The sequence below is a fragment of the Daucus carota genome, chromosome 7 (assembly GCF_001625215.2).
Source record: "Daucus carota subsp. sativus chromosome 7, DH1 v3.0, whole genome shotgun sequence".
Taxonomy (NCBI): Eukaryota; Viridiplantae; Streptophyta; class Magnoliopsida; order Apiales; family Apiaceae; genus Daucus; species Daucus carota.
In genome coordinates this window covers 287538-357142 of record NC_030387.2, presented here as the reverse complement: position 1 = coordinate 357142, position 69605 = coordinate 287538, and the positions used below count along the sequence as shown (strand labels likewise).

Below are 69605 nucleotides of genomic sequence, written 5' to 3'. Positions count from 1 at the left end.
GATCGAGAGCGACTCGGTGGACACATCTCTTCAGATCTTGGAGCCCCCACCACCGGAGATTATAGACCTGGTTAGCGAGGAGGTGGTACCTACACCCCCCGGTACTCCAGTTTCTGCTGCTGCTGTCGAGGGGGAGGGGTCTAGTTCCCCTTTCAGATCTCTGTCAGATATGCTCTCTGTTTCTACCGTCACCACTGCTGCTTTACATACTCCGACGCTGGGGACTTATGCCTCGGAGAGTGGAGGGGATCCATTCCTATCTGAGCTACTTCGAGGTTTTCAGACGACATCATCCGAGATGTCTGCTTTTTCATTTCCATCGATGACACCTGCTACTGATCGCTACAGATTTGACTTCTCTACCTCTCAGTTCATGGCCTCAGTTGGTGAGGTTCCTGCTTTTAGCACCGGTGATTTCCAGCCGGTGTATACTTTTACTGACCCGAGGATTGAGGTCTCAGACTCGGGGATTGCTACTGTGGGAATCTATGTTCCTATCTCGGAGATTATCACGGCACCAGCCCCGGTTCCTGTGCAGATTGCTTTATCGGACTCTATGTATGCTGCCTGGGACATTCCACCACCTACTATACAGATGGCTGCTACAGTCCCTGCTATGACTTACCCGGAGATGACCTTACCAGCATCAGTTCCTGGATATGCACCGGTATCTGTACCGGTATCCTCTGTGACTCCACCAGATGGGGGTTCTGCATCACTTTCTTCTCGGATGGCTACACTTCGACAGCTTCACACTATGACAGGGAGGTATATAGAGTTATCTGCTGCTTACAATGCTTTGATACAGACTGGGGGACCATCTGGTCCTAGTGCTATTCCAGAGAGTTCAGGATCTGCACCGCGCGAGTTCAGTGTGGAGATTGTACATCAGATAGCTGTCTCGGTGTTTGAGGGGTTGACCTCAAACATCCAGCGTCTTCCATCTACCAGTTCTGGGCACCTTGATGCCACACGGGTTGCTGACTATGTTGCGAGTGCTCAGGGAGAGTTTCACCGCAGGGTTTCCGAGCTCTTTGGACCCTGATCTTCCACTTCATCTTGGCACGGACTACTTCTTTTGGCGGGTTAACACTACTGGTATAAGTGTATCCCGAGTATTATTATGGCATATATTTTGACTACTGACATTGTATAGTATCGAGCTAGAAAGTCGTGCATGTTCTTATTTTTTTTTATGCAGACTTGATGGCATCGATCAGTTGATCCTCCTGGCATCTAGTGATGTAGTTAGGCTCTTTTGTATATTCTCATGATATGCCAGTATGATATATATAGATGGACAAATTATGTTTAGGTATTGTGATGATGATGGATTAGTATGGTCATGTGACAGATTTAGATGGTTGAGATGTATTTGTATCTAAACCCTTGTACTTTATGATGATTACGGTTATGGATGATGGATGGTTAAATTATTGCACTATTGCCATGATTATTGATGTACTTCTTAACCCATTGCTCGCATTTATATTATTCATATGTATCCTCGATTTATAACTTTCTTTTCCAAGGTTTGAAACTGTTAAACATCTTCTATAAAAAAAAAAACTTGAACTATTTCTTTTCTATTTAAAACCTAAACCGGAAATTTGAGATTTGCAAACTTCTCTTTCAAACTAGTAAGTTTCCATTAACTCACCCTAACACTTGGTTTCATAAATTAAACATTTGACAAACTTTCAACGTTCGATTGTTTACCATTATTGGAAAGATTTCCTTGTGATAAATATATTATTGACCTTTTTAAACCTGTGATATAACCTGGCTACAAACCATGTTGAATTGTGAATTATATTGCTAATATTTTATAACCACTTTTGTAGAAACAAGATGGATCAACAGCCAAATGAAACCCCACCAGAACAAAACCAAGAAACACCAGAAGGTCCACCTCCCGGATTTGAAAATTTTAATCCCCAAATGATGCAGATGTTCTTTAACTTTCTACAGCAACAAGCCCGAAACAATCCCAACAACCCCCACCAAGGCTCAACTAGCCAACCACCTAAACCAACAGTAACTTTCAAAACTTTTCAAGCAGTACGCCCTCCTGAGTTCAAAGGAACCACTGATCCTATTGTAGCAAGAACCTGGTTAAAAGAAATTGAGAAAGCTTTCGAAATAGTGGGTGTGGAAGATGAAAAGAAAACGTTGTTTGCGACTTATATGCTTAAAGGGGAAGCTAGTTTTTGGTGGGAAGCAAGAAGGGGGCTAGAGGGTACTGGTATCGTAACCTGGGATAGGTTTACTAAACTCTTCCTAGAAAAGTACTACCCTAAATACCTCGAAAATCAAATGGAGCTACAGTTTCTAGAGCTTAAACAGGGGAATTTATCTGTGGCTGAATACGAGACCAAATTTTCGGAACTATCAAGGTTTGTGCCACATCATGTTGATACAGATGAGAAGAGAGCTCTTCGCTTCCAACAGGGACTGAAGCCTTGGATTCAGAATAGGGTAGCTGTCTTTGAACTTACTAATTATGCGACTCTGGTACAGAAAGCTGCTATTGTGGAAAAAGGGAGCGAACTCTATAACCGGGAAAGAAATGATAACAAGCGTAAAGCTCCTCAGTTTGAACGAAGCCAAGGGAAGAAGCTGTGGAATCAAAAAGTTAAGAAGCCTTTTCTTAATAAAGAATTTCGGAAGGAAGGGAATCTTCGGGCAGGTAGCCGAGATGGCAGTGAAGGGAGTCAGAGGACTAAGCTACCACAGTCTGCACACTTTCTTCAGGAGAAACCGCCACAACCTGAGTGCAAAACCTGTGGGAAGAGACATCCAGCACCGTGTTATCAAGAGTCTATTACTTGCTATCTTTGTGGACAGAAAGGTCACATCGCATCTCGATGCAAGGAGAAAGTTATTACTTGCTATAAGTGTGGAAAGAAGGGTCATATGGCTAAAGATTGTCGCTCTGCGCAAAAGGAGAGTAGTGTTCCAAGGCTACCAGCACCACCAGGAGGCAGCAAACCAACTGCGCGCACTTTCAACATGACTCTGAAGGATGCTGTAGTTGATAATGATGTTATCTCAGGTACGCTTACAGTAAATTCTCAAGATGCTTGTGTATTGATTGATTCGGGTGCTACCAAATCATTTATTTCTGTAAGATTCATGCAAAAGTTGGGAATTGATCCGATACCATTAGCGGAACCTATGAATATAGAGATAGCGAATCAAGATACCATTCTTGTGGACCGAGTGTGTCCTAGTTGTGAAGTAATGATTCAGAAACAACTTTTTGTTGTAGATTTAATTCCTTTTAAGTTAGGAGAGTTTGATGTGATTCTGGGGATGGATTGGTTAACACGCTATGATGCTCAGATTAATTGTAGGCGAAAACGCGTGAGTCTAAAAGATGATAGTGGGGAGAGAATATTGTTAAGAGGACAAAAGCAGACTAGGAAATTTCTAACGATGATTCAGGCCAAGAAACTGCTTCGTCAAGGAAGTCAGGCCTATTTGGCTTACGTGATCGACACAAAGAAACAGACTCCTAAAATAGAAGAGATTCCGGTAGTAAACGAGTATAAGGATGTTTTCCCTGACGAATTACCAGGATTACCACCGGATAGGGAAATTGAGTTTACAATAGATCTTGTACCTGGTACTGCACCTATATCGAAAGCTCCTTATAGGATGGCACCTGTCGAGATGAAAGAATTGGCGACACAATTGCAGGAACTGTTGGAGAAGGGAGTTATTCGACCAAGCATATCTCCATGGGGAGCCCCAGTTTTATTCGTAAAGAAAAAGGATGGAAGCATGAGACTGTGTATTGATTATAGGGAGTTGAACAAGGTGACCATTAAGAATAAGTACCCACTACCAAGGATCGACGATTTATTTGACCAATTAAAGGGAGCAGCTCATTTTTCTAAGATTGACTTAAGATCCGGATACCATCAACTTAAGATTAAGCCTGAAGATGTGCCAAAGACGGCTTTTAGGACAAGGTATGGACATTATGAGTTTCTGGTGATGCCTTTTGGACTAACTAATGCACCTGCAGCTTTTATGGATCTTATGAATAGGGTGTTCAAGAAGTACCTGGATAAGTTTGTGATAGTTTTTATTGATGATATTCTGATTTACTCTAAGACGCGAGAAGAGCATGCAGAGCATTTAAGAACAACTCTAGAAGTCCTGAGAAAAGAAAGGTTGTATGCGAAATTTTCAAAATGTGAGTTTTGGTTAGGGCAAGTGCAGTTCTTAGGACATGTAGTTTCAAAGGATGGTATCTCAGTAGACCCTGCAAAGATCGAAGCAGTGACAAATTGGGAAAGGCCTAGGACTCCGACCGAAGTTAGAAGTTTCCTTGGATTGGCGGGTTATTATCGAAGATTCGTACAAGATTTCGCAAAGATTGCAACTCCTTTGACACGATTAACCAGGAAGGAGGAAAAGTTTGAATGGACACCAAAGTGCGAAGAAAGTTTTCAAGAACTTAAGAAAAGACTTACTACAGCTCCTGTTTTGACGTTACCTGATGATAGTGGTAGCTTCGTCATCTATAGTGACGCGTCTCACAAAGGCTTAGGGTGTGTACTAATGCAGCACATGAAGGTAATTGCTTACGCCTCTAGACAACTAAAAGAGTATGAATTGAGGTATCCTACCCACGATCTGGAGCTAGCAGCAATTGTGTTCGCGTTGAAGATTTGGCGACATTATTTATATGGGGAGAAGTGTGAGATATACACTGATCACAAGAGCTTGAAATATTTATTTACCCAAAAGGAACTGAATATGAGGCAGAGAAGGTGGCTCGAGTTGATCAAGGATTATGACTGTTCCATCAATTATCACCCTGGCAAAGCAAATGTAGTAGCGGATGCGCTAAGTCGAAAAGAAAGACTGAATTTGTTAACCATACCTGTAGAATTGAGAAAGGACATAGAGAAGTTAGAGTTGGAAATTAAAGATTTGAGTTTGGAAGGAGAAAGAGTCTATGTGATGTTGGTACAACCGGAACTTCTAGAAAAGATTAAGAGGTGTCAAGAGAAGGTGATGGAAGAACAAAGGAATGAGTTGTCAGGAGAGGAGTATCTCTGCCCGAAAGATGAGAAGGGGATTAAGAGATTTGATAATCGGATATGGATTCCTAAGGTTGATGAATTGAAAGGTGAAATTTTAAGTGAAGCCCATGATTCAAGGTACTCTATACATCCAGGAAGTACAAAGATGTATCAGGATCTTAAGAAACACTACTGGTGGCCAAATATGAAACGAGAAATCGCAGAGTGGGTAAGCAAATGCCTGACATGTCAGAGGGTGAAGGCAGAACACCAACGACCCAGTGGACTACTGCAGCCGTTGGAGATTCCGGAGTGGAAATGGGAGCATATAACTATGGATTTCATTATGGGATTGCCACAAACCCGATTAAAGCATGACGCCATATGGGTTATCATAGATCGACTTACGAAATCGGCTCATTTTCTACCAATCAGCGAAAAGTATACAATCGAAAAGTTGGTAGGTATGTACTTAAAGGAGATCGTGACTCGTCATGGTGTGCCAGTGTCGATTGTATCAGATAGAGATGCGAGATTTACCTCGAGATTCTGGCAAACTTTTCAGGAATGTTTGGGAACTAAGTTAAATTTAAGTACCGCTTATCATCCACAAACCGATGGGCAAAGTGAAAGGACGATCCAAACAATTGAAGACATGTTAAGAGCCTGCTCGTTAGACTTTAAAGGAAGCTGGGATGATCATCTGCCTCTAGTGGAATTTGCTTATAATAATAGTTATCATTCAAGTATCGGAATGGCACCTTACGAGGCTTTGTATGGAAGAAAGTGTAGATCGCCTTTGTGTTGGGGTGAAGTGGGCGAAAAGAGGGTTTTGGGCCCTGAACTGATTGAGCAAACAAAGCAATCAGTAGAAACAATCAAGAAAAGGCTAGTAGCTGCTCAAGATAGACAGAGGAAGTACGCGGACTTGGGGAGAAGAGACATGAGTTTTGATGTTGGAGAGAAGGTACTGTTAAAGGTGTCACCATGGAAAGGTGTAGTGAGATTCGGAAAAAGAAACAAGCTGAGTCCACGTTATATTGGGCCATTTGAGATATTAAAGAAAGTTGGATCAGTTTCTTACCAACTAGCTCTACCCCCCGATTTGCAACACATTCATGATGTATTCCATGTGTCATTACTAAAAGCTTACAAGACCGACAGTCGACACATTCTGAAATACGAGCCCATAAATGTACAACCCGACTTAACTTACGAAGAAAGGACGGTTCGAATAATAGATACCAAGCTGCAAGAATTAAGGACGAAGAAAGTAAAGTTGGTAAAAGTAATATGGCAAAATAGAGCTGTAGAGGAGGCGACTTGGGAACTGGAAGATGAAATGCGAAAGAATCATCCTTCTTTATTCAACGATGAACCATGATTCCGAGGACGGAATCCTTTAAGGGGGAGAGACTGTAATGACCATATTTTCACTAGTAAGTCGTCCATAATTTACGAATTTAATTATTAAGTTTGGTGGAATTTATTTTTGTTATATACATAATTTCTTATTAAAATATGCAAGAAATATGTATTAATTAAACATTTTTGAGTACACCAACGATAGTAGCAATAATAAATAGAAATATTTCTAATTGCTCGCAAGGACCTCATAGGAATAAGGTATTAATAAAATTGTCCTTGGGTGCAATTATCTATAATTAATATTATAAATACCAGAGGGTTAGTGGATAGTTCAGTCGGGCACTAGTTAACACAAGAGGGCAAAGACCAGCGGAGAAGAAGGAAAGTGGGGTTTGAAGTAAAGATTGACAAGGAGATTTAGTAACTGCAGACAAGGTAATAAATTTTGACTTCCATCTGTGATAGTATTAAATAACTACTTCACAAATGTTTAATCGTTGAGCATGGGTGCTTGGACCCACTTTAGTGTGAAACATCCATGTGCTTATCACTGGCAGTAGTACACTCTTTCTATTTCTTTTATTGATACTGTGATGTGTACCTGTGTATATAGTTGTGTCCCCACTTTACCCAATTAAGCTTAAACTAGGGTTTTATTTAATTTGAGAGTTTTTTTTTGGGAGTTGCGAGTGCTTGATTAAATTAAGTTGGGGGTTTTGGAGCTTGGGTGAGAAGTGAATACAAGCAGAGGGTGTACGAGGGTGGTACACATTTTCCCCCAAATCGATTTCAAAATTAGGGTTAGGGTTTATGAATTGAGTTGGGGCTTTTGTGTTTTGATGAATGATTACTGAAATTAAATTGGGGTTTGAGTTTAAGGGGGGGGAGAGTGGTGTTGGATGGGCTGAATGGTGGCCGTCGGGGACGGAGCTGTGGCGGTCGACGGTGGCTACACCACCGCGACGCCTCGAATCGCAGGGAGAGGGGTGGTAGAGAGGTGGAGGTGGGTTGATGATGGAGTTGGGAGGGGTAGGAGCCCCATCGTCGACGACGATGGTGGCTGTAGGTCGGAGAAGGCCGAGCGAGGGAGGTGGCAGAACGGTGGCAGGACCACCGTTGGTGGCTGTAGAGTCGCCGTGAACGCGCGACCTGAGAGAGAGAGAGAGAGAGAGAGAGAGAGAGAGAGAGGCTGGTGGGTAGAGAGGTTCAGGGGAGGGTGTACGGCGGCGAAGCCGCCGGAGCCGCCGTCGGAGGTATAGCAGGGTGGTGGGTGAGCAGGGGTAGGAGAGTAAATTGGCAGCTGGGATTTAATTAATGGTAATATGCTTAATAAAGTTGATTGGATGGAAAATTAGGATATAAATCATAATAATATATATTAAAGAATTAGTTGGGGTTGAGAGACTTGGACTAAAATAAAAATTTAGAATTATATGACTAAGTTGTGAAATTTTGGGAGTTTAGGATTTATTGGGACCATAATTAAATTGGTTTGGGGTATTTAAGTTGAGGTTTAGAGGTTAATTAATAATTTGGATTATATATTAACAAATTGATAATAAAAGAAACACCTTGTCTATTTTATGAGGAAAGGAGGGATTAGTTAATACTAATTAATATTAAAATAAAAGACTTAACAATCTATGTGAGTACCAAGGTGGATTTTGGGAATTTAGGATAGTAATTGTGTTGGAGCGGATATTTAAGAATAATAAAACGTTGAGATTTAAAGGTTAATTGACAAGTTAGTTTAGAAAACATTAATTGGTAAATTGGTTAAATAAGATAATGGTGGCAAGGGTGTTAAGTCGTTATAATAGTTAATCGAGACTCCTTGTTTAATATTAAATACTAAATCTCTTGTTTCTGTTTTATTAGAGAATTAACTGCTAGTAAGCAGTCACGTTTAATTATCTTTTTGGACCAAGCTAGTAGCGGAAGTAATCAGGCAAGTCCACTTTATCCTGCTCTCTTGATGTGCCGGATTTATGTTGTTATTATTATTTCAGATATGTTCTGCTCAATAATTTATTGTATATCTGAGATTCCGATTAATTAATCGCCGGTCGTTTACTTCGTGAAGACGGGCCAGAAACGGAATATTAGGGTCTTGCTCAAATTAAATACTCACATTCTTCGTTAACTAAGTCCACCTCTATTTCGGGTTGACTGTTACCCTTCGTAATATTTTAATATCGGTGTTACCTCTTTCCACACTTGTATTCAAAGAAACTATTTGTCTTCTCAATTTTATTCGCTACACCCTAGCATGAAGTAACGCTTTTAACTTATATTTTGAATCCTCACTTCCGTTAGTAAACGGTCCATTAAAGATTTCTTTTATTCGTGATTCTCGTCTACGAATGGGTTATTCCGTGCCAAGTCCTTGTCGATATTTCCTCTTCCACTCCTCCCACTTTATACCAAATCTTGAATAATTACTGTTCTATACCCTCTAATTAACAACCAATCGGTTGACTCTTCATCTCCTTTCTGGACTTGTATTCCCTTCTATTTGGATTATTTACCTTCTTTGGGTATAATTTTTCCAAGTTGTACTGCTGGGTGTATTTGTTCACATCCAAGAAAAAGAGTTGGAAATCTCCTTTGGTGCCGAGACATTTTCTAATGGTCTGGAGAAAGCTGCTTACAACTGGTCAACACGAATGAATTACATTCGTGGAAGTGGTGGAAATATAAATTCTCTTTGTGGGGTAAGAATTTGAGGGTTGAAAGTGATAACCCTTGTGCTAGCAAAGTGTGGAAATTGTGGGTGGCGCCATTCGACGGTCGCGATCAGACTGCGAGGGCGACACAGGATGGTTGTTACCAAATGGCGGTGATCGAGCCATGAGGTGGAACCGTCAAGGATGGAGACCAGTATCGTATATTCCTTAATCTTTAAAATGTTCATTCTCTATGTGTGGTTCTATGCTACTTCTTTTTACTATGTGCCACCATAGTAATGTGAGCTTTTTGATTTCTTAGCAAATACCTTTTCATAGCATTGGACTTGCTGAGCTATTTAATTGCTCATACTTGCGAAATTCTCTATTTTTCTTTCAAACAGTGAAGACAGAATATGGCGAGACTGAGAAGGACAATCAGAAAGAGGGTAACGTCAAGGGCAAGGGCAAGGCGTGAAGTTCGAAGGATACAAAGGGTGCGAAGGCTCATCTCCGTGACACCGATGTTTACTCTTATTATATTAATAATAGTTTGTAACCTTGGACTTATTATTGTAATCGTAATCTAGACTATTTGTAAGTGGATGTTAGACCCTGGAACTTGTGGGACAAGTTATGTAATGCATGCAGGTTGCTGAATTTCTTGTGACGACCTAAATCTGTGAAATACGGGTTTGGGGGCGTTACAAATCTTTCCCTCAGTTCAAGCAAAATATAAATCAATTCAACTAGTAACCAAATTGTCACTAAATAAATATATACTAACACAATTATCACTAAATAAATCCCAAGAAAATTAAAGCTAGGCCTTTAGCTTCCTAATTCCTAGGAATAAGTATCTTTTCCTAACTATATTCATATGATTGATTTCAAATGTAAGGCTATTATGTATTCACTTGACACTTTTTGAATCTCCAAGCGGAACTTATCTATTAATTTACTTTGGTGCCCCGCCTACTTTTTTTGAACTCGTCCCATTATATGCTCTAAATTATTTAAAGTTATATCTTCTAATATCTCATAATTATCCTCCAAATATTGATTTGTAAGTGAACCTCTGGCCAACAACTTGAGTGGCAAACAGTATGCTTGGCCCATTGTAGAATTTTCGGATCTTCAATTGATCAAATAATGTATCATGTGGACAGTTTCACAAAAGACCCTTGAACCTCTCATAAACTTCATATATCGTACAATAAATAATCTATATCAAAATGTAGAAAATTTTGAGTTTCCTAGCCATTCTCTAGCCTTTTTCTCAAGTGAGCAACTATTCAACTTCAATATGATAATCTCCTTAATTAGGAACATCATTGACCTTGAAGTTATCAATGCTGTGATCAAGAAAATTTCTAAAATGAGGATTATGATATTGAGGAGAAAGGCCATTAAATTTGTTGTCGTTGATAGCTTATATTATTTTTCTGTCAACCTGAAAATTATTTATTGCAGTAAGGCCTTGCAATAGTAGAGAGAATGTCATGCATAGTTGAGTCTCTTTTTATTAGATTCAGCAAACAAACAGAAGTACTGGATCTTAATCACTCATCCAGGAGCATAAAAGTACTTGTCACACAATTAACATACACCACAGAGTTATAGAAATCACACACTCACACACATAGACGTGATTAATTTGCAATGAGATAGGCCTCAATAGCCTTGAATACCGATATGTTCTGCTCCTCAGAATACTTAATGTTCTCTTCTGGGACGACAGCATCACCTTTGGTGTGGAATATGGTCGTAGTCTTGGTGGTGCTTCCTCCGTCAGCATTTGGCACAACGACAAGATGAGTTTCAACTTTGTCAATGAGTCCCAACAGAACGTCTCCATCGATGATGCTGTATTCGACGGTGCATGCCTCCTTGTCCAGGGCATCAGTTTTAAGGGTCATTGTTGTGACTGGGCTGCCTGAATATTCATAAAAGTGCATAAAACTAATTTAATGAGATTTTTAAATATATTTTTTATATGAACCTACTGATAACCAATTAATTAAGTAGTTGATATATATAGAAGAAACTAACCATCAGGTAGAGTGATGTGCTTGATGGTTCCAACTCCACCATCACCTTTAATTTCGACATTTTTGTATGCTCCGGGAGCGGCCTTGGGGAAAATGGTATCAACATCAACAATCAATCCATTAAATATTTTGTCTGCTGATAGTGAGGAGGTAATTTCTTGTTCGTGCTTCTGGAGAACCATGATTTTCTTGGAGAATGATAGCAGAATATATATATATGAGCAAAGAAAAAGAACTCGAGGTTTTTGCTGTGAGATGTAGATGATGAAATTAGAGAACTCAAAGCAGCTATTTGTAGTGCCAGTAGCTGAATATCAGGATGTTGATGCAGTTTTGGTTTAGAACTTTTAAATAAATATAAGATCTTGCAAGATAATCGGAGTTTACATGCAAGGTGCTGTGCACGTTTAATCTTTAAATCATATTCTAGAAAGACTTGACTAGCTTGAGTTCAAAGGTATATACGAGAACTCGTGTTTGTAATCTTAATTCTTACAAAGAAAATATGACAGCATCAACATAAATTCAAGTCAATGCTTTCTAGAATAACATTAAAAACTTCAATTCACTGCAACATCTAGCTAGTCATCTATCTGTCCGAGTATTGAAATCATCCTGAATGATCTTGAATCAACTTAAAAAGAAATAAACATGAAACACATACATTACTATAATATTACGATATTAGACCAGATCTATCATTTCATTTGAGTGGTGGCACTTTAAACAGCTAATCCGAGTTCTCTAATATCATTGTATCAATCTCACAGCATAAACCTTCAGTTCCTTTCGGATTCCTTTTGCTTTTCTCGTATCTTAAGTTATGTTGTGTTTGGTTGGGGTGAATGGAATGGAATGAGTATAAATAAAAGAAAATAATAGAGTGTAGGAGGGAGGACCGTGAAAAAAATGAGTGAGGGCAAAATTTTTATGATAAGATTTGGGTAGAAAATTGGTATGACAAGGAATGAAGCATTCTTTCACAAAATGGAGGGTTTGAGCTCTAGTTAATTAACGATGGAAGGAATGAAATTATTATACAATCAACTAAATAATAATTCAAATCTCATAATTCTATGCTCTCCATTTTCATTCATCCCAACCAAACACAACAATATTATTGTATTGCAAAAAAATCATGGGTGTCCAGAAGCACGAACAAGAAAAAATGTGGAAGTGGTAGTCTCACTGAACTAGGCTTAAATTCACCGAATCCCAGCTTCCAGCTTCAAGAATCACTACAACAAACTCGCCTGTTTACGACGGAATTTAAAGCTTTAATCCGTCTCAAGTTCCCAAATTACGAAAAATATATTCCATCATTTTTGCTCAAGTAGTGAGTTCGAAAGAACGTCACAATTTTTGGCAGGCGTCGTAAACACTAAAAAAAAGGACAAAACCTACTGCATAAAACTGACCGACACCAAAAAAGTGTCGAGATAAAATCGACCGGCTTAAGACGGCCATATGTATATTGCCGGCCTCCGGTTTCATTTTTTTTTGAGCAATTTTTATCTTGCGAAGGAACTTTCCGTTGGTAGTTATCTTACGACGGAATTATTATGACGAACTTCCATGATAAGGATTGGAGAAAACTCAAACTTATGACATATGTGTCCTTCGAAATTTGCTCTGTTCTTACCATTTTATGGCATTTAAAATAGATCCAAAACTTTATGGCACTTCCAAAATTTTATGGATTAAATATAGTCAACTGGATAGGGGAAAACTCTAACACTGTCGACAGAGAAAACATTAAAGGTTAGGTGGTTATCACTCGCATAGTTAACTCCCTTTTCTCATCATCCATAGATGTTCTTCCTGTGGCCAGGAAAGGTCTTCCAAAAGGAAATATATCTCTTCATCTTCATCTATATCAATAACAATAAAATTCCCTAGAAAGAAAAATTAATTAGCCTTTATTACAACAAGGTTTTTAATGATACTCCTTGGATATGCATGTGATCTATCTGCAAGCGGTAGTCTTACTCAACTAGCTAGCCTTAAATTCACCAATCCCAGCTTCAAGAAAATAGAAAAAGTCATCAAAAATAATAATTGGGCAAGATAGATTAGAAAATACTCCTATTAGCCATCAAACTAATACATGCATTCAAATCACACAAAGCTTGACCAAAATTTTATGTGGAATATATAGCACTACACTCTTTCGTTAATGCCGACGCTTTTCGAATTCCTCCATCTGCTCTAATGCTTCAATAAAAGGGTTCTCATGAACATATTCTCAAAGGAGTTTATACACTTTTGAAACTTCTTGTTTTGCTTTTGATTTAGTGTTCATTCTAGCATTTTGGTTCTTACAAAACTTGGGATCATCTCCAATAAGGATTGCATGTATTGGAATACGAATAGATATGTGGATTACTTGAATTCTCCGTATAGTAATTTAGAGTACCACATTGTGACTGCATCATGGCTGATCAATGGACATTCGTGCGTTCAATTTCTCCACACATATCAGAGAAGACATGAATATTGAGAGTTGGATGAACCATATGAGCTGATGTATATCCACTAATTTAGATTCAGGCTTTTTTTTTCAAAGCTTCAAATTGAGAAATCATCTATATATGTTGATCGAGAAATGTGTCAATGGATCAACTTCTCGCCCTTGCTACCTTCTTTGAACTCATCCCATTATATGCTCTAAGATTATTTGAAGTAATTTCATCCAATATCTTAAAATTATCGTTCAATTATTTGTAACTGAAGTCTGGCGCTACTCAATCAACCTGAGTAGCAAACTATGTAATATTGTCCGTCCATCGTAGAATGTTGAGATCTTCAATTGATCAGATAATCCAGGACGCCCACACTTTCACAAAATATCCTTGAACCCCCTTTAAACTCGGTAATTATCCTTTAGATATTGATTTGTAAGTAAACCTCTACTCCATTAACTTGACTAGCATACATTAAGGTCGCTTATTGTAGAAATTTCCTATGGTCATCAATTGATCAATAACCCATCGTATGGACACTTTCACAAAAGATCCTTCAACCTCTCATAAACTTCATATATTTAATAAAGAATCCATATCAAAACATAGAAAATTCTAAATTCCCTACCCATTCTCTAACCCCTTCTTTAAATGGGTAATTATTCAACCTCAATATGATATATAGTCTCCTCGGGAATACAATTGACCTTGAAATTATCAATGCTCTCAAGAATATTTCTAAAATGAGGATTGTGAGTTTGAGAAGAAAAATCATTAAATTTATTGTCTTTGATAGCTTATACTACTTATTGATTAACCTGAAAATTATTTATTGCAATAAATGACCTTGCAATAGTAGAGTGAATTCATCCGTGTTAGTTTGTATTGTCTTATGATTTTTAGTTAAAAAGACATATGATTATTATTAATGATTATGTTCTATGAATTATTATTTATTATTTATCAATTTATCATGTTTTATTTAGTGTGAATACGTGTTAACATAATAAATATTCTTAAAATTATGATACATATTATCTAGTACAAGTAAGTTATATAGGGACAATGTTTCTTTAGAGTATTGGAGACTCTTATCCTAACCCTCCATTTTGTTATAATCTAACCGTTGTCATAATTATTATTTGTAATTAAAAAACTCCTACAACAGTATACATTTGTATACACGATCGTTCATACTTTCTGACGATCACAAACACACAACTGGAAATCAGAGAGTGTTTATCTCGTTTTGTACTTTGTATAATGTGCTACACTTTCATGTATATCATTCTAGAGTTGTTTCCATTGTGTTCTTCAACAATTATCATTCATCTTCTCCGCTTGCAAAATACTCAACAATAAACGTGTTGTTTCCGTTAATTGCTCATGTTCTGCACTTTATCTTGTACTTCTATCATGTTCTACACTTTATCTTGTATTTCTCTTGTATTGCATCAGATTTTCCAAAACTGTGTGTCTTGTGTAATTTTCCATCCATCTCAGTATTTGATGGCAATAAATCATTAGCAGTTTATTTAGAGAACACGTGTAATTATCCTGCATAACAGAAATACCTCTTAATTAGCACTCTTGTGCAGAACAATGTACTCTCTTAAAACAATGAACTCATGTTCTGCATATGACAACCAAGTCTTGCGTTCTTCAAGGCAAACTTTTTGATTGCCTTCAACTTCTAGTGAAGAATGTCCTCCATTTGCTACTTGAAAGATAAATATTGTTCACGGTGACAATTAACTGATTGCTCAAAGTGCGGAATATGCTTGCACTTAATCGTAACTTAAGTCACGCGTGTACTTTTTTTTTATTATACCTATACTTCAGTTTTTCAATTTAAAAAAAACTGTTTTAATCAATTTTTAATCCTGATCATTGATTGATATATCTTTTTAATGGTGGATGTTTGGGTCTCCAAAGACTTCAAATTTTTGAGTCTCCACACACCCCACTCCTCTAGATTCTTAATTAAACTACATCTATACACCACCGGCCAACAACCATCTTTATGCTTTTATATTACGGGAGATAGGTCCAGATGATTAAATTTTCAAACATAAAAAATGATTATTTCTACATTTCAAGTTATAAGTATGCTAAATAATTAGTTGGGTTAGATGATAAGGTCATTAGTAAAATTAATGCATAACTATTAATTATAAGTTTCATAGAATCGAATAATATTTTTTATTTCTTATCAAATTCTGTTAAAGAAATAAAAGGCTTAATTTCCTTCTTATAATTAGCTAGGAATATAATTATGTCATCATACAGAGCAATTAGAATTATATTATGTGCATGGTCCTAATGAGCAATATTAATTTGTGATTGACTTGCGCTATGTAAGTTAACTTGCTACAAATATTATTGATACACTACAAGAAAAGCGGGCATTTTTGACCGTCAAAATCGGTCGGTTTTGAGGTCATTTCCGACCACCGACCGACCGACCACGTCGGTCCCTTTAAACCGAGTCGGAAATGATGTATCGGTCCGAAATGAGTTATAAAACCGACCGATTCTGTCGGTCGGAAATGTGTTGCCATGTCCATATACACGTGGATTGTATCAGATAAATCTGGCCCACCGTTGACGTGTCATATACGTGGATTGTCTCAAAACCGACCAATGACGGTCGGAAATGTGTTGATCGGTAAAGAAGTTCAGGGCTCAGCTGCGGGGCCCAGTTGTAAAACGACCACATTGTGGTCGGAAATGATTCGGTCGGAAATGTCCGCTTTTTTTCCGACCACTTTGGTCGGTCGGAAATTTTGGTCGAAAATACCTGCTTTTCTAGTAGTGATATTTACCTGAGAAAATTTTGATGAATATTTGACACAAAAACAGACCAGTGATAATTTTTTACTTTTTTTTGTCACAAACAGACCAGTGATAATTGATTTGTCATAAACCCGTTCGTTTTCCCACTGTATATATGGATATATATATTGTTCCCGAATCATAGGCTAAATTATAAATCTCATAATGTATTGGTCTCCTTTTTCTAGATTACTTTGGTCCAAATTTTGAAACAAATAAAACTCTAGAAAATTTTAGCTCAGGCATGGGATCAATTAGATCATATTCCCTCCGTCAGTCTGATTGTTTAACCACAATGTTTGCACTATAGTTCTATAAAATATTTTTCTTTTTTTTTGAATAAAACATTTTAAAAAAATATTCATAAAAAAAATTTTAAAAATGTATTAGGATATATAGTATCAGTAGTCTCTCAAAATCATGCCAAAAAATAATCTAAAGAATCTGCTGGGGGTGCATATCATATTAAGCCTTTCATTTTCTGTCACCTATTGCAAAGCCTTCACTTGGCAAAACATTTCCTTTGCGCATGAGATGGTCAACTGATCAAATCAGAGACGTTTAACATATAATATGCCGAAGGCATAAAAATGCCGTCCCTTTTAGTTGTTTTTTTAGATGAGTACAAAATTACACACCAAGTGATCTTAGTATAAATAGGACCTCTAGTTCCTATAACTCCTCCACCAAGTGATCTTTCATTACTCCTACAGATATCTTTGTTCCCATCTGATTTTTGTATTCCGTTTAATTAGGATTATCAGGCATAAATGGGTGTGCTCACATTCACTGAGGAAGTTGCTTCCTCTCTCCCTGCAGGAAAACTGTACAAGGGTTTTTTCCTTGACATTGATACCATTCTTCCCAAGATTTTGCCAGACTTTATCAAAAGTATTGAAATCGAAGGGGACGGTGGAGTTGGAACTATCAAAAATGTCACTCTTGCCGCAGGTTGGTCCTGCTCATAGTTATACTAATTCTTATAATTACACACACTAGCACTGACCCTAATTTTGGGTCAGAGTGGAACACGAACATCCATTTTTCACGCACAACTTTGACTTGGTGTTCATATATAATTAAATGAGAATATTGGGGCTCACACAGAGTCTATATCCAATCTACTAGAAACCTAAGATCTGATACCATACTAGTGATCATTAGTTCTCCTAAAACCTTAAAGTGTGAGGAGGAGGGTTTACGAGGATCATATTATATTCAAACACATACAGTTTGAATTTTGCAATTCGTACTAATGTAACTATAAATTTGTCGTGCAGGCTTGAAAGTAGTCAGCATGAAGCAAAGAGTCGACGTAATTGACAAAGAAGCACTGGCCTTCACCTACAGCGTCATCGGAGGTGACATACTATTGGGAAAACTTGAGTCTATAGTTAATCAGTTCACTGTTGTTCCCACTGGTGAAGGTTGCCTTCTGAAGATGACTACTATTTATAATCCGATAGGGGATGAAGTGATCCCCCAAGAGAATATCAAGGAAGCTGCTGAGGAATCAGCAAAGCTCTTCAAGGCTGTTGAGGCTTACATCCTTGCAAACCTCGACGAATTCTAGTTAACAAACTCTTCCTCCAGCGTGTTTAATGTATTCTGTTTTTCATTGCCCTCACTGTGATGTCCGCATGGGTTAAGCACCTGAATAAATTCACGTTTGTCACAAGTTCATGTTTTGTATTTCCATCAAGACAGTAGCTCTGTTTTACTGTTGTAATATATTTTCTTTTTCAGTAAAATGTTCTGGAGTGCTTTTGAATCATGTACTGTATATTCCTAAAAAGACACTCATATAAGTAACTTATAGATATCAACAATATTTCTTAATAATTAATGATAACGCCAAATCCCGTTCCGGTGCTTCTTCCGCCGTGTACTGGTGTCTTGCGGTGTAGCTGCTGGACGGGTGTCTGCAAAACAATACCGGAGGGGGGTTTGAGCCCCGCGGCGCCTCCGGCGTGAGAATGAGTACAGGCGTCGGAAAATAGATAGACGGGAAATGAGCTATCTATGTGTGGTGGGTGAAAGTGTATGGTTGCTGTGTATGATGGCTTAGAGTGTGTGAGAAATATGAGAGTGTGGAGAAGAAATATGTTTGGGCTTAAATTACTGTATCATCCACTAAATTAATTTAGAACCTAACTTGAAAGTGAATGGATGTTATTTGTTCCAGTAAACATAAAAATGAATTTGATATGACCTGATTTTGTAAGTTGGAAATTTGTTTACTATGAACCTAACTAAAGGTCACATGTACTCACTTATATTCTTTTTATTGAAGTGTCATACTTGTAAAAGAACATTTAGTTTTTCTAATCTTATGCATTTAAGGTTCACAATTTATAAATTAAGTGACATGTTTATGTTGAGTTTGTGGAGTCAGATTGAGAATAGGATTATAATTTTGTTAGAAATATTGGACTCCAATTAAAGTAGTTAGGTATTTCAAAGTTAGACTCGTATTTTGATTAGGCTAGTTTCTTCTCTTATAAATACTCCCATATAATTGTATAATCACAATACAACAAAATTGTGAGATCAATGAAATTAGTGTGGCTTGTGGAGTAGGATTTCCGAACCACATAAATCTTTGTTTTGTGTGATTGTCGATTATTTTCTTGTTCTTATTTATTCGCTTTTGGGTTTTACTTTCATTGTTGTATACTCAACAACTGGTATCAAGAGCCTAGGTTATCAGGCGAGTGGGAGCGATGGCAAAAGATGGGAAAGTAAAGATCGACAAATTTGATCGAAGAGATTTTGGGTTCTGGAAGATGCAGATAGAAGATTATCTATATCAGAAAAAGCTACATGAACCGCTAGAAGAGAAGCCAGCTTCAATGGATGAGACGGCATGGAAGTTATTGGATAAGCAGGCTCTAGATGTTGTTAGATTGACTTTGGCGAAGAACGTTGCTTACAATATCGTCAAGGAAATGACAACTTACGGGTTGATCAAGGCTTTATCAAATATGTATGAGAAACCGTCTGCTTCAAATAAGGTATATCTGATTTGCTTGTTATTTGCCACGAGATTGAATGAAGGTGATTGTATTTCTAATCATTTAAACGAATTTAATTCTATACTATCAAGACTAACATATGCAGATATTAAATTTGATGGAGTGGTGAGATGACTTTTGATGGACTTCTAGATTCGATTCTTGGAGAAGAATTTCGTAGGAGAAACTCAGGAGAGTCGTCAGGTCCCTTGTTAAGTATTGAGGGAAAGGCAGAAAGACCAAAAGAAGGCAGAATCAGGGGCATCACAGATCGAAGTCACGGAAGAGAGGACAATCCAAAGATCGCAAGAATATTATTTGTTTAAATTGTCAAAAGAAGGGTCACTTCAGAAATCTGTATACGGCTCCCGCAGCTCCTAAAGGAAGAAGAAACACGATGATTCAGCTAATAGAGTTGAAGAAGTGGTGAATGATGATGCGTTTTGTTGTGTTGAATGTTCTATATATTAAATGCTACCCCTTGCAAAGATTTGGTGTTAAATTTCAGAGGTGAAAATTTTGGTAAAGTCCGTCTTGCTGATGATGAGACTTTGGATATTGTGGGAATGGGAGATATTAATCTCAAAACCTCTTTAGGATCTGATTGGACGTTGAAAGATGTAAGGTATATTCCTAGACTAAAGAAGATGTTGTTATCTGTGGGTCAGTTAGATAAGGCATGTATCGAGTTACTTTCGGAGACGGCCGACAATAGAAGATTATAAAGGGAAATCTTGTAGTTGCTCGCGGAGAGAAAAAGGGGACTTTGTATATAGTTGGACAATCTGGCTGTGAAGTAAATTCAATTGCAGATGAGCTTTGTTCTTTAATTTTGTGGAACCAAAGGCTTGGACATATGAGTGAAAAGGGTATGAAATTGTTAGCTTATCGGGGGAAGATTCCCGAGCTGAAGACTGTGGAAGTTGATATCTGTGAGCCATGGGTTTTTGGAAAACTGAAATGGGTTACTTTGTGTGGAAGACTGAAGCAGAAATTTAGAATGGTTTGAAAGTTAAGCGTTTGATGTCAGATAATGGTGGTGAGTATAGTAGTGATGACATTCTTTTTTGTGCGCGGAGATTCATCACAGAATACCAAGGCATGAAGGGGGAGATAGTTTATTGAAAAATAGCCATTTAAAAATGGTAAAGGCTAAGGAATTTGGCCTTTTAGATTATTAAAGCAACTCATTAGCTAAGTTCTCTATCTTTCCCTTTAATTTGTTGATGATATCTATTATTATTTTATCTTTTCGGTGTGATTTGGTTAAATTTTATTTTTCTCGCATGTTCATGAATTTGCTCTAAAATTAGGAATATTATTATCCTATTATTTATTATTATCGGTTTAATATGAAGTCATTTTCAATAGCCAGGTGACGTGTATTGATCCCATACACGTGGCACCAAAATGTCACCGTCAGTGGCGGATGGAGGATTTTACATATGATGTGTCACTAATTTAACACCTGTGTAAGCTAAATTTTTTCTCAGTTCAAAGTGTATTATTTTGGAATTTGAAAAACTCAAAAATTAACAAGACGATTTAGAGATGTATGTATGTGTGGAGTTTGGTGGATGGATATGTAGATTTTGTAATAAAGTCGATGCCAGGATCGGAGAAGTTAAGGGGAGAAGAAAAGCACAGACTAGCTAAAAGCTGATGGACCGTAACAAAAACAAGAACAAGCTGTATAACCAGTATTATAAGTGCAAAGACATATATACATATAAAAAAAAAAAAATTAACGGTGTCTCACGTGACACACCATGGCAATGCATAGATCCATCACTGGTCACCGTGATCCTAGACAAGTGGCACTGACATGTCAGCACTGTATATACGGGCAAGACTTAGAGCTGGTCAACGTTAATAACGAACGAGTTGTACTAACAACGATCAGGTTTTATATGACCAATAAAAATCGGTTATAACTAGCCAATAATGACTGACTCATCGATCAGAAAAGATTGTATTTCTTGTAGTGTAATAAGCTTGCAGAAAATTGCAAAATACTCACTATTACTATATTTCCATAGGTTCGAGATTGTATCAAGCCGAGGCACTATGAAGATACACCCCTGGGGCAAGTAATTAGTCCTTGATTAATAACTTATCAGGGATATGTTATTATCCTACCTTTTTATCCATATGCCTCTTTTTTTAATTACCTATGAACTAAAAAATCAACATCGATCATATATTATCTCTTTTGTATGCTTTGAACACAGTTGAATATTCGATGGATATGATGGAGAGTTACCACATTCACATTCCACTTTCATTCAGATACCAATACAATCATCCCATTGTTGAGGCTGTTTTCTATGATAGCAATACACATGCACATCTCATAGTCGAAATTCTTTATTCAATTCAGTAAACAAACACGAGTACTGGATATTAATCACTCATCCAGAAACATCATCAAAGTAATTGCCACATAAAACGCACACCAGAGACTGATAAAAATCACACACTCACACTCACAGACTTAATTAGTCAATTAGCAATGAGGTAGGCCTCAACAGCCTTGAATACCAATACGTTCTGCTCCTGGGAATACTTAATATTCTCTTCTGGGACGACAGCATCGCCTTTTGTGTGGAATATGGTCGTAGTCTTGGTGGTGCTGCCTCCGTCGGCATTTGGCACAACTACAAGAAGATTTTCAACCTTGTCAATGAATCCCAACAGAACATCTCCGTCAATGATGCTGTATTCGACTGTGAATGCCTCCTTGTCGAGGGCATCAGTTCTAAGGGTCATTGTGGTGATCGGGCCACCTGAATATTCATACAAGTACATAAAACATTAATTAGTTTTTTTATATACATTTTATAGAAAGCTTTATGTCGGATAACCAAGTTGCTGATAAAAAAGAAACTAACCATCAGGAAGAGTGATGTGTTTGATGGTTCCAACTCCACCGTCACCTTTGATTTCGACATTTTTGTAAGCTCCCGGAGCGGCCTTGGGGAAAATGTTATCAACATCAACGATCAATCCATTGAATATTTTTTCTGCTGACAGAGAGGAGGTAATTTCTTGTTGGTGCTTCTGGAGACCCATGATTTTTTATGAGAATGATATATGAGCAAAGAAAAAGAAAGTTGTGAAGAACAGATCAAGCTGGTTAGTGTTGTGAGATGTAGATGATGATATTAGAGACCTCAAGGTTGCTATTTGTAGTGCCAGTACCTGAATATTGGGATGTTAATGCACGTTCTTCAGAATTTTTAAACATGTATAACTGATACATGCAAGTTGTTGCCCTGCACGTTAAATTTTATATCAAATTCTAGAGACAATTGACCAAGTTAAAAATCAAATAAAATCTCGATCATATATAGCATGCTTATGCAATTTAATCTAAAAATATGTGTTTGAAAATTGTACAAAGATTGCGCTAATTATATAATACGATAAGAGTAATTTATTGTCCACAGTAGTCATATTTTCTTACATGTTTTTTTATAGGTACAAGTATATTATATTTATGTTAAATATGTAATGAGGGATGACGAAAGTTGAATCACTATTCTCTTTAAAAAAATTTATTTAATCATTTATTATTTACTAAGTCATAAATATATTTTTTTCCCGATTGAACCTGATTTCTATATATTTTTCTTGGTCCGTTACGGTTTTTTTTCGATTTATTCCACGTAGACACTACCTAAATTTGTGCAAGCGTGTCCGATCAAAGATTTTATCTATTCAATAGCAAAATAGTGAAAATTATGCACGAACCTGTGATAAATTCTATAATTTTAGCAATTATTTCTTATCTCCATATTTAGAAAATTTTTACCATATTTCACTTCCTAGAGATCCGTAGAAATCTTAAAAAGAAAATTCATAGAAGTGAAGTAGTTGAAATTAATATAATTGTCTTACTTGAAATTTTGTTGTCTAACACTTGCATACAAATGCATTTCTGCAACGCTTCTTTTACGTCGGTTCTAATTAACACTGTCGCTTTAAAAAATTTGAGTTTTTGTCTTAATCTTAACTGACGCATCAACTATTCTGTCGATAGCGTCATTTATTAAATTAACGGATGCTTATGAACTATTTTCTGTGTTTATCAACAAAATACTAACATTTAAAAGTATTTATTGTGTCCGTCTACAAAACAACGATACTATAGGAAAGAGTTTTAAGTATCGGTGAAATTTTATCCAACATAAAAGATGATTAATGTATTTCTAAAAAAATATATAATCTAATTAATAATCTTAGTATATTTTTCCTCCATCAACCGCCATCATAACAATTCGGTCATAATTGTGTGATCAGTGTCAATGGAGTCCATTGGCTTCTTAAACAATAATGACCGATTTCCTCAACCAACCAACTACGATTGCCTAATCGGTAGTTAAATCATGCAAAAAATATGATTAAAGACTTAGGCCACGATTACCAAAAGATCCATGCTTGTCCAAAAGATTGTATGTTATTCTGGGCTGAAAATGAGAAATTGGAGTCTTGTAAAACTTGTGGAACTTCACGCTGGAAGGTAGTGGATAATAAGAACACTTCAGCTGAGAATAGGGATAGCTCAAAAGAATATAAAGTCCCAGCAAAAGTGTTGAGATATTTTCCCTTAAAACCGAGGCTGCAAAGAATGTTCTTATGCAGTGATTTCTCTAAGTCAATGGTATGGCATGCTTTAGCACGAAAGAAAGATGGCCGGTTAAGGCATCCAGCTGATGCCCAAAGCTGGGAGTCCATGGACGCTAATTATCCACAATTTGCGTCTGAAATTTAGAATGGTTTGAAAGTTAAGCGTTTGATGTCAGATAATGGTGGTGAGTATAGTAGTGATGACATTCTTTTTTGTGCACGGAGATTCATCACATAATACTAAGGCATGAAGGGTGAGATAGTTTATTGAAAAATAGCCATTTAAAAATGGTAAAGGCTAAGGGATTTGGCCTTTTAGATTATTAAAGCAACTCATTAGCTAAGTTCTTTATCTTTCCCTTTAATTTGTTGATGATATCTATTATTATTTTATCTTTTCGATTTGATTTGTTTGAATTTGATTTTTCTGGCATGTTCATGAATTTGCTCTAAAATTAGGAATATTATTATCCTATTATTTATTATTATCGGTTTAATATGAAGTCATTTTCAATAGCCAGGTGACGTGTATCGATCCCATACACGTGGCACCAAAATGTCACCGTCAGTGATGGATGGAGGATTTTACATATGATGTGTCACTAATTTAACACCTGTGTAAGCTAAATTTTTCCTTTGTCAAAATGTATTATTTTGGAATTTGAAAAACTTTAGTTCATCAGGCAACAATTTGACAATCACCTCTATTCTGCCTCGACAATAGTCTTTCCAACCTTGATGAGTTGAGATCATTAAGAAATTGAGTTGTTCTGATGGTTCCAACCACACAAGCAAGTCACGATGAACCAGCATATATGGCCATCTGTTTTCAACATGAAATATTGGGTAATTCTTGAGCATTACTCTTTAATTTTCCTAGTTTAGTGTTACCGGTACTAAGTGCTTGTTTGCCAACGAGTACTTCTGGCTTTTTTCGATAAGAAGCTGGCTTCTACTTTTCTTGACCCATTTGCGTAAAAAGTCAGAAGTACTTATAAGAAGATGAGAATGCTAGCTTTTTTTCAAGACTTTTCATTTCTTTCTCAAACAGTTTAATCACTTATAAGTCTTAATTTACTTCTCACTTCTACTTCAATTTTTTACTTGAAGCAAGAAGCACTTTTTTAAGCTTACCCGAACGGCCCCTAAATATGGCACTCTTTACTTGTAACTATTGAAGATACAGTCAGGGTTCAACTCATATCTGTCGCGAAAAATTTGAAAATAGTGCATCGTTTGTTTGGATTAATAGCAGAATCTTTGCTTAGACAATTTCTTAGAGAATTACGGAGTAAAAAAAATGTAGAACTCAAGTGCCATGAAAAAGGTGGATCGTTAAGATCCGTTTGTTTTAACTTCACTTAGATGTTAAAATGCAGTTCTTTCGCTACCTGTTTGTGTAATAAGTCAGTTTCTCCGAAATCTCCCAGGTTCAAAGGCCAAGTGTTTACACATATATCAACTGGCTTAGGAGGGTTGATGGCCATTCTCAAGAATCAGAAAGAAAGAGCTAATCGTTGAATCTTTTACACTATTAATGACAATTCTTCAAACTCAAATTTTCAACTACATGTGTGTGGAAGTGGAATTGATGTTCCAAGTGACTCCAGCATTTCCATACTGTCCACCAGCGCTTCTGGCTCTAGCATAATGGTGTCTTCATTTTAGTGTCTTTATGTTAGTAGTATTTTAGATGTTACAACTTGGACAATGCAATTGTTCATGTTGTACTTATTTTTACATTTGCCGTGAGATTATGTTGCTAACTTCTATTACCAATTCCGTGGTTGTTTCGTGGGGACAGCTTCTTGGAGGTTTTCCACCCATCTCTAGCAACGTACGGAATGCTTCTGTTGGTTTTGTAGGTAATGCGTTAGCATTTTTTCGGAATCTTGCCAGACTAGTCCCTCCCAGAGCATCTCCAAGGCTACCCATATGTTACGTATAATATGTTGGAATAATCTTAAATTTATTTATTATTATTATTTGTTTAGTTATTTATTTTGAGGATTAATTTTAGATTGTAGTAGTTGGATGATTGTTGGAGTTCTAGAGAGTTTGTAGGAGGTATGGAGTCTATCTTGTTTTAGGAGATTTATTAGAATTGCAGAGTACTGTTAGGAGTCAAGTACGTTTGTTATAAATATGGATGTAATCTTTTTTAGAGGAACAAGAATTAATATAAATCAGTTTTATATTCTACACTTGGCATCAGAGCTAGGTTTAAAGTGCTTGTGAAGTTATGAAGATACATATATAGATAAGCGATTTTTGTATTTTTTTTTCAAATGGCGTCAAATAATTTTTCCCTTTCGATACCTACATTCAAAGGAGATCATTTTAATTCATGGGCTATCAAAATGAAATCATATTTGAAAGCTATGAGTCTGTGGGAAACGATTGAAAGTGATGTTGAATTAACCATTCTTCCACAAAATCCAACCGCAGCTCAAATCAAAAAACGTGACGAGGAAGCAGCAAGAGAAGCAAAGGCACTCTCATGTATTCATTCGGCGGTGTCGGATGGAATCTTTACAAGTATCATGACTTGTGAGTCACCAAAAGAGGCATGGAGCACGTTAAAGGAAGAGTTTGAAGGAAATGCTAAAACAAAGTTGATGCAAGTTTTGAATCTCAAACGAGAATTCGAGATGCAGCGGATGAAGGGGAACGAAACTATTAAGGAATATGTGAGTAAGCTTATGAGCATTGTTAATCAAATAAGGTTGTTTGGTGAATCATTTGTCAGCGAGAGGGTTGTTGATAAAATTCTGGTGAGTGTTCCTGAAAAATATGAGTCTAAAATATCCTCACTTGAAGATTCCAAAGACCTATCCAAAATAACCCTAGTGGAATTAGTCAATGCTCTTAGTGCCGTAGATCAAAGGAGATTAATGAGGGAGGAAGAAAATGGAGGAAAAACTGAAGGACTCCTATTAGCGAAAAGTTCCTTTGCAAAAGCCACAAGTAACAAAGTTCAATGCAACCACTGTCATAAGATTGGTCACGAAGAAAAGGACTGCTGGAACAAAGGAAGGCCACAATGCTTCAAATGCAAGAGATATGGACACTTGGCAAAGAATTGTAGATTTCAAGGTGATGAAGAAATCATGGCACAACTGATGGAGGCAGAACCTCTACTTTAGAGTGATGGGTGATTATGTGTACCGGGAGAGAAGTGCTCCAGTGAATTTGGTGTTGATGAGAAGTGCATCAATAAATTGATGGTGGTGAGAAGTGCATCACAAAAAATGAAGAGAAATGCTTCATAAATTCTGTTATGTAAATTTAAGATTATGGGGGTGATTGTTGGAATAATCTTAAATTTATTTATTATTATTATTTGTTTAGTTATTTATTTTGAGGATTAATTTTAGATTGTAGTAGTTGGATGATTGTTGGAGTTCTAGAGAGTTTGTAGGAGGTATGGAGTATTTCTTGTTTTAGGAGATTTATTGGAAGTAGCAGAGTATTGTTAGGAGTCAAGTACGTTTGTTATAAATATGGATGTAATTTTTTTTAGAGGAACAAGAATCAATATCAATATATATATATAAAGGAGGATGCGGGCGTCTCTAGAATTGTTCGATTCAGTCTTCTGATTTTTCTTAAATTTCGGAGAGAAAATATAGTTATAATTCAAAAAATCAGGTTTAAGAATTCTAAAAGTAATACAACTCTTTTCTTATCAAATTCTAAAGATGATACAATTCTTTTCTTATTTAGTATTTCTTATTGAATTCTAAAGATAAGACAATTCTTTTTTTATTTAGTAGTCCTAATAGAAATAGGATTATATTTATTCAAACTAACAAAATCATAGATAAAATACAATTTATATTTAAGATTTGTAAGGTAATACAATTTATATTATCGATTTACTCTTATAATTTTCTTAAATTTCGAATAGAAAATAAAGGATTGTAAAGATAATAATCATTAAAAAAACTGATAGCAACAAAAATTAGAACCATAAAAGAATAATAACTTTTAACTAATAAATAGGCATCAAAAAATAAAAAAATTAACAAATAAAATAATATATAAAAATAGGAATCATATATTAATTTTATGATAATGTAAATGGGTCTTGATTAGTATTGTGTTTGACGGGCACGGGAGGCGGCCCAAACTAATTTTTATCTAAATAATAATAAATTTTTTATTAGTATTATGTTTGACGGGAAAGTTGCTAAAATAATTTTTATAAAAGAATAATAATTTTTAACTAATAAATTGGAATCAAAAAATAAAAATAATTAACAAATAAAATAATATATAAAAAATAGGTATCATATATTGATTTTATGATAATGTAAATGGTTCTTGATTAGTATATCGTTTGACGGCCACGGGAGGGAGGCGGCCCAAACTAATTTTTATCCAAATAATAATAAATTTTCTATTAGTATTATGTTTGACGGTAAAGTCGCTAAAATAATTTTTTATCTATGTTATAATATATTTTTTTGTTACACAATTCAAAATAATCTCTAATTTTGTCATAATTAGAATAATTTTTATTAGTATTGTGTTTGACAGTAAAACGACTCAAACTAATATCTAAATTGTACTTCTTCCATCCCATTTTAAGTGTCCTGTTTAACTTTTGAATGGTCAAATTGACCAAATTTTGACTGAGATTTACACATATAATATAATTTTTAAAAGTAAAAAAAATTATGTCATTATAAAATACATACAATATACTATAAAATGTAAATTTTAGTTTTTCAAAATAATAATTAATTTTTTTTTATGCTTGGTCAAAATTTGGTCAATTTGATCGTTATAAGTCAAAACAGGACGCTTAAAATGGGATGGAGGGAGTAATATTTTTTTATAAGTATTGTGTTTGACAAGAGAGCGGCTCAAACTAATTTTGATCTAAATTATAATATTTAATTTATCATAAAAATAATAATTATGGATTAATATTGTCTTTGACGGGAGGGGGGTTCGAACTAATTTTATTATTAGTATTGTGTTTGACAGGATGATCACTTAAACAAATTTTTATATCAATTATAATATTTTTTATTTGTCATATGTTTAATGGGAAGATGACTCAAAATAATTTTTATCCTATTATAATTCTAATTCATATCAAAATTTATCATGCCGCCGCGAAGCGCGGCTTTTTTCACTAGTTATAATATAAATCAGTTTTATATTCTACATAATATATATCTACGTGTCTATGTATTATACCTAATAAATTTATCTAAAAAATCCTAGTTCTTATAATAATGGTAGTTTCTCTTATTTATACCAATTCTTCTACATCATCTTTTTCTCAACATGAGTTTGAGAGCAATTGTGTGCACACTTTATATATAACTGAGTACCTAAGTTCTTATAAAATAGATTGAAATTGAGGGTACTACAAGAGAGGTTAACGTTAGATAACATAAACACTGAAGCTGAACCCATCAGCAGAGTATGAGAATTTTTCTTACATTGCTTACAGTGTCATTTTATCCATACATGTATAATTTTAACCACTGTGATATTAATTTCTTGGCTTATTATATTTTTTTATGCTTTAAAATTTATGCTTATAATTATACACACGCCCATGTCATATATAATTGAGTCTCTTTTTTATTCGATTCAGCAAACAAACAGAAGTACTGGATCTTAATCACTCGTCCAGCAACATAAAAGTACTTGTCACACAATTAAGATACACCAGAGAGTTATAGAAATCACACACTCACACTCACACACATAGACGTGATTAATTTGCAATGAGATAGGCCTCAATAGCCTTGAATACCAATGTGTTCTGCTCCTCGGAATACTTAATGTTCTCTTCTGGGACGACAGCATCACCTTTGGTGTGGAATATGGTGGTAGTCTTGGTGGTGCTCCCTCCGTCAGCATTTGGCACAACGACAAGATGAGTTTCAACTTTGTCAATGAGTCCCAACAGAACGTCTCCATCGATGATGCTGTATTCGACTGTGCATGCCTCCTTGTCCAGGGCATCAGTTCTAAGGGTCATTGTTGTAACTGGGCTGCCTGAATATTCATAAAAGTGCATAAAACTAATTTAATGAGATTTTTCATACATTTTATTTGAACCTACTGGTAACCAATTAAGTAGTTGATATATATAGAAGAAACTAACCATCAGGAAGAGTGATGTGTTTGATGGTTCCAACTCCACCATCACCTTTGATGTTGACATTTTTGTAGGCTCCGGGAGCGGCCTTGGGGAAAATGGCATCAACATCAACGATCAAGCCATTGAATATTTTCTCTGCTGACAGAGTGGAGGTAATTTCTTGTTCGTGCTTCTGGAGACCCATGATTTTTTAGGAGAATGATAGCTGAATATATATATGAGCAAAGGAAAAGAAAGTTGTGAAGAACTCAAGGTTTTTGCTGTGAGAGATGTAGATGATGATATTATTATAGGCCTCAAGGCAGCTATTTATAATGCCCGTAGCTGAATATCAGGATGTTAATGCAGCTTTAGTTTAGAACTTCTAAATAAATATATAAGATCTTGCAAGATAATTAGAATATACATGCAACCTGCTGCGCTGCACGTTAAATCTTTAAATCAAATTCTAGAAAGAATTGACTAGCTTGAGTTCAAAGTTATATATATGAAAACTCGTGTTTGTCATTTTAATTCTTACAAGGAAAATATGACAGCATCAACATATTTCATATAATGTTAATAAATATCCGCAGATGCATATTCTTGCTTTTCTATATAAGGTTATTTTACACAGATGCAGGTAAAAGTTATTAACACTTCATCTGATTTATTCCTAACATAATTTATCAATGAAATTTGGGCATGATGTTTTTATTTTTGTTAATTAGTATATTTTCTGCATGTATTTGCTCTTCCAACCAGCCTGTAAGTCAATGCTTTCTAGAATACACATTATTAAAACTTCAATTCACTGCAATATATAACATCTAGCTAGTCTATCTGTCCGAGTACTGAAATCATCCTGAAAGAATCAACTTAAAAACACATACATTGTTATAATATTATGAGATTAGACCAGATCCATCATTACATTTGAGTGGTGGCACTTTAAACAGATGCTCCGAGTTCTCTAATATCATTGTATCAATCCCACAGCATACCTTAATTCAGTTCCTTCTCGGATTCCTTTTGCTTTTCTCGTATCTTCAGTTATTGTTTTGCAGAAAAATCATGGGTGTCGAGAAGCACGAACAAGAGAAAATGTGCAAGTGGTAGTCTTACTGAAATAGGCTTAACTTCACCGAATCCCAGCTTCAAGCTTTAAAGAATCACTACAACAAACTGGCATGTTTACTACGGAAGTTAAAGCTTAAATCTGTCTTAAGTTCCCAAATTACGTCAAAAATATTCCATCATTTTTGGTCAAAGTAGTAAGTTTAAAAATACGTCACAATTTTTGTCGTCACACTAAAAAAAAGGGACAAAACCGACTGCATAAAACCGACCGACACAAAAAAAAGTGTCGGGATAAAACCAACAGACTTAAGACGCTAATATGTATATTGTGGGCCCCCGGTTTCATATTTTAGTTTTGAGCAATTTTTATCTTGCGACGGAAATTTCGGTCGGTAGTTATAATCATACGACGGAATTATTATAAACTTCCATGAGAAGTACCGGGAGAAACCAAAACTTATGACATATGTGTCCGTCGAAAGTTTAAAGTTATATATGACATTAACCTGTATATGTTGTGTTCCTACCATTTTAGGGCATTTAAAACCGATCCAAAAAAATTTCGCACATGCAATCCCTGTATTCGACATAAGTTAGTTTAAATATATTATTTCTTAACTGATAATTTAAATGTGACTGGTGATATTAAATATGGTTGGTGAATTTACAATGAAATACCGAAAAATCATCGTAAGTTTCATTGTTAAAACGACATCGTTCTCAGATCTATCACTTTTTTGATTATTTTTAATTAATTAAAGATTTAAATAAGTAACTTATGACGGACAAGACAATTTACAAAGGCATTTAAACATGCATCCAAATCACACCAAGCTTGACCAGATGGAAGTGTTTCGATCAGAAACAGCTTTAAGCCCCAGCTATTAGCTAGTTAAATTAAACACGCTCATAATCAACGAGCTGATCTTAAGCTCCAGTGACCAGATGGAAGTGTTTCGAGTTATCCAAATTGGACTACTGTGTGTTCAAGAAGATCTAGTAGACATGCAGGCCAGATATGTCCCAAGTGTTACTGATGTTGAGCAGTAATATGATACTGCGACATCCTAATTAAGAAACCCGGTTTCTTCTTCGAAAGAAGATTGCTGGACGCGGATCATTTATGGAGGAAGCCCAAATTTTCATCAGTCAATGAGTTAACTCTCAGCTAGCTCTAAACATTATTTGTTTTTGTGTTGACATAGAACAAGAGGCATGAGATTATGAAACTGAAAGGTTGAAATTGAAAAAAAACTTTCAAACTCAACAAACTGAATAGTTTAAATCAAAAAAACTTTCAGCCTTCTACTTTAAACCTGGATTGGTAATTTCTGAGATTCAGGTGAAGACCTCTGGATATGACTTTATACAGCTTTCTTCATAATTTTTTTGGAAGATCTGAAAAATCATCTTATAATTAAAATAGATGTAGTCTACAGAGAAGATGGTCATTACTAGCTACCAGATGTCCATATAAAAAAATGAATATCGCAAATTATTACACTAAACTTTAAAAAATTGGGACACTAAGATTTTTGTTTGAAACATTGTACTCAGTAAGGCTAAAGAAATTATCTTGAGGTAAGTACTTCTCACCAAATTGGTTGTTTTCCGCCAAAAATGTTAATAGTACCGAGTCTTTTGACGATTTAGTCAGCTTTCCCGTAATCATTATTATCTGATGTCTCAACCTTTATCAGATTTTGATGCTGTGAGGCGAGAGAGATTTGAGATATGTTCCTCAACATGAGTTTGAGAGCAATTGTGTGCACACTTTATATATAACTGAGCACCTAATTAAGTTTATGACTGAGCACCTAAGTTCTTATAAAAGAGATCGAAATTGAGAATAGTACTACAAGAGAGGCTAACATTATCTAACATAAACCCTGAAGCTAACCCATCAGCAGTATATGAGAATTTTTCTTAAATTGCTTACAGTGACATATTATCCATACATGTATAATTTTAACCAATGTGATATTAATTTGTTCGCTTATTATATCTTTTTATGCATGCTTTAAAACAATAATGAGATCTATGCTTATTATACAGATGCACATGTCATAGCTGACTCACATTTTATTCGAGTCTCATTTTATTGGATTCAGCAAACAAACAGAAGTACTGGATCTCACTTGTCCAGCAACATAAAAGTAGTTGTCACACAATTAACATACACCAGAGAGTTATAGAAATCACACACTCACACACATAGACGTGATTAATTTGCAATGAGATAAGCCTCAATAGCCTTGAATACGGATATGTTCTGCTCCTCGGAATACTTAATGTTCTCTTCTGGGACCACAGCATCACCTTTGGTGTGGAATATGGTCGTCGTCTTGGTGGTGCTGCCTCCATCGGCATTTGGCACAACGACAAGATGAGTTTCAATTTTGTCAATGAGTCCCAACAGAACGTCCCCATCGATGATGCTGTATTGGACTGTGCATGCCTCCTTGTCAAGGGCATCAGTTCTAAGGGTCATTGTTGTGATTGGGCTTCCTGAATATTCATACAAGTACATAAAACAAATTTAATGAGATTTTTTAATATACATTTTATATGAACCTACTGATAACCAATTAAGTAGTTGAGAAGAAACTAACCATCAGGAAGAGTGATGTGTTTGATGGTTCCAACTCCACCATCACCTTTGATTTCGACATTTTTGTAAGCTCCCGGAGCGGCCTTGGGGAAAATGTTATCAACATCAACGATCAATCCATTGAATATTTTTTCTGCTGACAGAGAGGAGGTAATTTCTTGTTCGTGCTTCTGGAGACCCATGATTTTTTATGAGAATGATATATGAGCAAAGAAAAAGAAAGTTGTGAAGAACAGATCAAGCTGGTTAGTGTTGTGAGATGTAGATGATGATATTAGAGACCTCAAGGTTGCTATTTGTAGTGCCAGTACCTGAATATTGGGATGTTAATGCACGTTCTTCAGAATTTTTAAACATGTATAACTGATACATGCAAGTTGTTGCCCTGCACGTTAAATTTTATATCAAATTCTAGAGACAATTGACCAAGTTAAAAATCAAATAAAATCTCGATCATATATAGCATGCTTATGCAATTTAATCTAAAAATATGTGTTTGAAAATTGTACAAAGATTGCGCTAATTATATAATACGATAAGAGTAATTTATTGTCCACAGTAGTCATATTTTCTTACATGTTTTTTTATAGGTACAAGTATATTATATTTATGTTAAATATGTAATGAGGGATGACGAAAGTTGAATCACTATTCTCTTTAAAAAAATTTATTTAATCATTTATTATTTACTAAGTCATAAATATATTTTTTTCCCGATTGAACCTGATTTCTATATATTTTTCTTGGTCCGTTACGGTTTTTTTTCGATTTATTCCACGTAGACACTACCTAAATTTGTGCAAGCGTGTCCGATCAAAGATTTTATCTATTCAATAGCAAAATAGTGAAAATTATGCACGAACCTGTGATAAATTCTATAATTTTAGCAATTATTTCTTATCTCCATATTTAGAAAATTTTTACCATATTTCACTTCCTAGAGATCCGTAGAAATCTTAAAAAGAAAATTCATAGAAGTGAAGTAGTTGAAATTAATATAATTGTCTTACTTGAAATTTTGTTGTCTAACACTTGCATACAAATGCATTTCTGCAACGCTTCTTTTACGTCGGTTCTAATTAACACTGTCGCTTTAAAAAATTTGAGTTTTTGTCTTAATCTTAACTGACGCATCAACTATTCTGTCGATAGCGTCATTTATTAAATTAACGGATGCTTATGAACTATTTTCTGTGTTTATCAACAAAATACTAACATTTAAAAGTATTTATTGTGTCCGTCTACAAAACAACGATACTATAGGAAAGAGTTTTAAGTATCGGTGAAATTTTATCCAACATAAAAGATGATTAATGTATTTCTAAAAAAATATATAATCTAATTAATAATCTTAGTATATTTTTCCTCCATCAACCGCCATCATAACAATTCGGTCATAATTGTGTGATCAGTGTCAATGGAGTCCATTGGCTTCTTAAACAATAATGACCGATTTCCTCAACCAACCAACTACGATTGCCTAATCGGTAGTTAAATCATGCAAAAAATATGATTAAAGACTTAGGCCACGATTACCAAAAGATCCATGCTTGTCCAAAAGATTGTATGTTATTCTGGGCTGAAAATGAGAAATTGGAGTCTTGTAAAACTTGTGGAACTTCACGCTGGAAGGTAGTGGATAATAAGAACACTTCAGCTGAGAATAGGGATAGCTCAAAAGAATATAAAGTCCCAGCAAAAGTGTTGAGATATTTTCCCTTAAAACCGAGGCTGCAAAGAATGTTCTTATGCAGTGATTTCTCTAAGTCAATGGTATGGCATGCTTTAGCACGAAAGAAAGATGGCCGGTTAAGGCATCCAGCTGATGCCCAAAGCTGGGAGTCCATGGACGCTAATTATCCACAATTTGCGTCTGAAATTTAGAATGGTTTGAAAGTTAAGCGTTTGATGTCAGATAATGGTGGTGAGTATAGTAGTGATGACATTCTTTTTTGTGCACGGAGATTCATCACATAATACTAAGGCATGAAGGGTGAGATAGTTTATTGAAAAATAGCCATTTAAAAATGGTAAAGGCTAAGGGATTTGGCCTTTTAGATTATTAAAGCAACTCATTAGCTAAGTTCTTTATCTTTCCCTTTAATTTGTTGATGATATCTATTATTATTTTATCTTTTCGATTTGATTTGTTTGAATTTGATTTTTCTGGCATGTTCATGAATTTGCTCTAAAATTAGGAATATTATTATCCTATTATTTATTATTATCGGTTTAATATGAAGTCATTTTCAATAGCCAGGTGACGTGTATCGATCCCATACACGTGGCACCAAAATGTCACCGTCAGTGATGGATGGAGGATTTTACATATGATGTGTCACTAATTTAACACCTGTGTAAGCTAAATTTTTCCTTTGTCAAAATGTATTATTTTGGAATTTGAAAAACTTTAGTTCATCAGGCAACAATTTGACAATCACCTCTATTCTGCCTCGACAATAGTCTTTCCAACCTTGATGAGTTGAGATCATTAAGAAATTGAGTTGTTCTGATGGTTCCAACCACACAAGCAAGTCACGATGAACCAGCATATATGGCCATCTGTTTTCAACATGAAATATTGGGTAATTCTTGAGCATTACTCTTTAATTTTCCTAGTTTAGTGTTACCGGTACTAAGTGCTTGTTTGCCAACGAGTACTTCTGGCTTTTTTCGATAAGAAGCTGGCTTCTACTTTTCTTGACCCATTTGCGTAAAAAGTCAGAAGTACTTATAAGAAGATGAGAATGCTAGCTTTTTTTCAAGACTTTTCATTTCTTTCTCAAACAGTTTAATCACTTATAAGTCTTAATTTACTTCTCACTTCTACTTCAATTTTTTACTTGAAGCAAGAAGCACTTTTTTAAGCTTACCCGAACGGCCCCTAAATATGGCACTCTTTACTTGTAACTATTGAAGATACAGTCAGGGTTCAACTCATATCTGTCGCGAAAAATTTGAAAATAGTGCATCGTTTGTTTGGATTAATAGCAGAATCTTTGCTTAGACAATTTCTTAGAGAATTACGGAGTAAAAAAAATGTAGAACTCAAGTGCCATGAAAAAGGTGGATCGTTAAGATCCGTTTGTTTTAACTTCACTTAGATGTTAAAATGCAGTTCTTTCGCTACCTGTTTGTGTAATAAGTCAGTTTCTCCGAAATCTCCCAGGTTCAAAGGCCAAGTGTTTACACATATATCAACTGGCTTAGGAGGGTTGATGGCCATTCTCAAGAATCAGAAAGAAAGAGCTAATCGTTGAATCTTTTACACTATTAATGACAATTCTTCAAACTCAAATTTTCAACTACATGTGTGTGGAAGTGGAATTGATGTTCCAAGTGACTCCAGCATTTCCATACTGTCCACCAGCGCTTCTGGCTCTAGCATATGGTGTCTTCATTTTAGTGTCTTTATGTTAGTAGTATTTTAGATGTTACAACTTGGACAATGCAATTGTTCATGTTGTACTTATTTTTACATTTGCCGTGAGATTATGTTGCTAACTTCTATTACCAATTCCGTGGTTGTTTCGTGGGGACAGCTTCTTGGAGGTTTTCCACCCATCTCTAGCAACGTACGGAATGCTTCTGTTGGTTTTGTAGGTAATGCGTTAGCATTTTTTCGGAATCTTGCCAGACTAGTCCCTCCCAGAGCATCTCCAAGGCTACCCATATGTTACGTATAATATGTTGGAATAATCTTAAATTTATTTATTATTATTATTTGTTTAGTTATTTATTTTGAGGATTAATTTTAGATTGTAGTAGTTGGATGATTGTTGGAGTTCTCTAGAGAGTTTGTAGGAGGTATGGAGTCTATCTTGTTTTAGGAGATTTATTAGAATTGCAGAGTACTGTTAGGAGTCAAGTACGTTTGTTATAAATATGGATGTAATCTTTTTTAGAGGAACAAGAATTAATATAAATCAGTTTTATATTCTACACTTGGCATCAGAGCTAGGTTTAAAGTGCTTGTGAAGTTATGAAGATACATATATAGATAAGCGATTTTTGTATTTTTTTTTCAAATGGCGTCAAATAATTTTTCCCTTTCGATACCTACATTCAAAGGAGATCATTTTAATTCATGGGCTATCAAAATGAAATCATATTTGAAAGCTATGAGTCTGTGGGAAACGATTGAAAGTGATGTTGAATTAACCATTCTTCCACAAAATCCAACCGCAGCTCAAATCAAAAAACGTGACGAGGAAGCAGCAAGAGAAGCAAAGGCACTCTCATGTATTCATTCGGCGGTGTCGGATGGAATCTTTACAAGTATCATGACTTGTGAGTCACCAAAAGAGGCATGGAGCACGTTAAAGGAAGAGTTTGAAGGAAATGCTAAAACAAAGTTGATGCAAGTTTTGAATCTCAAACGAGAATTCGAGATGCAGCGGATGAAGGGGAACGAAACTATTAAGGAATATGTGAGTAAGCTTATGAGCATTGTTAATCAAATAAGGTTGTTTGGTGAATCATTTGTCAGCGAGAGGGTTGTTGATAAAATTCTGGTGAGTGTTCCTGAAAAATATGAGTCTAAAATATCCTCACTTGAAGATTCCAAAGACCTATCCAAAATAACCCTAGTGGAATTAGTCAATGCTCTTAGTGCCGTAGATCAAAGGAGATTAATGAGGGAGGAAGAAAATGGAGGAAAAACTGAAGGACTCCTATTAGCGAAAAGTTCCTTTGCAAAAGCCACAAGTAACAAAGTTCAATGCAACCACTGTCATAAGATTGGTCACGAAGAAAAGGACTGCTGGAACAAAGGAAGGCCACAATGCTTCAAATGCAAGAGATATGGACACTTGGCAAAGAATTGTAGATTTCAAGGTGATGAAGAAATCATGGCACAACTGATGGAGGCAGAACCTCTACTTTAGAGTGATGGGTGATTATGTGTACCGGGAGAGAAGTGCTCCAGTGAATTTGGTGTTGATGAGAAGTGCATCAATAAATTGATGGTGGTGAGAAGTGCATCACAAAAAATGAAGAGAAATGCTTCATAAATTCTGTTATGTAAATTTACGATTATGGGGGTGATTGTTGGAATAATCTTAAATTTATTTATTATTATTATTTGTTTAGTTATTTATTTTGAGGATTAATTTTAGATTGTAGTAGTTGGATGATTGTTGGAGTTCTAGAGAGTTTGTAGGAGGTATGGAGTATTTCTTGTTTTAGGAGATTTATTGGAAGTAGCAGAGTATTGTTAGGAGTCAAGTACGTTTGTTATAAATATGGATGTAATTTTTTTTAGAGGAACAAGAATCAATATCAATATATATATATAAAGGAGGATGCGGGCGTCTCTAGAATTGTTCGATTCAGTCTTCTGATTTTTCTTAAATTTCGGAGAGAAAATATAGTTATAATTCAAAAAATCAGGTTTAAGAATTCTAAAAGTAATACAACTCTTTTCTTATCAAATTCTAAAGATGATACAATTCTTTTCTTATTTAGTATTTCTTATTGAATTCTAAAGATAAGACAATTCTTTTTTTATTTAGTAGTCCTAATAGAAATAGGATTATATTTATTCAAACTAACAAAATCATAGATAAAATACAATTTATATTTAAGATTTGTAAGGTAATACAATTTATATTATCGATTTACTCTTATAATTTTCTTAAATTTCGAATAGAAAATAAAGGATTGTAAAGATAATAATCATTAAAAAAACTGATAGCAACAAAAATTAGAACCATAAAAGAATAATAACTTTTAACTAATAAATAGGCATCAAAAAATAAAAAAATTAACAAATAAAATAATATATAAAAAATAGGAATCATATATTAATTTTATGATAATGTAAATGGGTCTTGATTAGTATTGTGTTTGACGGGCACGGGAGGCGGCCCAAACTAATTTTTATCTAAATAATAATAAATTTTTTATTAGTATTATGTTTGACGGGAAAGTTGCTAAAATAATTTTTATAAAAGAATAATAATTTTTAACTAATAAATTGGAATCAAAAAATAAAAATAATTAACAAATAAAATAATATATAAAAAATAGGTATCATATATTGATTTTATGATAATGTAAATGGTTCTTGATTAGTATATCGTTTGACGGCCACGGGAGGGAGGCGGCCCAAACTAATTTTTATCCAAATAATAATAAATTTTCTATTAGTATTATGTTTGACGGTAAAGTCGCTAAAATAATTTTTTATCTATGTTATAATATATTTTTTTGTTACACAATTCAAAATAATCTCTAATTTTGTCATAATTAGAATAATTTTTATTAGTATTGTGTTTGACAGTAAAACGACTCAAACTAATATCTAAATTGTACTTCTTCCATCCCATTTTAAGTGTCCTGTTTAACTTTTGAATGGTCAAATTGACCAAATTTTGACTGAGATTTACACATATAATATAATTTTTAAAAGTAAAAAAAATTATGTCATTATAAAATACATACAATATACTATAAAATGTAAATTTTAGTTTTTCAAAATAATAATTAATTTTTTTTTATGCTTGGTCAAAATTTGGTCAATTTGATCGTTATAAGTCAAAACAGGACGCTTAAAATGGGATGGAGGGAGTAATATTTTTTTATAAGTATTGTGTTTGACAAGAGAGCGGCTCAAACTAATTTTGATCTAAATTATAATATTTAATTTATCATAAAAATAATAATTATGGATTAATATTGTCTTTGACGGGAGGGGGGTTCGAACTAATTTTATTATTAGTATTGTGTTTGACAGGATGATCACTTAAACAAATTTTTATATCAATTATAATATTTTTTATTTGTCATATGTTTAATGGGAAGATGACTCAAAATAATTTTTATCCTATTATAATTCTAATTCATATCAAAATTTATCATGCCGCCGCGAAGCGCGGCTTTTTTCACTAGTTATAATATAAATCAGTTTTATATTCTACATAATATATATCTACGTGTCTATGTATTATACCTAATAAATTTATCTAAAAAATCCTAGTTCTTATAATAATGGTAGTTTCTCTTATTTATACCAATTCTTCTACATCATCTTTTTCTCAACATGAGTTTGAGAGCAATTGTGTGCACACTTTATATATAACTGAGTACCTAAGTTCTTATAAAATAGATTGAAATTGAGGGTACTACAAGAGAGGTTAACGTTAGATAACATAAACACTGAAGCTGAACCCATCAGCAGAGTATGAGAATTTTTCTTACATTGCTTACAGTGTCATTTTATCCATACATGTATAATTTTAACCACTGTGATATTAATTTCTTGGCTTATTATATTTTTTTATGCTTTAAAATTTATGCTTATAATTATACACACGCCCATGTCATATATAATTGAGTCTCTTTTTTATTCGATTCAGCAAACAAACAGAAGTACTGGATCTTAATCACTCGTCCAGCAACATAAAAGTACTTGTCACACAATTAAGATACACCAGAGAGTTATAGAAATCACACACTCACACTCACACACATAGACGTGATTAATTTGCAATGAGATAGGCCTCAATAGCCTTGAATACCAATGTGTTCTGCTCCTCGGAATACTTAATGTTCTCTTCTGGGACGACAGCATCACCTTTGGTGTGGAATATGGTGGTAGTCTTGGTGGTGCTCCCTCCGTCAGCATTTGGCACAACGACAAGATGAGTTTCAACTTTGTCAATGAGTCCCAACAGAACGTCTCCATCGATGATGCTGTATTCGACTGTGCATGCCTCCTTGTCCAGGGCATCAGTTCTAAGGGTCATTGTTGTAACTGGGCTGCCTGAATATTCATAAAAGTGCATAAAACTAATTTAATGAGATTTTTCATACATTTTATTTGAACCTACTGGTAACCAATTAAGTAGTTGATATATATAGAAGAAACTAACCATCAGGAAGAGTGATGTGTTTGATGGTTCCAACTCCACCATCACCTTTGATGTTGACATTTTTGTAGGCTCCGGGAGCGGCCTTGGGGAAAATGGCATCAACATCAACGATCAAGCCATTGAATATTTTCTCTGCTGACAGAGTGGAGGTAATTTCTTGTTCGTGCTTCTGGAGACCCATGATTTTTTAGGAGAATGATAGCTGAATATATATATGAGCAAAGGAAAAGAAAGTTGTGAAGAACTCAAGGTTTTTGCTGTGAGAGATGTAGATGATGATATTATTATAGGCCTCAAGGCAGCTATTTATAATGCCCGTAGCTGAATATCAGGATGTTAATGCAGCTTTAGTTTAGAACTTCTAAATAAATATATAAGATCTTGCAAGATAATTAGAATATACATGCAACCTGCTGCGCTGCACAAATCTTTAAATCAAATTCTAGAAAGAATTGACTAGCTTGAGTTCAAAGTTATATATATGAAAACTCGTGTTTGTCATTTTAATTCTTACAAGGAAAATATGACAGCATCAACATATTTCATATAATGTTAATAAATATCCGCAGATGCATATTCTTGCTTTTCTATATAAGGTTATTTTACACAGATGCAGGTAAAAGTTATTAACACTTCATCTGATTTATTCCTAACATAATTTATCAATGAAATTTGGGCATGATGTTTTTATTTTTGTTAATTAGTATATTTTCTGCATGTATTTGCTCTTCCAACCAGCCTGTAAGTCAATGCTTTCTAGAATACACATTATTAAAACTTCAATTCACTGCAATATATAACATCTAGCTAGTCTATCTGTCCGAGTACTGAAATCATCCTGAAAGAATCAACTTAAAAACACATACATTGTTATAATATTATGAGATTAGACCAGATCCATCATTACATTTGAGTGGTGGCACTTTAAACAGATGCTCCGAGTTCTCTAATATCATTGTATCAATCCCACAGCATACCTTAATTCAGTTCCTTCTCGGATTCCTTTTGCTTTTCTCGTATCTTCAGTTATTGTTTTGCAGAAAAATCATGGGTGTCGAGAAGCACGAACAAGAGAAAATGTGCAAGTGGTAGTCTTACTGAAATAGGCTTAACTTCACCGAATCCCAGCTTCAAGCTTTAAAGAATCACTACAACAAACTGGCATGTTTACTACGGAAGTTAAAGCTTAAATCTGTCTTAAGTTCCCAAATTACGTCAAAAATATTCCATCATTTTTGGTCAAAGTAGTAAGTTTAAAAATACGTCACAATTTTTGTCGTCACACTAAAAAAAAGGGACAAAACCGACTGCATAAAACCGACCGACACAAAAAAAAGTGTCGGGATAAAACCAACAGACTTAAGACGCTAATATGTATATTGTGGGCCCCCGGTTTCATATTTTAGTTTTGAGCAATTTTTATCTTGCGACGGAAATTTCGGTCGGTAGTTATAATCATACGACGGAATTATTATAAACTTCCATGAGAAGTACCGGGAGAAACCAAAACTTATGACATATGTGTCCGTCGAAAGTTTAAAGTTATATATGACATTAACCTGTATATGTTGTGTTCCTACCATTTTAGGGCATTTAAAACCGATCCAAAAAAATTTCGCACATGCAATCCCTGTATTCGACATAAGTTAGTTTAAATATATTATTTCTTAACTGATAATTTAAATGTGACTGGTGATATTAAATATGGTTGGTGAATTTACAATGAAATACCGAAAAATCATCGTAAGTTTCATTGTTAAAACGACATCGTTCTCAGATCTATCACTTTTTTGATTATTTTTAATTAATTAAAGATTTAAATAAGTAACTTATGACGGACAAGACAATTTACAAAGGCATTTAAACATGCATCCAAATCACACCAAGCTTGACCAGATGGAAGTGTTTCGATCAGAAACAGCTTTAAGCCCCAGCTATTAGCTAGTTAAATTAAACACGCTCATAATCAACGAGCTGATCTTAAGCTCCAGTGACCAGATGGAAGTGTTTCGAGTTATCCAAATTGGACTACTGTGTGTTCAAGAAGATCTAGTAGACATGCAGGCCAGATATGTCCCAAGTGTTACTGATGTTGAGCAGTAATATGATACTGCGACATCCTAATTAAGAAACCCGGTTTCTTCTTCGAAAGAAGATTGCTGGACGCGGATCATTTATGGAGGAAGCCCAAATTTTCATCAGTCAATGAGTTAACTCTCAGCTAGCTCTAAACATTATTTGTTTTTGTGTTGACATAGAACAAGAGGCATGAGATTATGAAACTGAAAGGTTGAAATTGAAAAAAAACTTTCAAACTCAACAAACTGAATAGTTTAAATCAAAAAAACTTTCAGCCTTCTACTTTAAACCTGGATTGGTAATTTCTGAGATTCAGGTGAAGACCTCTGGATATGACTTTATACAGCTTTCTTCATAATTTTTTTGGAAGATCTGAAAAATCATCTTATAATTAAAATAGATGTAGTCTACAGAGAAGATGGTCATTACTAGCTACCAGATGTCCATATAAAAAAATGAATATCGCAAATTATTACACTAAACTTTAAAAAATTGGGACACTAAGATTTTTGTTTGAAACATTGTACTCAGTAAGGCTAAAGAAATTATCTTGAGGTAAGTACTTCTCACCAAATTGGTTGTTTTCCGCCAAAAATGTTAATAGTACCGAGTCTTTTGACGATTTAGTCAGCTTTCCCGTAATCATTATTATCTGATGTCTCAACCTTTATCAGATTTTGATGCTGTGAGGCGAGAGAGATTTGAGATATGTTCCTCAACATGAGTTTGAGAGCAATTGTGTGCACACTTTATATATAACTGAGCACCTAATTAAGTTTATGACTGAGCACCTAAGTTCTTATAAAAGAGATCGAAATTGAGAATAGTACTACAAGAGAGGCTAACATTATCTAACATAAACCCTGAAGCTAACCCATCAGCAGTATATGAGAATTTTTCTTAAATTGCTTACAGTGACATATTATCCATACATGTATAATTTTAACCAATGTGATATTAATTTGTTCGCTTATTATATCTTTTTATGCATGCTTTAAAACAATAATGAGATCTATGCTTATTATACAGATGCACATGTCATAGCTGACTCACATTTTATTCGAGTCTCATTTTATTGGATTCAGCAAACAAACAGAAGTACTGGATCTCACTTGTCCAGCAACATAAAAGTAGTTGTCACACAATTAACATACACCAGAGAGTTATAGAAATCACACACTCACACACATAGACGTGATTAATTTGCAATGAGATAAGCCTCAATAGCCTTGAATACGGATATGTTCTGCTCCTCGGAATACTTAATGTTCTCTTCTGGGACCACAGCATCACCTTTGGTGTGGAATATGGTCGTCGTCTTGGTGGTGCTGCCTCCATCGGCATTTGGCACAACGACAAGATGAGTTTCAATTTTGTCAATGAGTCCCAACAGAACGTCCCCATCGATGATGCTGTATTGGACTGTGCATGCCTCCTTGTCAAGGGCATCAGTTCTAAGGGTCATTGTTGTGATTGGGCTTCCTGAATATTCATACAAGTACATAAAACAAATTTAATGAGATTTTTTAATATACATTTTATATGAACCTACGGATAACCAATTAAGTAGTTGAGAAGAAACTAACCATCAGGAAGAGTGATGTGTTTGATGGTTCCATGTTATGCACCAGGACGGGCCCAAAAAGATAATAGCATTCAGCAGGAGAAAGCCCAAGGACAAGAGGGACGGCCCAGCAGTGAAACAGTAAATGCAAACTAATGAACAGTAAAAATGTAAGGGAAAGGGGTTAAAAGGCAGAGGAGAGGAAGGGTAGATCTATCTGATTATTGTAAACACTTGTTTCTTGTGGGAGAGGCGGAACCTCTCGAAAGTTCCGAGTATCTGTCTTTGTAGGGATTGTTTTCAGTAATATTACCGTTTACTTTTGCCTTAGTACGCTTGATTGTGTGATTATAGTAGCATAACCATTACAAGTGGTATCAGAGCATCTACGATCCATGGGTCCTCCAACTGTCGCGCAACGTTTGGAGCAATTGGAGGAAAAGGCGACTGAGGTCGAAACCACGATGGCGGCGATGGCCGCGACGGTTGTTGACCGCGCGATAGAGGCGATGCGCCTCTCGTTGACGGAGCTGATTCGTGAACACCAAACCCTAGCCGCCACTAAGTTGAGCTCTGATTTTGAAACCCTAGCCAGTCGTTTGGAGGGTCGCCTCAATCGCAGCCGTGAGCATCAGGAAGCCTTAATTAACACCATTCGCACCGACCAGCTGAATTTTCAAGGCGAAGTGAAGTCCACTCTCGCAGGTCTGGTAGCTAGTTCCGGGTCGGGCCAGGGGCGAGTTGAGGGGAGTGGTATAGCAGGAGGGCCGGTGTTGGGGTCTGGTGCGGGCCATGCCCAAGGGTCGGTGGTGACAACCGGGCGTCTGGGCGGAGGGTACTCTGGTGGATTTCAGGGCGGTGGCCCGGGTGGGGGCCAAAATAACTGGCGTTACCGCAAGCTTGATATGCCCATTTTTGATGGGGAGGATCCTGATGGCTGGATTTTAAGGGTGGAGCGCTATTTTGCGTTTTACAAGCTCACCGAAGATGAGATGCTCGAAGCTGTGGCGGTAGCAATGGATGGTGATGCTCTGCGTTGGTACCAATGGGAGAACAAACGCCGGCCGATTCGGAGGTGGGAGGACTTGAAAACATTTATTCTGCGCCAATTCAGATCGGTTAGTGGAGGCTCGTTGTATGAGCAGTGGCTGGCAACCACGCAGTCTACCACAGTGAAGGAGTATAGGAGGGCTTTCATCGAGACTGCAGCACCTCTGGATAGAGTTTCTGAGGACATTCTGATGGGGCATTTTGTTAATGGTCTTAAGGAGGACATCAAAGCGGAGGTACGAGTCTTAAACCCACTAAATTTGGAGCAAGCTATGGAACTTGCTGTTCGTATTGAGGAGAAACAGAGGGTTACTAGTTCTCGTAAGCCTAATCTGAGTTTCATTAAGACAAGTGCAGCTGTGTCTAGTACTAAAGGGGCGTCGGGAATAGGTTCGTATACTACTCTTATGCCCAACACCCCAGGCACCACTCGTAGTTGGGGCCCTGCATCGCCCGAGTCTCAGGGTTCTGTACAGTCCCCTCACAGTATGATGAGCAGTAAGCGTAGTGGGGAGGTGAAGCGGTTAACAGAGAAGGAGTTGCAAGAGAAAAGGGCAAAGGGATTATGTTATAGGTGTGACGATAAGTGGGTAATGGGACATAGGTGTAAACGGAGGGAATTGAGTGTGTTATTAATAGATGATGAGGAAGAGGATTTGACGAGTGAGGACAGCGAAGTGGTGCCATCCCCTCCTACTGAGCCTATACCCGAGGTGTCACTCAACTCGGTGGTGGGGTTCTCTAACCCGAAGACGATGAAGTTGCGTGGTATAATTGGATCTAATCAGGTGGTAGTGCTTATTGATCCGGGGGCTACCCACAATTTTCTTTCCCTCAAAGTAGTGGAAGCAGGGGGAATTGTGGTCACTCCATCCGGTAGTTTTGGGGTTTCTCTCGGCAATGGTGAAGCAGTGCGTGGGTCGGGACTATGTAAGGAGGTTTGTGTGCAGTTGGATGGCGGATTGGAAGTAGTAGAGGATTTCTTGCCGTTAGAATTGGGTAGCACAGATGTGATATTAGGCGTGCAGTGGCTCGAGAAACTGGGGGAAGTGATGACTAACTGGAAAACGCAGGTGATGCGTTTTGAAGTAGGAGGCGAGTTGGTGACGCTGGTAGGAGATCCCTCCTTAGTACGAACTAAAATATCTCTGAAAGCCATGTATAAAACACTCAAGAAGTCTGGTGGGGGTTACTTGATCGAGTGCCAGACAGTTGAGAAGGTGAGTACGCAGGAGAGTAAGCAACAATCAATATCCCTCATCCCTGAGTTTATACGGCCACTGATTGACCAGTACCAGAAGGTGTTTGATAGTCCCAAAGGCCTTCCTCCTAGCAGAGGCCACGAACACTCGATTGTGTTAAAAGCTGGTAGTGACCCAGTGGGGGTGCGACCTTATAGGTACCCGCAGAATCAAAAGGATGAAATCGAGAGGTTAATTACGGATATGCTGGCAGCCGGCATCATTCGACCTTCTACCAGCCCGTTCTCAAGTCCAGTTTTATTGGTAAAGAAGAAGGACGGTTCATGGCGATTCTGTGTTGATTACCGTGCCTTGAACCGTGAAACCGTGCCGGATAAATATCCAATCCCGGTTATCGATGAGCTGTTGGATGAGCTACACGGGGCAAAGATTTTTACCAAACTGGATTTAAAATCAGGTTATCACCAGATTTTGGTTAAGGCAGATGACACACACAAGACGGCATTCCGGACACATGATGGCCATTACGAGTTCCTCGTAATGCCTTTCGGACTAATGAATGCACCGGCAACTTTTCAGGCACTAATGAATGATTTGTTTCGTTCCCTCCTACGTAAGACGGTGCTGGTATTTTTTGATGATATATTAGTATATAGCAAGACCCCAGAGGAGCATTACAGTCATGTGGCCACAGTCTTAGAAATATTGCGCTCAAATTCTCTATACGCTAATATGGGCAAGTGTGAGTTCGGGCAGACCACCCTGGGCTACTTGGGACATGTCATTTCAGCTGATGGAGTGGAGATGGATTTAGAAAAGGTGAAAGCCATGACAGATTGGCCAAGGCCACGAAATTTAAAGGAGTTGAGGGGTTTTCTCGGGTTAACCGGGTATTATAGAAAATTCATTGCAGCATATGCGGAAATAGCACGTCCATTAACTGAACAGTTAAGAAAAGACAATTTCGGGTGGTCTTCCGAGGCTACAGCTGCGTTTGAAGCACTTAAGTTGGCCATGACTCAGGCTCCTGTACTGGCTATGCCGAATTTCGAAGAGAGGTTTGTAATTGAGACTGATGCTTCAGGTTACGGTCTCGGGGCGGTGTTAATGCAGAGTAACAGGCCAATAGCATTCTACAGTAAGCTGTTAGGGATGAAGGCACAGCAGAAGTCAATCTATGAAAAGGAATTAATTGCGATTTGTATGGCAGTGCAGCGTTGGAAACATTATTTAGTCGGGCGTCACTTTGTGGTTCGAACAGATCAGCAGGCATTGAAGTATGTGCTGCAACAACGGGAGATAAATGGTGAATATCAGAAGTGGATAATTAAGCTCTTGGGATTTGACTTTGATATTCAGTTTAAAACTGGTGCGTCAAATCGAGTAGCTGATGCACTATCTCGAAAGACAAATGGAGAAGTTATTTTGGGGTCAATGGCATCCTTCCACAATATAGATTGGAGCATTATTGCAAAGGAGGTCGGGGCTGATCGAGTTCTTCAGCAAATTATCACTGACATTAGAGCAGGAGGCATACATCCTGGGGGTTTCTCTGTGGTGGAAGGCAGGCTGATGTTTAAAGGGAGGGTGGTGATTCCTCGCACTTCAACGTATATTCCAGTACTCCTCCACGAGTACCATGATTCAACCATTGGAGGTCATACAGGGGAAGTGAAAACTTACCTACGAATGGCAAAGGATTGGTTTTGGGTAGGAATGAAACGCGATGTCGTTGAGTATGTACGCAAGTGCTCCATCTGTCAAGCACAAAAAGTATCACTGCAGCATCCAGCTGGTTTGCTACAACCGTTACCACTCCCATCTATGGTTTGGGAAGACATCACGATGGACTTTGTGGAGGGTTTGCCAATGTCCAGGGGTTATAATACGATTCTGGTGGTGGTGGATAGACTGTCAAAATACGCCCATTTTGTAGGCTTGAAACACCCATTTGATGCTACAACTGTGGCTGCAAGTTTTATTCAAGAGATTGTCCGACTTCATGGCTTTCCGGCTTCCATCATTTCGGACAGGGATCGCATATTCATGAGTTTGTTCTGGAAAGAGCTCTTTAAAATGCAGGGGACCAAATTGAAGCGCAGCACTTCTTATCACCCCCAAACCGACGGGCAATCGGAGATTGTGAACAAAGGCTTAGAGACCTACTTGAGGTGTTTTGTGGGGGGGCAGCCGAAGTCTTGGGCAAAGTGGTTAGCATGGGCGGAGTTCTCGTACAACACATCACCCCACTGTTCATCCAAGTTTAGCCCATTCCAGATTCTCTATGGGAGGGAACCCCCACACATAGTGCGGGTAAACAGAGGACAAACAGCGGTCCATAGCTTGGAAGAATATCTGCAGGATAGGGATGCAATCCTGGATGATCTTCATTTTAATTTGATTAAGGCCCAGCAGATGATGAAACTGGCTGCGGATAAACACAGGAGGGATGATTCTTTTGCTGTCAATGAGTTGGTATATTTGAAGCTACAACCATATCGCCAACGGTCTTTAGCTAGAAGGCCGTTTGAGAAACTTGCTCCCCGTTTCTATGGCCCTTTCAGAGTCCTTCAGCGCATCGGTCAAGTAGCTTATAAGCTTGATCTTCCTGATGGGTGTAAAATTCACCCAGTTTTTCATATTTCTCAGCTTAAGCGTGCAATTGGAGGGGCAGCAGTTGACCCGATCATTCCTCTACAGTTGACAGAAGAACTGGAGATGGTAGTTGAACCTGAGATGCTGTTGGATATCCGACAACACCAGGCTGATGTGGAAGTATTAGTCAAGTGGAAAGGTCTTCCCAACAGTGAGGCAACCTGGGAAGATGCTGAGGTTTTAGATCACTTATTTCCTGCTTTCCACCTTGAGGACAAGGTGAGTCTTTGGCGCCGGGGTAATGTTATGCACCAGGACGGGCCCAAAAAGATAATAGCATTCAGCAGGAGAAAGCCCAAGGACAAGAGGGACGGCCCAGCAGTGAAACAGTAAATGCAAACTAATGAACAGTAAAAATGTAAGGGAAAGGGGTTAAAAGGCAGAGGAGAGGAAGGGTAGATCTATCTGATTATTGTAAACACTTGTTTCTTGTGGGAGAGGCGGAACCTCTCGAAAGTTCCGAGTATCTGTCTTTGTAGGGATTGTTTTCAGTAATATTACCGTTTACTTTTGCCTTAGTACGCTTGATTGTGTGATTATAGTAGCATAACCATTACATTCCAACTCCACCATCACCTTTGATTTCGACATTTTTGTAAGCTCCCGGAGCGGCCTTGGGGAAAATGTTATCAACATCAACGATCAATCCATTGAATATTTTTTCTGCTGACAGAGAGGAGGTAATTTCTTGTTCGTGCTTCTGGAGACCCATGATTTTTTATGAGAATGATATATGAGCAAAGAAAAAGAAAGTTGTGAAGAACAGATCAAGCTGGTTAGTGTTGTGAGATGTAGATGATGATATTAGAGACCTCAAGGTTGCTATTTGTAGTGCCAGTACCTGAATATTGGGATGTTAATGCACGTTCTTCAGAATTTTTAAACATGTATAACTGATACATGCAAGTTGTTGCCCTGCACGTTAAAAATTTTTATATCAAATTCCAGAGACAATTGACCAAGTTAAAAATCAAATAAAATCTCGATCATATATAGCATGCTTATGCAATTTAATTTAAAAGTATGTGTTTGAAAATTGTACAAAGATTACGCTAATTATATAATACGATAAGAGTAATTTATTGTCCACAGTAGTCATATTTTCTTACATGTTTTTTTATAGGTACAAGTATATTATATTTATGTTAAATATGTAATGAGGGATGACGAAAGTTGAATCACTATTCTCTTTAAAAAATTTATTTAATCATTTATTATTTACTAAGTCATAAATATATTTTTTTTCCCGATTGAACCTGATTTCTATATATTTTTCTTGGTCCGTTACGGTTTTTTTTGATTTATTCCACGTAGACACTACCTAAATTTGTGCAAGCGTGTCCGATCAAAGATTTTATCTATTCAATAGCAAAATAGTGAAAATTATGCACGAACCTGTGATAAATTCTATAATTTTAGCAATTATTTCTTATCTCCATATTTAGAAAAATTTTACCATATTTCACTTCCTAGAGATCCGTAGAAATCTTAAAAAGAAAATTCATAGAAGTGAAGTAGTTGAAATTAATATAATTGTCTTACTTGAAATTTTGTTGTCTAACACTTGCATACAAATGCATTTCTGCAACGCTTCTTTTACGTCGGTTCTAATTAACACTGTCGCTTTAAAAAATTTGAGCTTTTGTCTTAATCTTAACTGACGCATAAACTATTCTATCGATAGCGTCTTTTATTAAATTAACGGATGCTTATGGACTATTTTCTGTGTTTATCAACAAAATACTAACATTTAAAAGTATTTATTGTGTCCGTCAACAAAACAACGATACTATTGGAAATAGTTTTAAGTATCGGTAAAATTTTATCCAACATAAAAGATGATTAATGTATTTCTAAAAAATTATATAATCTAATTAATAATCATAGTATATTTTTCCTCCATCAACCGCCTTCATAACAATTCGGTCATAATTGTGTGATCAGTGTCAATGGAGTCCATTGGCTTCTTAAACAATAATGACCGATTTCCTCAACCAACCAATTACGACTGCTTAATCGGTAGTTAAATCGGTCTAATATAAACTCATTTTCAAGAGGTGTCTGGATCCCACACATGGCACCAAAATGGCACCGTGATCCTAGACAGGTGGCACTAACATGTTAGCACTGTGGTTAAGCCATATGGGCAAGGCTTTCTGCAGCCGGTCAACGCTAATAACGAACGAGTTGACTAACAATGATCAGGTTTTATATGACCGATACTAATCGGTTATAATTAACCACTAATTAATGATTGATTCATCGATCACAAAACATTGTGTTTCTTGTAGTGTAATAAGCTTGCAAAAAATTGCAGAGTACCACTATTGCTATATTTCCATAGGTTCTGAGATTGTATCAAAGCCAAGGCACTATGAAGACACACCCCTGGGGCAGGTTACTCCCTGATTAATAACTTATCAGGGATATGTTATCATCCTACTGTTTCATATATTACTGTTATATCTGTAATGTATGTAAAATTGGTAGAGGGTCGAAACTCGAAAGTAGTTAGCATGAATGATGAAGCAAAGACTTGCAGTAATTGACAAAGAATCATTGGCCGACAGCTACAGCATCATCAGAGGGAATATATGATTAGGAAAACTAATGTCTATTGCTAATCAATTCACTGTTATTCCTAATCCAATTAGGGATGAAATGATCCTGGAGGAAAAATCAAAAATGCTTGTTTTCGATTATGCCGTGGAATAATATACATATTAAACATTGGTTTTAGTAAATTGCATGAGGTTGTTCAGTCAATAAAAACCTTCTCTGTAGACTTATTTCCATATTTCTAGATCTTAAACAAAATCAACCAGGTAAGGTTATCAAAAATGTTGTTAAGGACCGAGGAGATCACCATATCAGGTATCCTATTGTACAGTCTCAGATGCATAATAAAGTCCTTTCGACTTGTCTCCACATTTCTAGATCAGAGACGATATAGACCTTATAATGTTATTAAAAATGTTGTTGTGGACTGAGAGATTACCATATTAGGCATCCTATTGTGCAGCCTTGTATTCATGACTGTGCTTTTGATTATGGATCCAGCAACAAAGCCTTAACATTGCATGAAGTATAATATCAGAATTTCTTTTGCGACATGTAGAGTAAGGAACCCCTGTCGTTTTGTGACAAACACCATGAATGATCTTATAATTGGACAAACCAACCGTTGATTTAGCTTCTTAGTTGTTACAGGGATTGAAGACTACCTAGCAAAGATCTCAGTGCAAATCCTGGAGAAGTTCGATTGAATTTATAAAAAAGAAGTTCTATATACCACTACAATCAATTTATAAAGAAATTATGTGATGAACATAATTCGATAAAGCCTCTAAGCTGTTACTGAAGTGCATAAACTAAGGAGTACAGGCAGGGTAGGACTTGTGGGCTGCAGTTAAGATTATTTGTCTGTAAGTGGTTCAGCTTTGGACTTAGTAGTGTTCAGTTTTTAACTTGGTGAAAATTCTACTGCAGTTAGACTCTTTCATAAGGAGCTAGCTGAATCTGAGCAAAATTCTAAAAAACAAATCACCAATAAGCTAATTTTAACAATTTTGGATCCAATAGTCGGCAACAGACTAGATTAGTAAATCACCAGAATATGCTAGTTATAAATATTATACGATGAATGCATACACTAAGGCTTTTTAGCTTGCATATAACATATGCAAAAATAGGAAAGTTCACAAGAAAGAAACATCATTTGCTGGTTCGCATAAACTCTGTACACAGTCTCAGAAATGGAATCTATTACTTATCAACCTTTTTCGGAAAAAGATAGGCTCCACAATATTAAATATTCTCCAGAGGGCCTATGCCTGTAATTCATATGATCAAATTCCATCAAATTTCACAAATATTTCAGCATAAGTACAACCAAACTGCCGATTACAGTATTCATAAACCAACTACAACAGTATAAATCATCGCCGCATTACTAAAACCACTAATCTTATTAACACAAATCACCGGTTTGTATTCGGACTAACACAAATACATAAAGAAGATATTGTATTACACTTGGTCTAAAACGACACCTCTCTTCAAAATGATCTTTTCTGGTGATCTCTTTCTTCCAGCAAAAGGATTCCTCAGGAATGGATATCCATTCATCACAAAGCAAAAGCAGCAAAAGCTACTTTCATACTGTTGACTAATTAGGCAGTGCCCCAAACGTCTAATAGCAATATAACTTGTCATCATCTTCTTTTTGTCCCACTTAAATTCCTTTCCATGACAGCTTTCCTTGATTTTAATTGCGCATACAATCATGAACCGTCCTCTTATTATACGAGGCAATCGTTCAGAAAGCTAAAATTCTGTTTGGATTATAATTCTAAGGTGCACACAGAAAACAGCACATTTACAATCTTTTGCAATATGACACTGACCTGAGAAAGATAAGAGAAAAACACTTTCCTCTCTGCAAAAATATTCTTTACATGCCCCACACCTTCTGCCTTTTAAATATTCTCTAACCATTCACAGATCAATGACATATATAATATATTGATTCTGAAATCATTCTCTCCACCCTGTATAGAAAACTTCTTTTTTTGTTTTCCACCTCCCCTTCCCCTTGTCCTAACACAGGCAGTCATGAATCCACCGGAGTTGGAGGTATGCTTCGTACCCTCATGTATTTCACGCAATTTGTATACGGATGTCGATCTATCAACAATTAAGCTCTGCTATTTGTGGTTACTTCTAAATGTATTCTTAAAGCGGCTATGTTGATATCTAAATTTGCAGAAGCCGAGAGTAACAGAGATACTCGTCCGGATGGACTGCAATGGATGTGTACAGAAGATTAAGAGGGCTCTACATGGGATCAATGGTGAGTGGTATATTTTTATTCTGCAATTAAGTTCGAAACTGATTGTTGCTTCTGGCTTGGAATGATGTTTTGATTTTCTGCAGGTATATATGATACGTATATTGATTTTCCACAACAGAAATTAACAATTATAGGGTGGGCAGATCCTGAGAAGATAGTTAAGGCGATTAGAAAATGCAGAAAATCAGCCACCATCTGCTCTCATTCAGAACAAGCTCAACCAACAGATGCACCGCCTGAAGGGGGCCAACCGCCCACAGAGCCAGCCAATCCCCCTCCACCAGAAGCTCCGCCAGCTGAAACATCTCCGTCAGCAGAGCCACCAAAAGACCTACCACCACCGGAGAATCCACCTCCAGAGGTACTGCAGCCACCTCCAGCTACTGAGGCAGCCCCAATGGGAAGCCAACCAGGACAACCTGGTGGACCTGTTGAAGAAGTACATGTAATATATCACCACCCCCCGAGCTATGGCTCAAGATACAGTTATGGTCCTCACGTTCAAGGATACGGTGGACAAGGAAGCAGTGTTGTAACGGCTCCAGGTACTCAAACAAGTAACTACCCAACTCCTGGTCCAGAAATTAGACAGCACACACCCTCACCGATATATGTGGCTCACAGCTATAACACGTATAAGCCATCACCATATGTCACTGAATATGTATCGCCACCACAATATTCACAACAGCCCAGTAAACCAGAGGCTCCACAAAATCCGCAACATGTGCACTACAGTGAACCAGAGCCACCACAGGTTTACAGCAGACCAGGGCCGCCACAAGTAGTGAATTACAGCAGACAAGAGCCACCACAACAAATGAATTACAGCAGACCAGAGCCGCCACAAGTAGTGAATTACAGCAGACACGAGCCGCCACAACAAATGAATTACAGCAGGCCAGAGCCGCAGCAAAACATAAATTACAGCAGACAGGAGGTGCCACAAGTAATTAATTACAGCAGACAAGAGCCACCGCAATACACGCACTACAGCAGACAAGAGCCACCACAATACTCCTATTACAGTGCACCAGAGCCGCAGCCATACACGTATTACAGTAGACTGGACCAATACGGTGAGGATTATCACAATGAATACCAAGGAAATCGCAATGGAAATATCACTTCGGTGTTTAGTGATGAAAATCCAAATGCTTGCAGAATAGCCTAACAGCAAACTCTGCCACCTAAGAAACCTAACTAGAAAGTTAATGGGGAATAAGCAACATGATGATACCATTAACAATTCTGGATGAGTACTATTTCCTAACAAGCATTGAGCCGATGCCACGGGAAGAATAAGATTCTTAGCTTGTAAGTGCGGGAAGAATATGTTCTACATTCCACTATTGGGCGAGGTCTGAAAGATAATTTCTAGGAATCGCCCTTTGTTCAAATCTATATACCTTGATTCTAAGCCATGATTTTTTTATAATGATAATCATGATCAATATTTGTTTACGAATAAGTATCTTCATTTAAGTAACATCTCTCTTTTAACAAACTTGGGCCATGAAATCGTTAGTCCTCAAACTATTCTAACATGGGAAACACAAGATAGGATTTACATGTCAACACAGATTAATTATGTATTCAGACCGCAAAAGTACTAAAATGCACAAATGCGCATCCATTTGTCATGCATTTTGAAAATATGGGTACCTTAATATCCCTAAAGAGAACAGTACATTTAAATGCAAAATCCCATAGCTAAATAGAAACAGGTACACACATATTAAAGGCATGCGCAAACATACTGTTGGTCCATGACACGTATGCCCGTAGGAATCACATCTAACTCAGGACGCGAAGTTCTTCCTCTTTCTGGGGAAAGCAAGCTATCATGACCCAGAAGAACAGAATAGAAGGTTATTCTTGTGACGTATAATGTTTCAACTTTGCCAAAGTTTAGTGGTGGAACGAAAAATTGCTTAATCACAACACTTGCCCAACTGCAATTACTTGGTTGCCTATATCCTGACCATCTCACCATATGGTTCTGTCCTTGTTCATTAAGAGCTGAAATTTATTTCCAGCAATCACTAAATTCTCTAGTCAAGACCCTTCAATTTGATCTCTGCATAAGCATATCCTATTTTCCTAAAGAAGCATAGTTGTTCGACCTAATGAAGCACACGCATAATATGAGATCTCCACAATTCCCCCCCCCCCCCCCCCCCCCCCCACACACACACACCCCCTGAACTGATAACTTTTCTTATAATTATGTTGGTGCTGAAGAATTTTTGGAATATAAATCTCCTCCACACTTACATTGTCAATCTATTGAATCACACATCTTATTCTTCAATTTTCAGAATAGAAGGCGTCCCCTGCTGCAATCCCAATTGTCCAGGCTAAATGAGTCCAGATAATTGTTTCTCGAAAAATTTCAGTTCCTTCACTCTGCAGTCTGCACCAGGCATTTCAACAGTTAATTCTGTATCAGTTTAATAAATACTTCTTCAAAGATGAAATCTTTGTGGTACTTGACTCTACCATCAATCTAAACATACAGATTGCAATTTAGTGGTCTTCATGACCCTATTCACAAACACAAATAGTAAGGATAGCCTTCTGGTGTTATTGATTCTTTCAGATTTATTAAATAAATATAAGTTGAAGTCTTAGTGGTACATGACTCTACTATCAACCTAGACATACAGATTCTAATTTTAGTGGCTTGTCTGATCTGGACTCAAAGATAGGATAATCACAGTTCCCTCTCTGCAAACTCCAATAACTATCGGCTTTTGTGTAGTTCCTGCTCCGGTAGTAAGGATAGCCATGTGCCAGATAGTCCGACGGATTAAAAACTGGGATCTCTTTTGTTGACGAATTGAAACTAGGGAATTCTTTCCGCGATGCACCATTAATTTTCAAGCATTGCTCAATCACTCCTACCTCTTCCTTGAACTTGGCCTTGATGTCATTCATTCCATTTGAATTCTTATTAGACCTGAATCTCTTTAAGCTAAACAGTGCCCTCAGCTTCTTAGAGTTTTTAACAGATGGATTACGCGTCACAGTTGGTAATTTGTTACACTCACTGCAGATATTCTTCCCCCTCTCCAAATCAAATGATGCTCTTTTTGTATCGTCCGAGAGACAAGCATATGCCTGTCAGAGTTATCCACAAGTTAGACGGTCCAACTATAAGTTACAATTAACAATGTTACACGATTTAAACTATGAAGTGCTATAAAACATTGCCATCACATTTAGGCTTGATTCAGACAGAACAGCTTCTTCAGCTGCCTCGTCGCTGTCAATGTTTAACCAACAAATCTTATGTTTGGTGAGTTGAGATTGTAAGAATGTCATTATCTGTCAAATTGCATATATTTTCTGTAGGTAAAACTATCTCTGACACATGACGAGATAAAATGAGAAAGCCAAAACCAGAGTACACTTGGGTGTCAGTTACTGACAATTAGGAACAACTTTTGCTGCTCGGAAATCTTTTTAGGACCGAAAGCAAACCAAATAGTACGAAATGGAAAACAGGGCTGAAATTGACAAACATCAAACACTTCAAAGATCCGAAAATGTTATGTTCTCCTGCACTAATATCGATCATACCAGCACTATCCAATTAAAAAATAAATCCGTATTTCTGAAAAGAGGCAAGTAAATATCTATTTTTCCTAGAAATAAGTAATTATATTTGTTAAATGACGAATAGAAACTACCCTTCAGAAGAAATTATATAGATATGAAATGTTTGACGAAAAATAAGTCCTTATTTTGATTATAGCTTATTTGCCAAACAGCATTTATAATAAAAGTTGAAGCTTCACCTCATAAACAAGCTTGAAGGCGATCCCAGCTTTTGGATGCTTATTCTTATCAGGATGAAGTAGCAATGCTGCATTACAATTTTCACAATCTCATCAAAACAAACCAGATCATCATAATCCCACATAAACAACTATTCAGATATTCAAACTTGCCGAATTTGTGGTACTGCTTCCGAATGACATCCATTCCCACATTTTCTTCAACCTGTCAAAAACCCCATCAACAAACCACATTCTTCTCACAAACCAAAAACGATTTTTCTATCATGTGTCCATATAAACACGCTAGATACTAAATTTTACATATTTACCTCATTTTCATTGAATCTTACTTTTTAATAATAGTGGACCCCAATATATACAGAAACTACACCAATCAAAGTGAGCTAAAAGCATAAAATTCAGTGCTTGGACACACAGCAGATAAACCGAACCAAAAATGCGTATCAACAAGAATGCAACGTACCTGAAGCAGAAGATACCAATCAATAAACGGGGAGGGAACGACATTGCCGCGACGACGATGCCAATGAGCACAGCCAATGGCACGGTTCGAAATGTTGCAGATGTTGATCACTAGCTGGGATTTCTTGTCCCCACCCTCTGATCTTTCTCCAATTCTCACCATTCTGAGATACGAAAAATAACAAATGGTGCGTAAAAAAATCTAGGTGGGCATTTATATATAACGGAATGAGATGAGATACGAAGGTTTTGCATTAAAGAAGTTAACTAATAAGGTGGAGCGGTTAAGGAAAAAAAGGGCACACAATGCGGTACATTTTATTTAAGATTTTGAAAAATGAGATTAGCTTGGTATTGGTGAGATGAAGCGAGGAGGCGGAGAGCTTGCCGTTAATTTATACACGTGGCGATTTGTGAGTGGATATAGGGGGAGAAAAAATCAGGGTGTGCCAAGATTTTCAACTACTAATTGCTGTAGACTTGTGCTTAGTCCTTGGATCTTTCTTGGAGGGCTATTTCAAATTTATGTTCCCATCGCCTGCTCCGGACTCCAAGATGGGGATTTTCGGGTCACGGACATTTATTAAAAATATCGATTTTTCTAGTGTGTAGTCATGGCACACAATAAGCACAAATTTTTTTATTTTTTTATGTTTTGATTGGCTTACACTCCAATCACACCAATAAAAACACACCGAATTTATAAGTTTCCGTACTTAGCATGTGCCCATGGGCATACTCCCTCGCTCCATGTTCATTTTCTAAAAATCACACGTTTTCCTCCGTTTTAAAATAGAGCTTGTTTTGTTTTTCGCATACACTTCTAAGTCATTTGATCGCATAATTAAAATTATTATTTTTAAAAAATTCCTTTTTCTAAATATATAATACTAATCATATTTTTTAATTTTTTATTCAAAAAAAATCTAAAAATTTTGATTTTAACTATGCGGTTAAGGAACTTAGAAGTGTGTGTCAAAAAATCGAACGAGTTATATTTCAAAACAGAAGGAGTATTAAGGAATAATTAGTTGTACAAATTTTTTTTGAATAACTCTAATTAATGTGTTGAAAATGTTGAATTCAACTAAATTTTAAATAAATCAAACTTTCTTGGAATGTATGTGATGTTCAATTTCCCTCTTAGCAATAGTAGAAACATATTCAAAATTAGAGGGAGATAAATTCTGGTAAATTTAAGCGAGAAAATCAATTATATTGGAAGATGGCTAAATTCTGGTAAATGTAAAGAAATGAAGAGTATACACTACTAGTTCAACTGTGAATTGATTAAGTGAAATGACAAGTCACCCGTGAGGTCCTGGTGGGGTGTGGGTCATGCATGCATGAATATGCAGTGAAATGTTAAGAACGAGAGCGAGCATGAAAACTCTGTTCTGCACTTTACTCCTCAACACCTTCTATGAAAAAGATTGAGAATTCACTGTGTAGAATGTTGCTTTTGTGCCTTTGGCTTTTTTTCTGCTTTTATGTAATACTAAAGTTGTAAAAAAAACAGACGTGAAATAACTTCCAACCGGTGATTGGTGTTCATTCCTCACATGCAAAATAGTATTATGATCATGATAATTTCAAAATTCACCGAGCACTGACCATTACTATTTTTTTTCACAAACAAAAAGATATATAGCTATTCCAGAGGAACGAAAATATTTGCCTCCCTTACGAGCAAATAAATTATATACCATTCAAATCCAATCACTTGAACTACACAATCAATTTTATTATTATTCAAAAACATTAACTACATACATTAAAACTATGTATTTATATTCTTTTCAATATCTTATTTATATGAGATAAGTTATTATTTTAGCTAAGTCTCATTTATTCTTTACATGATTGATTAATATCTATAAATTAATTATTTACGTAAATAAATTTAAAATTGAAAAAGAATCTTAATAATCGGGATCGAACCATGATTCAGATTTCTAAAAATATATATAATTAATATTTGAATAAAAATGAACGAATGCAAATATTTTTTTTTTTGAAACGCAAATAAAATATATAAAAGGGCCAAAATTTGCCCTAGAGCTTACACCAACTCGCTCCAGGGCCTCCATCTCCACAAACAATTCACATACTTAAAATTAAGACATACCCTAAGGTATGAACCGGAAGAAACTCTAAACCAAACACTTAACTATACTTAAACAAAATACTTAAACTTACTAACAGATTAAAGAAAGCAAATTGAATGGGCCTTCAAATCTGCAGCAGAACCCTTCACTGCCGGCCTCCCATCCCAGGCTAACCCACTCCATCCATGAGCATTGCCACTGCCTCTTCATCTTCATCATCAGTAATTTCGATGATTCCATCATCCTGCTCCTCTTCCTCATCATCAGTCCACAGCCAGTTTTCATACTCCTCCTCAGACATGGTATCGAAGTTACCCTTGCTTGTGCCCAACCCCATATCCAACATCCACAGTTCTTTGACTTCACCAAAGAGCCTCTTGATAATTACCAGCCTTGATCTCTGAAGGGAGCCCATCTGAGCGAGATAATGAGCCAAAGCATTCTGAGGAGGTTCCACAGCCCTAACCACCAGTGAGAGATTGGGATCACTCACTATTATCATAGAAATTTTATGTCATGAATGTGATAAATAAACACAAAAATTGAGGTTTCAGTGAGCATCTGAAAGAAAAAATTGATGGATTTTCAACATTGTATGTCATATTATTTTTATTTTAATTATAAAAGGTGATTTATAAAGAGATTACAATATATTTGAGAACATGAAATAAGGTAACTAAAAGAATATTCTTATTTAGATTATTTTTTATTTTAAACATATGAATTCAGAATTCAACGTGTAACTAAATATTTTTAAAGAAAATTGTAGATATAAGAATAGTGAGAAAGACATCAAATTTGATGTTAGAAAATATATCTAAATGATGTAATTTTGATGATATACGAATGTGAAATATTATAATTTGTGATAAGAAGGTGAATTTAGGGAAATTCTATATTGTTAATCAAAAGTCAACCATATAATAATAAAACGCGTTTACGAGACCTACTAAAAAGAATTGAGCTATAAATTTTACTTGGTTAAAATAAAATAACACAGAGAAATAAGTTATATATACTAAAATCTTAAAAATATAATTTTAATATGTCATCCATCAATATATAACATACCGGTTAAATAAAATGATTCAAAGTACAATTAAATTAATAATAAAATATAATTAATTTTGAACCGGATAATCCGACGCGATACAGTGAAAACTAATATCTGATTAAACGGGACTAGAACAAGAATAAATTTTTCCATAATCCAGAATATCGAAGCCTGATTTGATCTTTAACAATTGAACATGATATGCTACACTGCTCACCCCTAAGAAATACGAGTATCAAAATCATCAGTATACTTATATAAAGGAGAAGCGAGGGACGTGTAGGTGGCGCCTCTCACATCGCTCCGTTCTATTTTTCAAATTTTCTGGAATTTTTGGATGAAAAATATCAATAATTAGAACTACCTTTTTTAGTTTCGGATATATTTGAAGCAAGTTTAAGAACTATTTTTTCACAATATTAAGAATCAAATCTACCTACCTTTTTCAGTATCAAAAATAAAAAATTACCATTTTTAGTTTCGGATATATTAGAAGAAAGTTTCAATATATCAAAAATAAAAACTACCTCCCTTAATAAATATCAAATCAGAATTTGAAATTTCCTTTCAATTATTTTGATACGAAAAAAAGACTTAATTATCTTTCAAGATTGACCATATTTTGGAAAAAACGTATATAAAAAACACAGAATATTTATGATAAGTCGGTTTTTTCTCAAATCAACCCCTATAAATTGAGATCATAAATTTTATTTTATTCTACAAATATTAATATCGAATCTTTAATTTAATTTTTATAGGCTGCCGCAACGCGCGGCTTCTCAACTAGTATTTAAATACGTGAGGTTGCACAAAGCTAAAAAAGTAACCACACAGCTAATTCAACTAAACATTTCCCAATTTTTTTCCGACTGCACTGTTTAAGAACATTTTGAGCTGTCATTATGCTCCTCCACATATAACTTGCGTTTTCTCCCATCTTTGAATTCAGAACATCTGTGTACGGGTAATATCTAGCCTTCATAATTTGTGTAACCATAGGATTAGCATCATTTGTCAGTCGCCATCCTTATATACTTTGCCAACATTGAGATATTAAAAACTCCTTAAATCTTTAAACCCTAAGAGCATCTCCAACGGTGTTGGCTATAATCGTTGGCTAAATTGGACCTGTAAGACATTATGTAAAATTTGCTGAACCAGTAATACATTTTGTTTCAATGGTATTGGCTATATTGGTTGGCTATAATTTAAAAATAGTATGTTATTAATATTTTAGATTGTTAAAATAGAATATATCAGTTTAATATAGTAATAAATGATGTGCAATCTTCCTACAGATTTCTTACAGACCTGTAGAGGTTCGACAAATTTAGCCATCCATAAGAGGTTGGCTAAAATTATAGACAACATATTCACGTGGTTGGAGTGCTATTTTTTCAGGACGTTGGCTATATTTTTTAATTTTGGAATGCCAACTCATTTTTTAGACAAGGGCTTTGTATGGTTGGAGATGCTCTAACCCACCTGCCTCTTTCACTTCACACAACCTTAATTTCCCACGATATCCACCGAATCCCCTTATTATTTCCTCCCCCACCCCACAAAAAACCATTCATTTGACGCTGCGTAGGTACTTGTCATCAAAAAATTATTTAATTATGGCAAAAAAAAATATTTAATTTTACTAAAGGTATATTTAACTATCGTTTACATAAAATCTGATGAGTAGAAATTCTTTTCTTTGTTTTGAACCTCTATTTTCTAAAATTATCCTCATCTTTGTCCAAACATTCTCAATTAACCTGACATAAGAAGCGTCCAAATTTTTTTTTGACAAACAAAAGATTTTATTAATACGAATCGCAAATCCAGCCGGGACAAACCCCCGAACTGTCAACTACAATCTGATTGTGAAACAAAGAACGAACTAAACAAATAGTCGTTTTGTTTTCAGATCGCTTAACAAATAGAATATTCATATTCTTTGATCTAAAAAGTATTACAATGATATTTCGAGCAATCCAACCTACATCAGTTATGAAACTAGTAGTCTCGCAATTGACCTTCACGTAAGCATCATCTGTAGCCCAATGTTCAGAACTATCAGTCAAATCAATTGATCCTGGAGCACTAAACGTCTCCAAAACATGAACAATTATTTGTTGTGAGAGGTGAGTTCTTGCGGTATCTACCATCGTTCTGAAATCGATGCGAGTCTTACCGATCTCCCAAAATACCGTATAAATCCTTTTCAGATTGATGATCGAACGACACATCAAGACACATAAAAATACGAAAAACATAACACACGACATCCCAAAAAGATGGGCACACACTAACATCCCAAAACGATGGGCACACAACCTTGATAACAAGGTACTCAAACAAGATTAAATCTTGGTTTTATTGAAACTAAGTAAAATAATTGAGGGGATGAGAGAGCGAAGGGGTTAATTGATGAGAAGATGAACATCTAGGAGGCGGAGAAGTGACGGCTGAAACCCTAACACGGGAGTCGACTCTCAAAACGAGAGAGAAAAGAAAACCCTGATGAACTCGTACTTGATATTTAATTGCAAATATGTATATTCGAATTTATCGACCAATATGTATATTCGAATTCCGTTTAATTATTAGAATTAAAAATGTTACCAAAATCATCAATATCTTAAAAAAAACTATAATATCTTTCGAGATCTCTGAGGCTTTTCTTGAATAGATATAGATAGAATTTAGCCAAACATTAATCTCCTTATGAACCAAACTATGCCACCAATATCACTAGTACATGAGTCTTACCTTAACTAGGGCACGTAACTAATCCAATACTCCCTCCGTCGCCTTTAGTTGTATACATTGGGGACGCGGCACGGACTTTAATACTCCTGTAAAGTATAGTAATGGGGATGCGGCACGGACTTTAATACTCGTGTAAAGTATAGTCTTATAACTTATTTTTAGAATTTTTCTTTTCCGAATAAAAGTTTGAATGTTATATTTTTATTCAGAAAAAGAAAATTTTAAAAATAAGTTATAGAACTATATTTTACAAGAGCATTGAAGTGCGTGTCGAACAGTGAAAAGAAAACGTATAGAATTAAGTGGGACAGAGGGAGTACATATCAAGCATTAATCCTTACAATTACTCATGAAGCTTCCTTGGAGTAGCTAGGGTGTGTCATTAGCCTTGCTAATTTCATGTCTTGACTGTTTCTCTATCTGTGATGCAAGATCTTGGTTGTTCGGTTTGGTTTGGTTCATAAGGAGAATTAACAGCTTTTATAACCCCAAACACAGCAAGAAAAATTATACAAGCGTTCATCACTATAACCCGAAAACTAGCTACAGGAGGCCATGGGAAAAACTCGTGATTTACATAAATTTCCACTCTCTTGCCATTGTCTTCTTCTTCAAGTGAGACAATCACTTTATCTTTGCTTGCCTCCATACTGTTAACCCTAACCTTGTATTCCACACTGGTATTAATTTCTTTTTGGATGAGTAATTGATCCGGACCTTGCCATCGAACATCCACATCTGGATTATTATTAATTACGTTAACGACAGGCTTATGGGGAGATGGAGTACTTAGATTAATACTTTTTAATTTTGCTAAGATAACACTTTTTAATTTAGACTAATACAAACATTTTTTAATTTTGCTAAGATAATATTTTTTTCAAACAATACACCTCTCAAAGGCCCTGTTATGTCGAACACCTCGCACACGCACGGTCCTGCTGGGACTCTGGCCATTTATTGCAAAGTTACTGTCAACAATTCTGATTTTGATCCATTTATTTTCTACTGAATTGGATAGTGAAGGTATGTTACATTGCCAAGTTTTGACATGAGTATCGAATCTAGATTATCTTTTTTCACCTTGGATTTGATTCATTGTCAAGATTCTCTGTTACGAGTTTTTTGCTCTCTTCCTATTATGTTATGGTTATGTCACTTGATTCATTGTCTTATGTTTTATGTGTTATACAATCTGTGCAAAAATCAAACTGTGTTTGTGTGTGTGCAAAGTATCCAAAACAGGAAGTGCGTAGGAGGCAGAAATTAAGCGAAGGATATATGAACAGAATCCGAGTCCAGTGTGTAATTGTCTGCTTAAAGCGTATTTCGCCCTCATCGTATGTGATGAACGATCGCCTCCCAGGATAAAATGTATTGACAATGCAAGAAGCACCTTTGACGAACTAGAACAAGAACGAAAACTATCACCGACGACTAGGGTTTTTGGATGCAAGAGGCTGTGTATTTTTGTGTGTGTAAAAAACCCTAATCTATAATAAATATATATAGACAATGCAAAACTTGTGCTCTACACATCACCATAATTACTTAACGGGTTAATTAATTAGGTCGGTTACAAAACAAATCCGAAAAGAAATCGAATTTATTTAAATGTCATATTATTTGAGCCCAAGTCCAGTAGAAAATAATTAAATTAGCAAAACTAGTCCGGTTTTATTCGGCCCAAATTTTGCTGCATTCGTGTCCACAGGTCGCGCACACACAGGAGGCCCGAGGCTTGCGAAGCCACAATTTTATCCTCGATATCCCATAATTTGCACTCCCCCTGCGCGCATGTAGGTAGTGGAGCAATACATTAGTAACAGATTTAGACACTACCAAAGTGTCTTGCTATATAAAACCTTCAAAGCTACTTTATCAAATCAATGTGGGACTTAAGGTTTCTTTTTTCAATTTTCTAGTACCAAAGAAGCAACTTTGGATCATCACAACTCATCCATTCCTTAGTCGTTTTGAGTGAATAAACATGCATCGGAAAGCTCTCTCTCGGAGGAGAACATAATCCAAGCATAACCCGCCACGAACACGTAGCCGAGCCTCACTCAAATTGATGCTCAAAATGACAATATTCCAACATTATGCTCACCAGAACATTCAGTTGGTCTGATTGCGAAACTGAACCGTACGAGAGAAGATACAAGTTTTTCCGTCAATGCATCAGTTGATTCTGCGACATTTACAGGAAAATTTGGCATATATTAGATATAGACCACAACCCAGTCCTGTTAAATCTATCATCAAACTCCAACAAGTCTGTCATAACTGTAACTAATAATACAGATGTCGAAATTCAGTGGCAAGGTTGGGATCGATCACTGATCACACTCATTCTTAAAAATCTACGGATAGTAGGTCATGCAGAATACAAGGTTAGGGTTCGCGGTGTTGAGGGACTACTCGGAGATAAAGTGATCATCTCACTTGCAAACAATGACCAGGACATCGAAATTGATATGAACTACCAGCAACCTGAGAAAAATATTCCTCCTTCCCGTATGGAAAAGTATTTAGGAGTTTGTACCAAAATTTTATTTGTATTGCTAGCATTTAGTGTGCTCCTATGCTTCTTATTAAGTTGAATGCAGAGATTATACAGTCAGATTGCTGGATATACATGATGAAGAAGATAGAGAGATCCCTACGTTGAGTAAGACACGAGATAAAGTTCTAACGTGCAACATATATACAGTTTAATTTCGTAGAAGTCTTATTTACAACAAACCAGCATAACTTGCCTGTTAATGTGATAATCATCTTTGATGTTGGTATCTATTTTCGTTATAATTGAGCTTTTCTTCCGAAACAAACGAAGAATGATTACAAATTTTCAGACCACCCTTAACGGTGATGACAAAAGAATTCTCATATATGTCTTCTGCATCATAAATGCAATGGTGGAGCGGTAATTGTTTGCTGGGACCTGGAAATATGAAAGCTGGAGTTTTTCTTGTTTCACTATCACCCAAGCTACATTTATCGCTATGTACGGCACTGAAAAGTTATGTAAAAATTTAGGTCAAGACAGTGGTGTATCCAGCCCCAAAAGTAAGGGAGGTCGTATACAATATTTTGTAACGATGGTTAATCAGAATAAACATAAAAAAAAATTAACATTCATATTATGTAATTCTTTACCGTTGTACAACATAAATAAGTCATGTCCACCTTCATTAGAATGGTGGATACCAAAATGATAAAATAGAAAACAAAATTTTAATATTCAGATTATGTAATTTTTTACTGTTTCACGACATTATGTGTTTATGTAAAATTAAGGACAAAAATTTAAGGGGGTCCCCGGATCTGCCTCTGGGTGAAGCTCTTACATGACAGCAGCTAGCATACATGGTGCAACACCTTGTGGAGTTCAAGTTTCTGCCTACCTTAGCTTGTGGCATTTCAATGATGGTCTGCGCAGGTTTGAGGGTAAAGCATTTCTCTTTTTTGCATACACATTTTTATGATTCTCTTTTAATAATATTGAATCTTACATTGTTTTCTGTTTTTTAATTTAAAAAGTATTTTAAGGTAGCTGGTAAAATGTTGAATGAAAGTGGTAGTAGAGGTGGAGCTGAATTGAGGATTGAGTGAGAAGCTTTTGGAAAAAGGGGAGCATGACTTGATTATGATATCAGTACTTTTAAGTTATTAATAAATTTTTAGACAAGAAAAATGGTGTATTATTGGGGAATCACCACCTGATACTTTTTTCATGCTTTTGTTATATTCTGCTTGTTTATCTTGAAAAAATGTAGATGTTTTGGTTTGCGCTTTTTCTCTGACTCGTGTCAAACCAAAGCATTCATAATTTGTGTATGGGTAATATCTAGCCTTCATAATTTGTGAACCACTAGCAGCGCAAACCACTAGCAGCGCAAACCAAAGCATATAACAAGCAGAGAACATCTTAGCGGTGTCGAGGGACTCGGAGATAAAGTGATCATGTCACTTGCAAACAATGACGAGGACATTGAAATTGATGTGAACTACCAACCTGAGAAAAATATCATCACTTGCAAGCTAAACTTGAGGCAAGTGATGAAGCTGAATTTTGGGAGGTGTGGGGAGATGTGCCGAATATAAATTATAATTGCCATCAAGCATAAATGCCTACCCCGGTGGCCTGATGATGATGAAGATGATGAAGATGATGATGATGATGATGATGATGATGATGATGATGATGATGATGAATATTATGTCTCCTATAGCAGTTTCAAATAAAATTAATGTAGACGCTTCGGTTTC

General features: G+C 36.1%; 11 protein-coding genes and 2 long non-coding RNA genes across 15 annotated transcripts; 6 read left to right on the top strand and 7 right to left on the bottom strand.

The window, feature by feature from the left end:
- Nucleotides 1–10573: 10573 nt before the first annotated feature.
- On the bottom strand, nucleotides 10574–11406 carry LOC108195490 (dau c 1 isoallergen Dau c 1.0301). The gene is made up of 2 exons (XM_017362452.2): nucleotides 11126–11406; nucleotides 10574–11009 (listed from the first exon to the last, which is right to left on the bottom strand). Exons 1-2 carry the CDS (start codon nucleotides 11304–11306, stop codon nucleotides 10726–10728), a joined length of 465 nt encoding a protein of 154 aa, XP_017217941.2. The 5' UTR covers nucleotides 11307–11406; the 3' UTR covers nucleotides 10574–10725.
- A 5690-nt stretch (nucleotides 11407–17096) lies between these two features.
- On the top strand, nucleotides 17097–18195 carry LOC108194358 (pathogenesis-related protein 2). Its single transcript, XM_017361309.2, has 2 exons — nucleotides 17097–17372; nucleotides 17702–18195. The coding sequence occupies exons 1-2, from the start codon at nucleotides 17192–17194 to the stop codon at nucleotides 17992–17994; spliced, it is 474 nt and encodes a 157-aa protein (XP_017216798.1). The 5' UTR covers nucleotides 17097–17191; the 3' UTR covers nucleotides 17995–18195.
- A 3489-nt stretch (nucleotides 18196–21684) lies between these two features.
- On the bottom strand, nucleotides 21685–22600 carry LOC108195625 (dau c 1 isoallergen Dau c 1.0301-like). Its single transcript, XM_017362608.2, has 2 exons — nucleotides 22327–22600; nucleotides 21685–22221 (listed from the first exon to the last, which is right to left on the bottom strand). Exons 1-2 carry the CDS (start codon nucleotides 22505–22507, stop codon nucleotides 21938–21940), a joined length of 465 nt encoding a protein of 154 aa, XP_017218097.1. The 5' UTR covers nucleotides 22508–22600; the 3' UTR covers nucleotides 21685–21937.
- A 2209-nt stretch (nucleotides 22601–24809) lies between these two features.
- LOC135147858 (uncharacterized) lies at nucleotides 24810–25952 on the top strand. Its single transcript, XR_010285777.1, has 2 exons — nucleotides 24810–24910; nucleotides 25495–25952. It is a non-coding gene; the product is annotated as an uncharacterized LOC135147858 (long non-coding RNA).
- A 400-nt stretch (nucleotides 25953–26352) lies between these two features.
- Nucleotides 26353–27210, top strand: LOC135147779 (uncharacterized). Its single transcript, XM_064081320.1, has one exon. The coding sequence runs from the start codon at nucleotides 26353–26355 to the stop codon at nucleotides 27208–27210; it is 858 nt and encodes a 285-aa protein (XP_063937390.1).
- A 2435-nt stretch (nucleotides 27211–29645) lies between these two features.
- LOC108195369 (dau c 1 isoallergen Dau c 1.0301-like) lies at nucleotides 29646–30481 on the bottom strand. The gene is made up of 2 exons (XM_017362329.2): nucleotides 30198–30481; nucleotides 29646–30088 (listed from the first exon to the last, which is right to left on the bottom strand). The coding sequence occupies exons 1-2, from the start codon at nucleotides 30376–30378 to the stop codon at nucleotides 29805–29807; spliced, it is 465 nt and encodes a 154-aa protein (XP_017217818.1). The 5' UTR covers nucleotides 30379–30481; the 3' UTR covers nucleotides 29646–29804.
- Nucleotides 30482–33320: 2839 nt separating this feature from the next.
- LOC108195559 (dau c 1 isoallergen Dau c 1.0301-like) lies at nucleotides 33321–42024 on the bottom strand. Of its 2 annotated transcripts, XM_064080728.1 has the most exons (3): nucleotides 41739–42024; nucleotides 41322–41629; nucleotides 33321–33467 (listed from the first exon to the last, which is right to left on the bottom strand). In XM_064080728.1, exons 1-2 carry the CDS (start codon nucleotides 41917–41919, stop codon nucleotides 41346–41348), a joined length of 465 nt encoding a protein of 154 aa, XP_063936798.1. In that variant the 5' UTR covers nucleotides 41920–42024; the 3' UTR covers nucleotides 33321–33467; nucleotides 41322–41345. The 2 variants fall into 2 exon arrangements, with proteins under 2 accessions (XP_063936798.1, XP_017218021.1); XM_017362532.2 differs by lacking the exon at nucleotides 33321–33467 and having other exon boundaries at nucleotides 41187–41629; nucleotides 41739–42023.
- Nucleotides 33474–34143, bottom strand: LOC108195370 (dau c 1 isoallergen Dau c 1.0301-like). The gene is made up of 2 exons (XM_017362330.2): nucleotides 33866–34143; nucleotides 33474–33761 (listed from the first exon to the last, which is right to left on the bottom strand). The coding sequence occupies exons 1-2, from the start codon at nucleotides 34044–34046 to the stop codon at nucleotides 33478–33480; spliced, it is 465 nt and encodes a 154-aa protein (XP_017217819.1). The 5' UTR covers nucleotides 34047–34143; the 3' UTR covers nucleotides 33474–33477.
- Nucleotides 36349–37490, top strand: LOC135147843 (uncharacterized). The gene is made up of 2 exons (XR_010285728.1): nucleotides 36349–36449; nucleotides 37034–37490. It is a non-coding gene; the product is annotated as an uncharacterized LOC135147843 (long non-coding RNA).
- Nucleotides 37893–38750, top strand: LOC108194357 (uncharacterized). The gene has a single exon (XM_017361308.2). The coding sequence runs from the start codon at nucleotides 37893–37895 to the stop codon at nucleotides 38748–38750; it is 858 nt and encodes a 285-aa protein (XP_017216797.2).
- A 2834-nt stretch (nucleotides 42025–44858) lies between the features above and the next one.
- On the bottom strand, nucleotides 44859–51106 carry LOC108195592 (dau c 1 isoallergen Dau c 1.0301-like). Its single transcript, XM_064080971.1, has 3 exons — nucleotides 50852–51106; nucleotides 45404–45435; nucleotides 44859–45299 (listed from the first exon to the last, which is right to left on the bottom strand). Exons 1-3 carry the CDS (start codon nucleotides 50998–51000, stop codon nucleotides 45016–45018), a joined length of 465 nt encoding a protein of 154 aa, XP_063937041.1. The 5' UTR covers nucleotides 51001–51106; the 3' UTR covers nucleotides 44859–45015.
- A 3557-nt stretch (nucleotides 51107–54663) lies between these two features.
- On the top strand, nucleotides 54664–56564 carry LOC108193752 (leucine-rich repeat extensin-like protein 5). Of its 2 annotated transcripts, XM_064081916.1 has the most exons (4): nucleotides 54664–54923; nucleotides 55056–55140; nucleotides 55224–56080; nucleotides 56114–56564. In XM_064081916.1, the coding sequence occupies exons 1-4, from the start codon at nucleotides 54903–54905 to the stop codon at nucleotides 56312–56314; spliced, it is 1164 nt and encodes a 387-aa protein (XP_063937986.1). In that variant the 5' UTR covers nucleotides 54664–54902; the 3' UTR covers nucleotides 56315–56564. The 2 variants fall into 2 exon arrangements, with proteins under 2 accessions (XP_063937986.1, XP_017216053.1); XM_017360564.2 differs by having other exon boundaries at nucleotides 54670–54923; nucleotides 55224–56564.
- A 1137-nt stretch (nucleotides 56565–57701) lies between these two features.
- LOC108195505 (dnaJ-related protein rsp1) lies at nucleotides 57702–59719 on the bottom strand. Its single transcript, XM_017362470.2, has 4 exons — nucleotides 59410–59719; nucleotides 59097–59148; nucleotides 58944–59011; nucleotides 57702–58263 (listed from the first exon to the last, which is right to left on the bottom strand). The coding sequence occupies exons 1-4, from the start codon at nucleotides 59569–59571 to the stop codon at nucleotides 57793–57795; spliced, it is 753 nt and encodes a 250-aa protein (XP_017217959.1). The 5' UTR covers nucleotides 59572–59719; the 3' UTR covers nucleotides 57702–57792.
- Nucleotides 59720–69605: the final 9886 nt, after the last annotated feature.

Excerpts from the sequence above, each read along its gene's own strand:
- LOC108195592 (XM_064080971.1), bottom strand. The coding sequence starts at position 51,000 with ATGGGTCTCCAGAAGCACGAACAAGAAATTACCTCCTCTCTGTCAGCA. Across the intron at positions 45,436-50,851 it reads ATCAAAGGTGATGGTGGAGT|TGGAACCATCAAACACATCA; the intron begins TGGAATGTAATG and ends TGGTGCATAACA. Across the intron at positions 45,300-45,403 it reads ACACATCACTCTTCCTGATG|GAAGCCCAATCACAACAATG; the intron begins GTTAGTTTCTTC and ends ATGAATATTCAG.
- LOC108193752 (XM_017360564.2), top strand. The coding sequence starts at position 54,903 with ATGAATCCACCGGAGTTGGAG. Across the intron at positions 54,924-55,055 it reads TGAATCCACCGGAGTTGGAG|AAGCCGAGAGTAACAGAGAT; the intron begins GTATGCTTCGTA and ends CTAAATTTGCAG. Across the intron at positions 55,141-55,223 it reads GGCTCTACATGGGATCAATG|GTATATATGATACGTATATT; the intron begins GTGAGTGGTATA and ends GATTTTCTGCAG.
- LOC108195369 (XM_017362329.2), bottom strand. The coding sequence starts at position 30,378 with ATGGGTCTCCAGAAGCACGAACAAGAAATTACCTCCACTCTGTCAGCA. Across the intron at positions 30,089-30,197 it reads ACACATCACTCTTCCTGATG|GCAGCCCAGTTACAACAATG; the intron begins GTTAGTTTCTTC and ends ATGAATATTCAG.
- LOC108195490 (XM_017362452.2), bottom strand. The coding sequence starts at position 11,306 with ATGGTTCTCCAGAAGCACGAACAAGAAATTACCTCCTCACTATCAGCA. Across the intron at positions 11,010-11,125 it reads GCACATCACTCTACCTGATG|GCAGCCCAGTCACAACAATG; the intron begins GTTAGTTTCTTC and ends ATGAATATTCAG.
- LOC135147779 (XM_064081320.1), top strand. The coding sequence starts at position 26,353 with ATGGCGTCAAATAATTTTTCCCTTTCGATACCTACATTCAAAGGAGAT.
- LOC108195559 (XM_064080728.1), bottom strand. The coding sequence starts at position 41,919 with ATGGGTCTCCAGAAGCACGAACAAGAAATTACCTCCACTCTGTCAGCA. Across the intron at positions 41,630-41,738 it reads ACACATCACTCTTCCTGATG|GCAGCCCAGTTACAACAATG; the intron begins GTTAGTTTCTTC and ends ATGAATATTCAG.
- LOC108194357 (XM_017361308.2), top strand. The coding sequence starts at position 37,893 with ATGGCGTCAAATAATTTTTCCCTTTCGATACCTACATTCAAAGGAGAT.
- LOC108195625 (XM_017362608.2), bottom strand. The coding sequence starts at position 22,507 with ATGGGTCTCCAGAAGCACCAACAAGAAATTACCTCCTCTCTGTCAGCA. Across the intron at positions 22,222-22,326 it reads ACACATCACTCTTCCTGATG|GTGGCCCGATCACCACAATG; the intron begins GTTAGTTTCTTT and ends ATGAATATTCAG.
- LOC108195370 (XM_017362330.2), bottom strand. The coding sequence starts at position 34,046 with ATGGGTCTCCAGAAGCACGAACAAGAAATTACCTCCTCTCTGTCAGCA. Across the intron at positions 33,762-33,865 it reads ACACATCACTCTTCCTGATG|GAAGCCCAATCACAACAATG; the intron begins GTTAGTTTCTTC and ends ATGAATATTCAG.
- LOC108194358 (XM_017361309.2), top strand. The coding sequence starts at position 17,192 with ATGGGTGTGCTCACATTCACTGAGGAAGTTGCTTCCTCTCTCCCTGCA. Across the intron at positions 17,373-17,701 it reads AAATGTCACTCTTGCCGCAG|GCTTGAAAGTAGTCAGCATG; the intron begins GTTGGTCCTGCT and ends TTTGTCGTGCAG.
- LOC108195505 (XM_017362470.2), bottom strand. The coding sequence starts at position 59,571 with ATGGTGAGAATTGGAGAAAGATCAGAGGGTGGGGACAAGAAATCCCAG. Across the intron at positions 59,149-59,409 it reads ATTGGTATCTTCTGCTTCAG|GTTGAAGAAAATGTGGGAAT; the intron begins GTACGTTGCATT and ends GGTTTTTGACAG. Across the intron at positions 58,264-58,943 it reads CCTTCAAGCTTGTTTATGAG|GCATATGCTTGTCTCTCGGA; the intron begins GTGAAGCTTCAA and ends TAACTCTGACAG.